This window comes from Triticum dicoccoides, chromosome 7B, assembly GCF_002162155.2.
Source record: "Triticum dicoccoides isolate Atlit2015 ecotype Zavitan chromosome 7B, WEW_v2.0, whole genome shotgun sequence".
Classification (NCBI taxonomy): domain Eukaryota; kingdom Viridiplantae; phylum Streptophyta; class Magnoliopsida; order Poales; family Poaceae; genus Triticum; species Triticum dicoccoides.
This window is the reverse complement of record NC_041393.1, coordinates 641,629,893-641,701,981: the sequence shown is the minus strand read 5'-3', so window position 1 is coordinate 641,701,981 and position 72,089 is coordinate 641,629,893.

Here is a 72,089-nt window from a genome sequence, read left to right as displayed (position 1 = left end):
TAAAGTCGGGTTGGCTCATTGAGTACCCGCAAGTGATTCGGATAAGGGGGCTGAAAGGACAGGTGGCTCTATCCCGGTAGAGGTGGGCCTGGGTTCTCGACGGCCCCCGACTGTTACTTTGTGGCGGAGCGACAGGGCAGGTTGAGACCACCTAGGCGAGAGGTGGGTCTGGCCCTGGTCGGCGTTCACGGTTGCTTCATAATAACACGCTTAATGAGATCTTGGTATTTGATCTGAGTCTGGCCACTGGCCTATACGCACTAACCAACTACATGGGAAAGATATGGGCACTCGACGTCGTGGTATCAGCCGAAGCCTTCGTGACGTCAGCGACTGAGCGGCGCGCGCCGGGTTGGACTGCGTTAACGCAACTTCCTTTGTAATGGAGGTTGCTAGGTCTGCTCACCTACCGCCCACGCAACATGCATGTGTGCAATGGGCGATGGGCCCAGACCCCTGCGCGCATAGGATTTAGACCGGCGTGTTGACCTCTCTGTTGTGCCTAGGTGGGGCTGCGATGGTTGATCTTCCGAGGCCGGGCATGACCCAGGAAAGTGTGTCCGGCCAAATGGGATCGAGCGTGTTGGGTTATGTGGTGCACCTCTGCAGGGAAGTTTATCTATTCGAATAGCCGTGTCCCTCGGTAAAAGGACGACCCGGAGTTGTACCTTGACCTTATGACAACTAGAACCGGATACTTAATAAAACACACCCAGACAAGTTTCACAGACAACCCGGTGATCGCTTTTCCACAGGGCGACGAGGGGAGGATCGCCGAGTAGGATTATGCTATGCGATGCTACTTGGAGGACTTAAATCTATTCTCTTCTACATGTTGCAAGACGGAGGCTGCCAGAAGTGTAGTCTTCGATAGGACTAGCTATCCCCCTCTTATTTTGGCATTCTGCAGTTTAGTCCACCGATATTGCCTCTTTACACATATACCCATGCATATGTAGTGTAGATCCTTGCTTGCGAGTACTTTGGATGAGTACTCACGGTTGCTTTCCTCCCCCTTTCCCCTTTTCCTCTTCTTCCTGGTTGTCGCAACCAGATGCTGGAGCCCAGGAGCCAGACGCCACCGTCGACGACGACTACTACACTGGAGGTGCCTACTACTACGTGCAGGCTGCTGACGACGACCAGGAGTAGTTAGGAGGATCCCAGGCAGGAGGCCTGCGCCTCTTTCGATCTGCATCCTAGTTTGTGCTAGCCTTCTTAAGGCAAACTTGTTTAACTTATGTCTATACTCAGATATTGTTGCTTCCGCTGACTCGTCTATGATCGAGCACTTGTATTCGAGCCCTCGAGGCCCCTGGCTTGTATTATGATGCTTGTATGACTTATTTATGTTTTTAGAGTTGTGTTGTGATATCTTCCCGTGAGTCTTTGATCTTGATCGTACACATTTGCGTGCATGATTAGTGTACGATTGAATCGGGGGCGTCACATATCTTGAGCACGTGGCCCTCTCAAGTACTCAGGCTCAAACACAACAATCACAACTTTGCAGAAATTGTACATGGAATCTAGGCATATAGACTCACTCATACGGACGTACTCATCAATGAGATCACCAGGCACTCCGTATGCAAGCATCCGGATGCCTGCAGTGCATTTTCTGATAAAATGAGAAGCCAATCTTGTTAAGGGCATCCTCTTTGCACTCGAAATAATTATCGTATCCGACTACCCCCCTCTCTAATACGGTTGAAAAAATGCATACCCATATGGAAAGGCTGCCGAAATTTCTGATGTTTGAACAGCGGGTTGGTTGTGTCAAAATAGTCCTGGCAAAGAAAGAAATGGCTGCTCTCTCGGTTGCGACTCAACGTCGGAAGGTGCCCCGTGATCAAGCCCCGGAACAAAGGCCGATGCCTATTAAGGTGGTCATGGACCAACACGGCAGCCAAAATCTCCTCCTTATCATCGAACGAGGAATCGTTGGAGTCGCACAGAAAATTATGAAAAAAGAACTCGTTGTGGAGTCCATTTTGTACCTTGGCAAACTGTCGAACAACTTGTGGGCGTGGACGAAGAAGCTGGCCGGCGAAGAGACGCGCGCCTTCCTTGGACCAGGTGGCTGGCCTGGCGACGTCTAACAAGTGTGCCGACGTCAGGACATCGGGCGATGTCTGGCGGTGAGGCGGCTTCCTGCCAGCGGCGACGTTGGAGTAGGGGGGGGAGCTTTGGTGCCCCGACGGTGATGTGGGAGGTGGCGGTGACGGGCTGTTGACAGAGGCACCGAAAATGGGCGACGGCGGCGATGAGGTTGGACGGGTGAGGGTTGTTGTCGATATGGATGAAAAAGGATGAAAATGGGCGACTAGTGGGCCAGGGAAAGAAGTTGGCACGCAAGCAAATCAGGCTCCAAATTAGGCCGGAAATGATGAAAAACTGACGCGCGTCTTTTTTGTCCGCACTGGTTTAAACGGGCGCGAGCAGATGAAATGGGTAGGCGTGCTGAGTTGCTCTTAGAGGCGACGGCAACTGTTCTTTCATGTGTCTCGCCTCCGCTTTTCTGACTGAGAGATGGGGTGCATGTTGACTGTCGATACGATACGCGGTGCAGGTGTATATGCTCTTTCATGGCGTAAACTGCCGGTAGTGCTATCCTCTAGGGCGTTTATTTTTCTCCTGCCGATCGGGCCTCTCCTTTCGACGTGTACCAGCCTTATCTGTGTAGTATATTTTGCGCTCATGCGCCCATGCCGGCCATGCATAGCGCACATTGATCGTTCCTTGGGCACTGCGTTCCTGCTTCCGTGCTTCGACTGGTGTCTTTGCAGGCTCAGGCTGGCCGGAGATCTTTGGACCCATGCATGCGTCTCAGCCGAGCCCGCCTGCATGACAGTACGCTTCTCTCTCTCTTTTGGTTTCTTCTTCTAATGTGAGATACTCGTACGCGTACACGTAGATATGGAGGGCCAGAAGAGATGGCTAGCTGCAGAGTGCATGCAGGGTATGGACATCTCTGTCAGCATATGGCCTACCGCGCCCCCGTGGGGCCGTGTCTGGTGGTGATGCCGATGGTCAGTGGTGATGTGCCTCTGCATGCATGTTTCGTTGTGCCCGCCCATGCGTGTGCAAGCTAGTGGAACTGGGAGCTGGCTAGCCAGCCAAGTTGAGCTACGCAGCTGGCGGGTTGCGCCAAAGATTATCTTCAGGTTCAGATTCAGATTCAGGGGTGTGTGCAATGTGCTTCACTTGGACCAGTCAAAGTGCATGCATATAGCACAAGCGCAGATCCCTAGCTAACTCCATCCGTGGATATTTCGATGGCCAGCCAAACTCCAGCAACAACTTGCCATGGCACATTTTTCTGTGCATGTGTACTGGCATGGCATCAACGAATCGGATCGGATCTCCTTCCTTTTAAGTTTGCATTTCCTTTGTCCCCTTTCCATTTTATATCAAAATGACCACACAAATAAGCCTTTTTTTCTTCATTCCACGCAAAAAAAGAAAACAAAGCCGTCTTTTATGTGCGCCCTGAATTATCACGTGTGCCTCATCTTTGATCTTGAAAAAGAAATACTTGAAAAATGGCGGTTAGTAACTTTGTTTTTAAGAAAGGGTGTAACTATAAACTACTCCCTTCATCCCATAATATAAGAGCGTTTTTTACACTAGTGTAGTGTCAAAAGCGCTCTTATATTATGGGACGGAGGGAGTATTATGTATTACCTATGTTTAGGAATGCCAATGCTCTTTTGTGTTTTTTCCGTTTTTCAAGTGCTCATATATACGCACATACCTTCATCTCTATGAATGCATACACGCACCCTACCCCTATGAGCACTTCCGAGAGACTGAGCCGGCATATCATCTTGAGATTTTATGAAGTCACCATAAGCGCCTCGTAATCGACGGGAACGTCTATTTCCACTGAACGCGCATCGTCGGAATTCCTGAAATAAATCTAGGATAAATGCGAGCACCAGAAATTGAACCCTGGTAGGCTGGGGATACCACTGTCCACCTAAACAACCACATCCGATCACAGGTTGGTTTGCTGTTTTTTCCTTTGTTGTGGCCAGCGAATGTGTGAAGCCCACCTTTTTTTTATATAACCACGCATTATATTAAATATATATAGTACAATCAGTACGAACACACATGGAGACTACTAGACAAATTGGACGAAGACATATGTCTCAAAAATTATTCCAACTGCACACTTTTGCTGTTCCAACTGCACATGAGGGTCATATCTTTTCGGAGGCATTTGCTCAAAAATATACTTTTAGGAGGCAAAGAGTTCTCTCTCGTTCTGTAGCACATATGCGGTATTTGGCGCATGCAGCGCTGCGAGCTGGGCCGGCCCATCTACCTTTTTTCTGTTTTTCAAAACGAAAAAGAAGTGGAAACTGTGACTCTAAACGGTGACTTCCTGCTACAAGCTACAACGCACCAACCACTCCACCAATAAACCTCACGTGGCTACACTCATCTTTGCATTCTTTTTATCTTTCCTCTTTGCTTCTCCTTCCTTTCTTCTTTTTTTATTCATCCTGGTTCGCGTACTTTTTGTTAAAATGGATGAACTTTTTAAAATTTGTGGACTTGTTTTTAAATTAGATGATTCTTTTTATAAAATTGTTAATTTGTTTTTCAAATTTTATGAGTTTTTTTCGATTTCAATAACTTTTTCCAAATCGATGAACTTTCTTCAAAATTGACGAGCTTTTTTCAATATCAGTGAACTATTTTTCATCTTTAATGAACTTTTTTCAAAATTGATGAATTTTTTGTTCAAAATCGGTGAACTTTTTTAAAAATTGATGTTCCCCTTTTCAAATTTGTGATCTTTTTTCGAAATTTCATGAACTTTATCCTAAAATTTGTGAACTTTTCCAAATTCATGAAATTTTCTCAAATTCACGATCTTCTTCAGTTTGTACGCACCTTTTTCAATTTTATGAACTATCTTCAAATTCATGTTTTTTATATTGTGCATTCATTTTATCATAAAATAATATGCATAATAGGCTGGATATATAATAAGGGTGGTTTGTCCTCAGAATGAACAACTAAGGAAGTACGGCCTAGTGGCTGTGTTTGAAGGTTCTACTTCAGGCGGTCCGAGATAAAATCCTGGGTCGACCAGTTTTTTTTGCGATAGGCGCTCTGCGCTACGTTTCCGGGGCCGGCCCACTACTCGAGGCGTGTGAAGCGCCAGTAATCGCTAGCCGGCGCCTGCAGGCGGGAGCTCCTAGTTGGCGCTTCAGGCGCCAGCTAAGGGAGCTGGCGCTCACAGACGCCGAATCATGGGCCGGCCCATGTGGCGACCACGCCCAGTCGCTGGCTAACCTCGCCCCGCCTGGTCCCTCGCTCGATCGAGAGCCTCGAGGGCTGTTCGTACGGTCACGGTTGACCAGTTGACTGACTGGTCAACCGTTGACTTTAAAAAAAGATAAAAACATAAAACAAAAAAATCACAAAAAAAGAAAAAAAATCGAGATTTCAAAAAAGTTCACAAATTTGGAAACCTACATCCATTTTTTAAATCATCAAATTTGGAAAAAAGTTCACAAAAATGGAAAAAAGTTCATCAAATTGGGAAAGAGTTCATCAATTTTGAAATAAGTTCACCGAATTTAAAAAAATCATCAATTTTGCAAAACAGTTCATCGAATTCGAAAAGGAGCTCATCAATTTTGAAAAAAAGTACATTGATTTTGAAAAAAGTTCATCAATTTTGAAAAACAGTTTATTGATTTTGAAAAAGAGTTCATCCATTTTGAAAAAAAATTCATGGATTGTGAAAAGAGTTCATTAGTTTTGAAAAAGAGTTCATCAATTTAGAAAAAAATTCATCAATTTAGAAAAAAGTTCACCGATTTTGAAAAATAGTTCTTTCAAATTAGCAAAAGAAATATAAAACCGTTCCGAAAAGAAGAAAAAAGAAAAAGAACAAAAAACATAACAAAACCGTTTCGAATAAAAAGGAAAAAGAAATATGAAAAAGGAATCGTTGTAAGAAAAAAAGGTGAAGAAGCAGCAGTTTAGTAAACTAATACGAGTAATTGCGGTGGTTAGTGCATCAGGCGAAAGACCATGAGGTCGCAGGGCGCCTTTTTTGTCCTCACGGCAAGAAGGAAAGGAAAAGGAAAAGATGGGCCAGGCCCAGTTAACGCGGCTGCAGGCGCCGGTTCTCACGGCAAGAAGGAAAGGAAAAGGAAAAGATGGGCCAGGCCCAGTTAACGCGGCTGCAGGCGCCGGTTTGCGGGAACAGCTAAAACCGGCGCCTGCAGCGCTAAATAGGAAATCCCCCTGCAGGCACGCCAGCGCCCCGAATAGAAATGGTACATCGCTTTTGTCTTTTATGTGTTCCCCAGTTTGGTTCTTCGTTTTTTATCCTTTCTTTTAGTTTGTGGTTTTTTAAAAAATCATGAACTTTTTTTCTAAATTGATGCACTTTTTTAAAAATTACATGATTTCTTTTCAAATTAGATGAACATTTTCAAAATTTGATAAGATTTTTTCAAATTCGTGAACCTTTTTCATAATCGATGTTTAAAAAAAATCATGATTTTTTTTCATAATTTATGAATTTTTTTGAGAAAATTGTGAACTTTTTCCAAAATTGATGTTTTTTTTTTCAAAATAGATGTACTTTTCTCAAAATTAGATGAACTTTTTTATCAAGATCGACGAACGTTTTCTCAAATGGTTGAACTTTTTTTTAATAATCAACGAACTTTTTCCATGTTATCAAATTAAAACCAAATTCGATGAACTATTTTCAAATTCTATAAACTTTTTTCAAAATCGATGAATTCTTTTTAAATTTCGATGAACTTTTTTCAGATTTCATGAACTTTTTTCAAGGTTGATAAACTTTTTTCCAATCTGATGAACTTTTTTTAATTGCATAAACTATTTTCAAATTCGGTGAACTTCTTTTCAATTACGATGAACTATTTTTAAATTGGATGAATTTTTTTTATTCCAATTCAATAAAGGTTTTTCAAACTCGACAAACTTTTTTCATATTTGATGATTGTTTTTCAAATTTGTGAACTTATTTCGTAATTCCATGAAAATACCAATTTTGTGAAGTTTTCTCAAATTTATGAACTCTTTTCAATTTGTGCGAATCTTTTCAATTTTTTGTTTTTTTAATTCGTGGTTTGAAAAACTTCCTTGAATTTCTTTTCAAAGTTTACTTTTCTTTTCATATAATATATATAAGCTATATAATAGTATCTCTTAATGTTGTACTAGGAGAATGTCAAATAGAGCTCTTTTCCAGATATTGGTTGTCAAGGGGTACTCGGTATAGTGGTTATTGCGACTAGTTGTTGTTGCTTCCGAGATGAGTTTTAGTCCCGTTATTCCCAGTTAATGGAATTTGATTTCAGTGTCAAACGAACATGGGCTGATTGCAGAAACAACTCAGCCACGAGCTCTGCAGGTGCCAGTTCTCCCAACCAGCGGTTTAGGAGCTCCCCCCGGGAGCGCCTATACATCGCGGTACGCGCCCGCAACCACGGGAGCGCATACCCTCCCTGCTCCCCCCACGGGCCCTCATGGACTGGGCCATGTGCGGGGCGGGGAGCCCCTTGTTTTTTTTAGCTTTTTTTTCTTCTGTTTTCAGCTTTATTTTGTTTTTAAATATAATTAGTATTTCAGAAAAGTTGCAAATTGTCCAATTATTCGTGAATACAAAAAATGTTCAAAATTTGTTTTTTTCAGGAAATGATAAATTCTCAAGGATTCAAGAAATGTTCACTATTTCAAAACTGTTCACGATTTCAGAAAAAAGTTTACGATTTAAAAAAGAGAGAAACAGAACATTAAAGAAAAGAGAAAAAGAAAAATGTTCACAATTTCAAAAAAATGTTCATGATTTCAGAAAATGTTCACGATTTCAAAAAAAGAGAAACACAACATTAAATAAAAGAGAAAAAAATGTTCACGATTTCAATTTGTTTTTCATGATTTCAAAAAAAGAGAAACAGAATATTAAAGAAAAGAGAATTTTCTTTTCACAATTTCAAAAAAAATGGAGACAGAACATTAAAGTAAAGAGAGAAAGAAAAAAAACATCAGCAAAGGTAAAAAGAAAAGGAAAGAAAAAATAAAAAAACAGGTAAAAGTAAACAAGAAAAAACCGGTTTTGGGAATGTTCTAGAACCTTCCCAAAACCGGTGGGGAGGAATCCCCTATCTGGCCGGCCTATACTAGTTCGTCTCGCTAGCTTTCCTGGTTTCTTTCGTAAAAAAAACTGACCACCAGCTTTTTGATAGTTTCCAAATATTTGATGAACTATTCATAGATCTAAAAAAATATATGACTTTTCAAAAAGGCTCATAATTCTTATTGAATTTTTGAGAATTTTAAAAACTCGTACATTTTAGAAACTTCACGAATTTTAAAAATTGTGACTTTAAAATTATATAGTTTTATAAAATATTCATAATTTTTGAAAGTACTCATGTTTTATAAATTTCCACGTTTTACAAAATATTAATAAATTAATAAAATTATTTTAGGTTTAGGGTCTAGGGTTTAGGTGTATTTAGCAGCATGAATTTTTATGGTTTACATTTTTTTAAAATCAGCAACATGTTTTGTTTAAGTGAACATTTTCACATTTTTGCTAATTGTTTTTAATTTTGTGAATATTTTTGTGAAACACATGAATAGTTTGATTTCACTAATATTTTGTATGTTAGGGAATAATTTTCAAGTCACAAGCATTTTCTAAAATTTGTGAACATTTTCTAAATTCAGTATTATGTTATTTTAAATTCATGAACGTTCTTAAAATCCAAGAAAAGTCCTTAAGTTTGTGAAGAATTTCTAAATGTCAGGAGTAATTTTGAAATTAAAAATATTTTTTAGAAATTCTGAAAAAAAAGTGTACTGACTATTTGTTGTAGAATCAAAACACAGAAGTAGAAAAGATAAACAAATATGAACACAGGTAAAAGAAAACCAGGGCTTGACGCCCCATAGTGGGCCTGCCATTTGTTGTAGAATCAAAACACAAAAGTAGAAAAGATAAAAAAAAGTTCTAAAAAAAGATAAACAAATAAGAAAAACAGGTACAAGAAAACCAAGCTCCACGCCCCATAGTGTGGGTGGGTGGGTGGGGGGGGGTGGGGGGGGGGATGCTACGCGATATCTCGGTATCTGCCGACCCATGTTGGCAAACGCACATAAGCCATTGTTGGGAGACCGGCCTAACTGCACTAGTGCTTTCCCTGTTATGGCTTTGGTTTTTCAGTTTCGGGAAGGTCATTGTCCGTTTTTTCATTTTTACGTTGTTCTCTACTGGTTTTTACTGGTTTTCTTTTTTTATTTTCAGATTACATAATTATTTCCCATTTGTTTTTCTCCATGTTTTTGTATTGCTTAGAAATATATGAATATTTGTTAATGTGCTTTTGAAAGTTTGGTCTAGTTTTTTAAAAAAATGTTCCAAATTTTAAAACATGTTCAATTTTTTTAGAAATGTAGAAATTAATTTTAAAAATCACATTTTTTGACAATGTTCACGTCTTTTAAATTCACTAATATTTCTAAACTTTATGAATAGTCTGTGAAATTTAGTGAACCTTTTGCAATCTGTGACGTCTTCAAAATTCAATATTTATATTTCAAAATGTTGACAAAAATACAATAGTTGGTTTGTTTAGGAAATCGAAAGAAGAAAATCGCAGATCAGAGGAGCGCTCTGTGCAGTCTTTGTAGTGGTCCGGCCCATCGCGCCCTTACTTGTGCGAAAGGTCGACACTTTCTCGCAAGGAGCAACACACAGGAGCTCTCCTATTTGTGTGGAACATGATTCTCCGAGTCAATTTCTTGACACACCTTTCCTTGTTTCGACTAACACGCGTTATTTTTAGAAAAGAGGTTGCAAGGACTAGATTTAACTCAAATTTGAAACGAGTACGCCGCAAGATGTAGTAATTCATTTGTCTGTAAGGTAAAATGAGTTTCCGGTGTTCCTAATAGATGAAAGAATTCACGAAAAATTTGGTGCAAGCATTGTAGAAGAGTTGTGCACCTATGATTTCTCGTGGGATATACGATTTCTCAAGTCACCAGTTCAACACGTGAGTGCTTAAATCTTATCGAGTCAAGTGAGTTTTGTAATTCGTTGGTATTTTCATGGTTGAATTGCACCATTTTACACATACTAGGCCCTTTTGGAATGTGATGATTAAGGATTATGCTAATTTTATTTCAAGTTCAGTCCATTTTGTACCTGAATTTTTTTGGATTGTGACCCTTATTTTTATTTTCTCGGTGGTTGTAGCCTAAGGCCTTTAACTTGTATTTTTTCTAGGATTTTAGTGGATCGAAATATTCTACATTGAGTCTAAGGATAATCATACTATTAAAAGGTGCTCATGGAAAATAACTAGGGATGAACATGTTTTCAATATCCTTATTAAAATTCCAAAATTTTCCACTCAAACTCATAGTTCATCCACCTTTTCAGTTCTCTCGTACCTACATACCATTGAGTAGTGCTGAGCACAGTGACGAGATAGTTCTTCCTTAAGCAAACCTTCACTTTTCCTAAGTTTCATTCTCAAGTCATCAGTTCAAGATGTGAGTGCATAAATATTACCTAGTCGAGTGAGTTTGAAAACTCATCCTCATTTTCATGGTTGAATTGCACCATTTTACAAGTACTGTAGACTGAAAGTGCATCTAGACCCCTTCGGAATTTGATGATTAATGACATGATAATTAAGTGAACTAATGGTTTATACTAATTTTATTTCTAAAGTGGTTGTAGTGTAAGGCTCTTAGCTTGTATTTTTCTAGGATTTTAGTGGATCAAAAGATCTAAGTTGAGTCTAAGGGTAATCATACTATAAAAAGGTGCACATACAAAATAACTAGGGATGCACATATTTTTCAGATCATCAAACAGATCCCAAAAAAATTTCAATCAAACTCTGAAACTCCACCTTTTCACTTCTCTGGTACCTCAAACATATCAGCTGATAGTGCTGAGCACAGCGAGGAGATAGTTCTTCCTTAAGAAAATCTTCACTTTTCCTAAGTTTCGCCTGAAACTACCACGTATATTTCTCAGTACTTCTGAGATTTTCTAGGTTTCATACCTATATATGTTAGCTCCTGTACTTTTGAGTTTTTCATATCTAACAATTTTGAGCATTCTCACTTTGCTCCAGCCAGTTGTTCCAGTCGAGGTCGCGTACTTGCCATATCCACCTGGTAACTTTGAGCTGGAACTTAGCAATTTATGGCACTTTCATACCTAAAGCATGCCCCTCTTAATTATGATACCTCCAAGTAATATTCATATCATAGTATTGAGCATGCTACTCCTCGGCAGAAATGAGCAACCGTTTGTCTCGCACCTCCGGGTGCTTGGAGACTTTTGGGGAAGTCTATTTTCCCTCTAGGTCGTGCAAATTTCTAACATGTATGCTACTTATGGATAAATTCTCTAGTACTTCTAGGTATTTGTATTTCACGATCCAACGACAAGTTTATGCTTTTCCTATATATAGACCCCACATTCTTCAGTGGGTGACGATTTCAAACAAAGTTGTGAAGATTGAACTACCTTAAACCACTTTGCTTTGTGATTAACATTTGTTTGATCTAAACCTACCTTGATGAGAGAGAGAGAGAGAGAGAGAGAGAGAGAGAGAGAGAGAGAGAGAGAGAGAGAGAGAGAGAGAGATCAATGTGTTCTTCACAGTACTACAGATCCGAATAGCACTGGCCGACCAAATAGTATGATCATTGACACGCAAGTGGACCGTCAGTGTCTCCGAGTCAGTGATAACTTTGACACCATAGACGAGCCTCTAGGCCGGCCAGTGATAGAGCTTCGTCATAGACAGTCGGTTGATCAATGATAATAGTTCGTCGCAGGCTGAATTTTCTCCTTTTTATTGCTTGGCTTTATTTCTGTTGGTATTAGCAAGGCACCCAAATGGAATCGATAGAAAACATGGGAACATAATACACAGACATACATCATCATTCGATTGCACAAGTTGCTTTCCATAAAACAATACACATGTAAACCAACATATATTTTGAGCATAGATACTTCTACCACTTTAGAAAGAGTAGTCTATCCATCCACTTACCAAACTAGATAAAGGACATAGATATAAATCTAAATATTCCTAAACTACACAACTTCTGGAGTAGTCTATCCATCACGCTTCTTAGGGCATCTCCAACGCTGACTCGCAAACCTCCTACGAGCGTCCAGACCGCGTTGTGTGGACAGCGGAAGCCATCTGACGCGGGCTTGTATTGGCCCGGACGCGATTTCCTCCACAAATCGGAGACAAACATTGGGGGGGGGGGAGGCTTTGGGGAGTCGGAACCGATCCAACGCCCTCTTCTGACCGGCCTGGCCCACCAAAACATCTCCTCCTTCGCCCACCCGCATTCCCGCCCCGCGCCAGCTGCCCGCATTCATGCCGCTATAGAGTGCGCCGCTCAACATTGAAGATGGCTCAGGGCGGATGCGACCTCTCACTGCCTCCACCATGGCGTGCTGGCCGAGGGTACCGCCCATGACGCGTCTCCGGTGTCCGCGCCTATTCAATACTAGAGAGGCGTGACTCGACATGACATAAATCTACCATGCCCGTTCAATGCCGTTTGTCCGTCTGCCGCCATTAAGCAGGCTCGCCAGCCAAGAAACCCACTCCGGCGTCGTGCATTGATGCACCTAGACGCCTTGCATCACTGGGATATGCTATTTAAAGGCAGCCACACCCGACTAACTCCACACCACACCACAACCCTTTCCCCATCCTCCTCCCTTGCATTGCATCCGCCATGACTGTAGTCGGCGAAACTCTGAGGGAGAGCCTTTCCATGGAGATGAAGCACGCCGTGGCCGCCCTTGCTGCCGTGCCAGGCAGATCAAGGCCGGTGATACGTCCATTTTGCATCACATTTTCTTACTGTTATTTACAATGTTTTTATGCATAATAATGCTTTATGGAGTAATGCTAATGCCTTTTCTCTCATAATATGCAAGGTTCACACAAAGAGGGAGAATGCCGACAGTTGGAATTCTGGACCTGAAAAAGCTATGTCAGACTTACCTATTCTTTAAATCTCCATATGAGTTGAAAATTTACGAAGATTTTTTTGAAATATAAAAAAAATAGTGGAGCAAATAACTACTGGAGGGGGCCACCTTGGTGAGCACAAGACACCAGGGCATGCCTGGGCCGCTAGGCGCGCCCTGGTGGGTTGTGCCCTCCTCGGCCCACCTCCAGTGCCCATCTTCTAGTATATAGGTCATTTTGACCTAGAAAAAAATCAGAGGGGGACATTATGGACGAAGCGCCGCCGTCTTGAGGCAGAACTTGGGCAGGAGCACTTTTTCCCTCCGACGGAGCGATCCCGTTGGGGGAACTTCCCTCCCGGAGGGTGAAATCATCATCATCGTCATCACCAACAATCCTCTCATCTTTGGGAGGGCAATCTCCATCAACATCTTCAACAACACCATCTCCACTCAAACCCTAGTTCATCTCTTGTGTTCAATCTTTATAACGGAACCTCAGATTGGTACCTGTGGGTGGCTAGTAATGTTGATTTCATCTTGTAGTTGATTACTATATGGTTTATTTGGTGGAGGATTATATGTTCATATCCATTATGCTATTTAATACCCCTCTGATCTTGAGCATGATTATTATTTGTGAGTAGTTACTTTTGTTCTCGAGGTCACGGGAGAAGTCATGTCGCAAGTAATCATGTGAACTTGATATGTGTTCGATATTTTGATGATATGTATGTTGCGATTCCCTTAGTTGTGTCATGTGAACGTGGACTACATGGAACTTCACCATATTTGGGCCTAAGGGAATGCATTGCAGAGTAGTTATTAGATGATGGGTTGCTGGAGTGACATAAGCTTAGACCGTAGTTTATGCGCTACTCCGTAAGGGACCAATTTGGATCCAAAAATTTAATGCTATGGTTAGATTTTATCTTAATACTTTTTTCGTAGTTGCGGATGCTTGCGAGGGGGTTAATCATAAGTAGGAGGTTTGTTCAAGTAAGGACAGAACCTAAGCACTGGTCCACCCACATATCAAATTATCAAAGTAGCAAACACGACTCAAACCAACATGATGAAAGTGACTACATGAAATTCCCGTGTACCTGATGACCCACAAGTATATGGGATCAATTGTAGCCTTTTCGATAAGTAAGAGTGTCGAACCCAACGAGGAGCAGAAGGAAATGACAGGTGGTTTTCAGCAAGGTAATGTCTGCAAGTGCTGAAATTGTAAGTAATAGAGTAGTTTGATAGCAAGATAATTTGTAACGAGCAAGTAACGGTAGTAGTAACAAAAGTGCAGTAAGGTAGCCCAATCCTTTTGAGGCAAAGGATAGGCCAAAACGGTCTATTATGATAAGCAAAGTGTTCTTGAGGGTACACGGGAATTTCATCTAGTCACTTTCATCATCTTGGTTCGATTCATGTTCGCTACTTTGATAATTTGGTATGTGGGTGGACCGGCGCTTAGGTGCTGTTCTTACTTGAACAAACCTCCCGCTTATGGTTAACCCCCTCGCAAGCATCCGCAACTATGAGAAAAGTATTAAGAATAAATTCTAACCATAGCATTAAACTTTTGGATCCAATCGGTCCCTTACGGAATAACGCATAAACTAGGGTTTAAGCTTCTGTCACTCTCGCAACCCATCATCTGATAACTACTCCACAATGCATTCCCTTAGGCCCAAATATGGTGAAGTGTCATATAGTCGACGTTCACATGACACCACTAAGGGAATCACAACGTACATATCATCAAAATATCGAACTCATATCAAGTTCACATGCTTACTTGCAACCTGATTTCTCCCGTGACCTCAAGAACAAAAGTAACTACTCACAAATGATAATCATGCTCAAGATCAGAGGGATATTAAATAGCATAATGGATCTGAACATATAATCTTCCACCAAATAAACCATATAGTAATCAACTACAAGATGTAATCAACACTACTAGTCACCCACAAGCACCAATCTATAGTTCCGGTACAAAGATTGAACACAAGAGATGAACTAGGGTTTGAGAGGAGATGATGATGTTGAAGATGTTGATGGAGATTGCCCTCCCCAAGATGGGAGAGTTGTTGGTGATGATGATGACGACGATTTCCCCTCCGAGAGGGAAGCTCCCCCAGCGGAATTGCTCCACCAGAGGGCAAAAGTGCTCCTGCCCAAGTTCCGCCTCGAGAAGGTGCTGCTTCGTCCCGAAAGTCCTCTCCTTATTTTTTCTAGGTCAAAATGACTTATGTACCAGAAGAGGGGCAACGGAGGTGGGCCGAGGGGAGCACAACCCACCAGGGCGTGCCTGGGTTCCCTGGCGCGCCCAGGTGGGTTGTGCCCACCTGGTGGGCCCCCTTTGATACTTATTGGCTCCAATAATTCTCATTTATTCCATAAAAATTCTTCGTGAAGTTTCAGCTCATTTGGAGTTGTGCAGAATAGGTAGCCTAACGTAGCTTTTTCAGGTCCAGATTTCCAGCTGCTGGAATTTCCCCCATTTGTGTGTACCTTGCATATTATGAGAGAAAAGGCATTGGAATTACTCCAAAAAGCATTATTATGCAATAAAACAACATAAATGACAGTAGGTAAACATGATGCAAAATGGACGTATCAACTCCCCCAAGCTTAGACCTCGCTTGTCCTCAAGCGAAAACCGAAATCGAAAAACAAGTCCACATGCTTAGAGAGAGAGAGGTGTCGATAAAAACAAAATACAGACGTAGAAGCATCATGTAAATTATTATGACAACAACAAACTTTAACATAAATCTTTTATCATAGAATTGTTATCATAGACTTCTCATGAACAAGTAATAATTCATCACAACATCCAAGTATAAAATATAAACTCTATTGGAAACCAACAAACTATGTTATTAGTCAACTTGGCAACTACAATTCATCATGTTTTCAGGAAGGGTCACGTATCAGAGTCATTTTGGCAAGTCCACATACTCAACCATCATATAGTCTTCTATGATTACTAACACTCACCGCGTACACATGAGCACAACGTTTCAACCAGGTACATAGATAGGGGCTTATAGTTTTGCCTCCCAACTTATTCACCTCAAGGGTGATGGCAACAATAATAACTCATGCTACCCATATTCATCTGGATATATGTGCCTAGATATTTCCTCACCACATGATGCTTGCCAAAAGAGAAAATAAAAAGGAATAGAGAGAAGAACTTTGACTCTTGCATGAAAGTAAATACATAAAAGTAAAAGATAGGACATTCGCAGAGGGACACAGAGGTTGCCATGCGTTTTTTGTTTGTATGCTCAATCCCTTAGTGCAAGAGAACATCACGTTATATTGCCCCTTATGATGGCAACCTTTATTATGCAGTCAGTCGCTTTTATTCTTCGCCATCACAAGTTCGTACAACGCTCAATTTTATCTTACACTAAATGATCTAACACTTTTAGAAGTGATTTTTATTGCCTTATTGCACCGATGAAAACTTACTTGAAGGATCTTACTCAATCCATATGTAGGTATGGTGGACTCTCAAAACAAGATTTGGGTTTAAGGGGTTTTGGATGCATAAGTAGTATCTCTACTTGGTGCGGAATTTTTGTCTAACAAAGATAGGGGGCAAACACCACATGTTGAAGGATCTATAACAATATAGCTTCTATGTGAATATGAACAAACATAAATCATTACCTTGTCTTCCTTGTCCAACGTAAACAATTTTGGCATACAATATTTTGATGGATTCTCACAATCGCAAAAGATTTCCAGGATAGTGTATTTGCATGTGAATCTTCTCTTCCCTTATTAATTCTTTCATGAGTTGCATCATTGACCAATGCTATGTTTGTCAATCTATAATAAAATTTTCTACTTATACTTTTCCTTATGTGACGCCATTACTTACCATAAGATTAGCATATGATCATTTTCATTTATTTCCTTTCTTTTATTGAAACATGAAAGTCAAAGAAGCAAAATCCAAACTAAACTTTATTATATATCTTGCACATGATTACAAAGATAGATCACTAAGCATACTCTCAAAAAGAAAGGATCGAACTAAACTTCTATTCCCCTAAAGCAAAAGATAACTATGGATCAAACTAAGAAAAGTAAAGGCAAAAGATAGTGGAGGTGATATGATACTAGGGCACCTCCCCCAAGCTTGACAAAAGCCAAGGGGAGTGCCCATACCCAATACTCAATTTTCTTTTGGTGACGAAGGAGGTGGTGGTGATGAAGTGGTAGCGATCTTGTCCAATATATCTCTAAGTGCCTCTCTTAAACTGTGAATCTCCCGAAGAGCTTGGTGAAGCAACTCAATGTTCCTCTCTACTTCAACCATGATATGCTTATTTTCTGGACCCCAAGAGTTTGTCTCTGCATCACTTTCTCTTGGACGAGATATGTCCCAATTGGATGGTATATGCACACGAGGAGTGTTTTCGAAACCATAGTTATGAATCAAATTGTGAAAATTGTTATGATGTTGTTGGATTCCGGGCTCCGCTGACCCAAGAAAGGTTCGAACTCAGGGGCGTGTGTGAAGAACTCAACCCCTCAAGCCGATCGACTCGCTGCTCTCATGACCTAGCTCGGTGAACTGGAAGGAAAAGGACACGGCAGTTTACCCAGGTTCGGGCCACCTTGTGGTGTAAAACCCTACTCTTGCTTTGTGGTGGATTAGCCTCGCAGGGGGGGGGGGCTGAGGATGAACTAGTACAAGGGGAAGAACAGCCTCAGGAGGCTTGTTCTTGTGATAAGCTCTTGGGGGTTTGTCTCTCAAGGGCTCGATGATCCCTCCCTTCTATGGTGGTGGCTAGGCTATATTTATAGTGGCCTTGGTCCTCTTCTCTCAAAATGTAGGCGGGAAGGGATCCCACAACAACCAATTTTGAAAGGGGACAAGTAGTATACTTGGTCCTGACGAAAGGTGGTCTTCGCCTGCAAAGCTTCTGATCATGACGTCGTGGTGGGCTCGACGATGACACCCATCCTGCCATTCTGGTGGTCCTGGTCTTGTTGCACGCAGACGACAACCTTTGGCTGATTCCTTGGGACTCCGCACCTGCGCTTGCCTCCTTTGCACCAAAGAGGAAACCTGCCGCTCTGCGCCCGCTAGCGCGCGCGTAGCCTTCGTCGTCATGGCTGATGTCATTTCATCCTCATGAGGTGAGGGCTTGCATAGAAATCTCCGCTCCTCAGGAGGCCGCCTGGGGGAGCCGCTCCTTCAGGAAGTCTTGATGTCATCCGCCTCGCGAGGCTTGGCCCCTCACGAGGGTATTTTCTTGTCATGGTTGAAGATGGGCCGTACCAGGCTGTCGATGGAGCCACGCCGTGGGCCGCATGCAGGCAAGTCTGGGCACCCTAGTTCCCAGAACGCCGACAAATGTAACATGTGTAAAGGCCTCCTGGAAGGGAGTTCTTCCTGTACTTCAGGGCTCTCTCGATTGTTTGATGATCTCATGGCTTGATGAGGATTAGGACGGGTAGAGATACCAGCTAGTGTGCCTCTCTCAGAAGCCGGAGGGTGAACTCCAAGGGAATTCCCTTCACCTTCCTCCATGGCAACCTCATGAACTCTCTCCCCCTCTAGCTCCTCCTGCAGCAACCCAGCATCATCTTCTCCATTGTTGGAAGAGGGGGAATACATGATGCTTGGCTTAACAGACCTGACAACAAACAACAAGAAAAGAAAACAGAATATTTCTCCGCGATACGGAGGTTAACAGGTTTGGAGTATATAAAGATTTTTATCTTTGGAAACAAGCAAACAGAAGAAAAACGGAGTCCGAAAGGTACCCGAGGTGGGCACAACCCACCTGGGCGCGCCTGCGTGCCCTGGTGTCTTTTGCCCACCAGGGTCACCTTCCTCGTAGTTTCTTATTTTCCTAATTTTCTAAATATTCCAAAACTGACAAAAAATATTTTTGCGGATTTTTCGGAGTCCGTTTACTTACCGTATCACGCACTTCTTCTTTTCACGATTTTGGAGTGTTTCGGAAGGTTTCTTTTATGTGTTCTTCTGGTGTCATAGTTTGGATGATATTGCTTTCAACATTAATGGGCATACCTGAGATATAATGTTTTATTTGTTGCCTATTAAAAACCTTCGGGTTAGTACCTTCGGCTTTAGTTATTTTGATAGCTCCAGATCGATAAACGTCCATGATAACATAGGGTCCTTCCCATTTGGAGAGGAGTTTTCTTGCAAAGAACCTGAAACGAGAGTTGTACAAAAGAACATATTGTCCAACTTTGAACTCACGCTTTTGGATTCTTTTATCATGCCATCTTTTAACCTTTTCTTTGAATACCTTTGCATTTTCATACGTGTGGGTTCTCCATTCATCTAATGAGCTAATATCAAATAACCTCTTTTCACCAGCAAGTTTGAAATCATAGTTGAGTTCTTTAATTGCCCAATATGCTTTATGTTCTAACTCAAGAGGCAAATGACAAGCTTTTCCATAAACCATTTTATAAGGAGACATACCCATATGATTTTTATATGTTGTTCTATAAGCCCAAAGTGCATCATCTAATTTCTTAGACCAATTCTTCCGGGACATGTTGACAGTCTTTTGCCAAATTAGTTTTATTTCTCTATTGCTAAGTTCAGCTTGACCGCTAGACTGAGTATGATAGGGTGATGCAATTCTATGGTTAACATCATACTTTGCCAGCATTTTACGGAAAGCACCATGAATAAAGTATGAACCATCATCAGTCATTAAATATCTAGGGACTCCAAATCTTGGGAAATAACTTCCTTATGCATTTTAATAGAGGTGTTGTGATCAACACTACTGGTTGGAATAGCTTCTACCCACTTAGTAACATAATCAACAACGACCAAAATATGAGTATACCCATTAGAGGAAGGAAAAGGTCCCATGAAATCAAATCCCCAAACATCAAATGGTTCAACAACGAGTGAATAATTCATAGGCATTTCTTGATGCTTACCGACATTACCTATTCTTTGACATTCGTCATAAGATAAGATTAACTTACGAGTATCCTTGAAGAGAGTAGGCCAATAAAACCCAGATTGCAATACCTTATGAGTAGTTCTATCTCCCGCATGATGTCCTCCGTAAGCTTTGGAGTGACATTTCCGTAGGATTTGTTCCTGTTCATGCTCAGGTACACAACGTCTAATAATACCATCTACTCCTTTATAAAGATGTGGGTCATCACAAAAGTAATGTCTTAAATCATAGAATAATTTTTTCTTTTGTTGGTAAGTGAAGCTAGGTGGTATGAATTTAGCAACAATATAATTAGCTATAGTCAGCATACCAAGGTGTACTATTCGAAACATTTGTTGTAGCTAACTGTTCATCAGGAAAACTATCATTAATAGGTTGTGGGTCATCAAGAATATTTTCAAGCCTAGATAGGTTATCATCTATGGGGTTCTCCGCTCCTTTTCTATTAGTGATATGCAAATCAAATTCTTGTAGTAGAAGAACCCACCTAATGATTCTAGGTTTAGCATCTTTCTTTTCCATAAGATATTTTATAGTAGCATGATCGGTGTGAACAATCACTTTGGAATCAACAATGTAGGATCTAAATTTATCACAAGAAAACACCACTGCTAAGAATTCTTTTTCAGTAGTAGCAAAATTTCATTGAGCAGTGTCTAAAGTTTTACTAGCATAGTGGATAACATTTAGTTTATTATCAACTCTTTGTCCTAGAACGACACCAACAACATAATCACTAGCATCACACATAATTTCAAAAGGCAAGTTCCAATCAGGTGGTTGAACAATAGGTGCATAAATGAAGGCTTTCTTGAGTGTTTTGAAGGCTTCTAAACAATCATCATCAAAAACAAAGGGGATATCCTTTTGCAAAATATTTGTAAGAGGCCTAGAAATTTCAAAAAAGTCTTTGATAAATCTCCTATAGAAACCATCATGACCAAGGAAACTACGAATACCTTTGATATCTTTAGGACATATCATTTTCTCAATTGCATCAACCTTGGCTTTGTCCACTTCAATACCTATTTCAGAAATTTTATGGCCCAAGACAATACCTTCGTTAACCATAAAGTGGCACTTCTACCAATTCAAGATAAGATTTGTTTGCTCACATCTCTGCAAAACTCGATCAAGATTTCTTAAACAATCATCAAAAGACTTCCCATAAACAGAAAAGTCATCCATGAAAATCTCAACAATCTTTTCACAAAAATCAGAGAATATAGCAGTCATACATCTTTGAAAGGTAGCAGGTGCATTGCATAAACCAAAAGGCATATGTCTATATGCATAAGTTCCAAAAGGACAAGTAAAAGTGGTCTTTTCTTGATCAGGCTGAGAAACAGGTATTTGTGAAAAACCTGAATATCCATCAAGGAAGCAAAAATGTGTGTGCTTAGATAATCTTTCTAGCATTTGATCAATAAAAGGCACAGGGTAATGATCTTTTCTAGTTGCTTTGTTTAATTTTTCTAAAATCAATTGTCATTCTATAGCTTGTGACAATTCTTTGTGGAATAAGTTCATTCTTATCATTAGGAACAACAGTAATACCTCCCTTCTTAGGGACACAATAAACAAGGCTTACCCATCTACTATCAGCTATAGGATAGATTATACCTGCTTCCAGAAGTTCCAATATTTTCGTTCTTACCACTTCTTTCATCTTTGGATTTAATCGACGTTGGTGATCAAATAAGGTTTTAGCGCCAGGTTCTATATTAATCTTGTGCTGGCATAGAGTGGGACTAATGCCCTTAAGATCATCAAGAGTATATCCAATAGTAGCTCGGTGCTTCTGTAAAACTTTCAATAATCTTTCTTCTTCTTGTTCTGAAAGGTTAGCACTAATAATAACATGATATATCTTTTTCTCATCAAGATAAGCATATTTGGAAGTGTCTGGCAATTGTTTTAATTCAAACATGGGATCACCTTTAGGTGGAGGACGACCTCCTAGAGTTTCAATAGGCAGATTGTGTTTAAGCAGAGGTTGTTGTCTGAACAAGATTCTATATATTTCATTTCTTTCATGCATATGCAAATTATTTTCATGGTCTAGCAAATATTGTTCTAAGGGATCAGTAGGAGGTACATCAATAGAAGCAAGACCAATAATTTCATCCTTACTAGGCAAATCTTTCTTATGAGGTTTTCTACTAAACTTAGAAAAATTAAACTCATGAGATTCATCACCAAAGCTAACACCGACAATTTGTTTCTCATAATCTATTTTAGCATTAACGGTGTTCAAGAAAGGTCTACCAAAGATAATGGGACAAAAGTCATCTTGTGGGGAGCCAAGAACAAGAAAATCATTAGGGTATTTTATTTTCCCACACAAGACTTCAACATCTCTAACAATCCCAATTGGTGATATAGTATCCTCTATTAGCAAGCTTAATAGTAACATATATGTCTTCTATTTCAGTGGGTGCTATGTCATTCATAATTTCTTGATATAAGGTAAAAGGAATATCACTCACGCTAGCACCTATGTCACATAAACCATGATAACAGTAATCTCCTATCTTAAGTGAGACAATAGGCATGCCAACAACAGGTCTATGTTTATCTTTTTCATCGGGTTTGGCAATTCTAGTAGCTTCATCACAGAAGTAAATAACATGCCCATCAATATTATCGACCAAGAGATCTTTAACCATAGCAATACTAGGTTCTACTTTGATTTGTTCAGCTCGTTTAAGCGTCCTAATATAACTTTTGTTGACCACAGTTGAAACTTTAGCATGTTCCTTCATCCTAACAGGGAAAGGTGGTTTTTCAATATAAGCAGTGGGAACAACTGGATCAACATTATAAATGATAGTTTCTTCTTTAGATTTTACCGGTTCTTCAATTTCTTCTTTAATTGGTGGGTGATATTTGAACCACTTCTCTTTAGGAAGATCAACCTGACTAGCAAAAGATTCACAAAAGGAAGCTACTATCTCAAAGTCAAGTCCATATTTAGTGCTAAACTTTTGAAAAGCATCGGTATTCATAAAAGATTTAACACAATCAAACTTAGGCTAAATACCTGACTCTTTACCTTCGTCGAGTTCCCAATCTTCAGAGTTGCATTAATTCTTTCTAAAAGATCCCACCGGAATTCAGTAGTCTTCTTCATAAAAGAACCAGTACAAGAAGTATCGAGCATGGATTGATCATTACGAGAAAGCCGAGCATAAAAACTCTGAATAATAATTTGTCTTGAGAGATAATGATTGGGGCATGAATATAACATTGACTTAAGCCTTCCCCAAGCTAGAGCGATACTTTCTCCTTTACGAGGCCAAAAATTATATATATAATTCTGATCATGATGAACTAGATGCATAGGATAATTTTTTTGATAGAATTCCAATTTCAATCAATTCTAGTTCCAAGATTCAATATCATCGCATAGCCTATACCATGTAAATGCCTTTCCCTTCAAAGATAAAGGGAAAAGCTTCTTCCCAGCTTCATCTCCGGGTAAACTGCAAGCTTAAATAATCCACAAATTTCATCCACATATATCAAATGCATATGAGGATGTTCGGTTCCATCTCCTGCATAAGTATTAGCTAACAGTTGTTCTACCATACCCGAATGAATTTCATATTAAATATTTTCAGTAGGTGCAGTAGGTTGAGGGTAACTAATTGTGGTTCTGGTCGAGGTGAAGATACCCTGAACAAAACCCTCAAAGGATTGTTTTCCATACTAACAAGTGACAATAAATTTTACCACGTAGTAATAATTTTGCCTTACCAATTTCCACTTACCAAGAGCGCTTCACTCCCTGGCAACGGTGCCAGAAAAGATCTTGATGACCCACAAGTATATGGGATCAATTGTAGCCTTTTTGATAAGTAAGAGTGTCGAACCCAACGAGGAGCAGAAGGAAATGACAAGTGGTTTTCAACAAGGTAATGTCTGCAAGTGCTGAAATTGTAAGTAACAAAGTAGTTTGATGCAAAGATAATTTGTAACGGGCAAGTAACGGTAGTAGTAAAAAAAGTGCAGCAAGGTAGCCCAATCCTTTTGAGGAAAAGGACAGGCCAAAACGGTCTCTTATGATAAGCAAAGTGTTCTTGAGGGTACACAAGAATTTCATCTAGTCATTTTCATCTTGTTGGTTCGATTCATGTTCGCTACTTTGATAATTTGGTATGTGGGTGGACCGGTGCTTAGGTGCTGGTCTTACTTTTACAAACCTCCTACTTATGATTAAACCCCTCGCAAGCATCCGCAACTATGATAAAAGTATTAATAATAAATTCTAACCATAGCATTAAACTTTTGGATCCAATCGGCCCCTTACGGAATAGCGCATAAACTACGGTTTAAGCTTCTGTCACTCTCGCAACCCATCATTTGATAACTACTCCACAATGCATTCCCTTAGGCACAAACATGGTGTAATGTATTCGACGTTCACATGACACCACCAAGGGAATCACAACTTATATATCATCAAAATACCGAACACATATCAAGTTCACATGCTTACTTGTAACATGATTTCTCCCGTGACCTCAAGAACAAAAGTAACTACTCACAAATTATAATCATGCTCAAGATCAGAGGGGTATTAAATAACATAATGGATTTGAACATATAATCTTCCACCAAATAAACCATATAGTAATCAACTACAAGATGTAATCAACACTACTAGTCACCCACAAGCACCAATCTATAGTTCGGTACAGAGATTGAACACAAGAGATGAACTAGGGTTTGAGAGGAGATGGTGCTTTTGAAGATGTTGATGGATATTGACCTCCCCAAGATGGGAGAGTTGTTGGTGATGATGATGATGATGATTTCCCCCTCTGGGAGGGAACTTCCCCGGCAGAATCGCTCTACCGGAGGGCAAAAGTGCTCCTACCCAAGTTCCGCCTAGAGACGGCGGCCCTCATCCCAAAAGTCCTATCCTTATCTTTTCTAGGTCAAAATGACTTATGTACCAGAGGAGGGGCACCGGAGGTGGGCCAAGGGGAGCACAACCCACCAGGGCGCTCCTGGGCTCTCTGGCGCACCCAGGTGGGTTGTGCCCACCTGGTGGGCCCCCTTTGGTACTCATTGGCTCCAATAATTCTCATTTATTCCATAAAAATTCCTTGTGAAGTTTCAGTTCATTTGGAGTTGTGCAGAATAGGTAGCCTGATGTAGCTTTTTTAGGTCCAGGTTTCGAGATGCCGGAATTCTCCCCCTTTGTGTGTACCTTGCATATTATGAGAGAAAAGGCATTAGAATTACTCCAAAAAGCATTACTATGCAATAAAACAACATAAATAACAGTAGGTAAACAAGATGCAAAATGGACGTATCAGTACCCTCAAGAACGCTTTGCCTATTATAAGTGACCATTTTTTCCCCTTTGCCACAAAAGGATTGGGCTACCTTGATGCACTTCATTTACAGTTACCGTTAATTTCTCATTACAAATTATCTTGCTATCAAACTACCTGTTACCGACAATTTCAGTGCTTGCAGAAAATACCATGACGAAAACCACTTGTCATTTCCTTCTGCTCCTTGTTAGGTTCGACACTCTTACTTATCGAAAGGACTAAGATTGATCCCCTATACTTGTGGGTCATCAAGACTCTTTTCTAGCACCATTTCCAAGGAGTGAAGTGCTCTTGGTAAGTGGAAATTGGTAAGGAAAAATTATTACTATGTGCTGAAATTTATTGTTACTTGTTACTATGGAGAATCATCCTTTGAAGGGTTTGTTCGGTGTATCTCCACCTCAACCAAAACCAAAATTAGTTTCCCCTCAACCTACTGCACCTATTGAAAATATTGGTTATGAAATTCCTTTGGGTATGATAAACAACTGCTAGCTAATCCTTATGCAGGAGAGGGAACTGAACATCCTGATATGCACTTGATATATGCGGATGAGATTTGTGGATTATTTAAGCTTGTAGGTTTATTCGGAGATGAAGCTAAGAAGAAGGTTTTCCCTTTATCTTTGAAGAGAAAAGAATTGACATGGTATAGGCTATGCAATGATATTGGATCTTGGAATTGGAATCGATTGAAATTGGAATTTCACCAAAAATTTTATCCTATGCATATAATTCATCGTGATCGGAATTATATATATAATTTTTGGCCTCGTGAAGGAGAAAGTATCGCTCTAGCTTGGGGGAGGCTGAAGTCAATGTTATATTCATGCCCCAATCATGATCTCTCTAGAGAAATTATTATTCAGAGTTTTTATGCCCGACTTTCTCATGATGATCAATCCATGCTTGATACTTCTTGTACTGCTTCTTTTATGAAGAAGACTATTGAATTCTGGTGGGATCTTTTAGAAAGAATTAAATGCAACTATGAAGATTGGGAACTCGACAAAGGTAAAGAGTCAGGTATTAAGTTTGAGTTTGATTGTGTTAAATCTTTTATGAACACCGATGCTTTTCACAAGTTTAACACTAAATATGGACTTGACTCTAAGATAGTAGCCTCCTTTTGTGAATCTTTTGCTACTCATGTTGATCTCCCTAAATATAAGTGGTTTAAATATCACCCCCCTATCAAATAAGAAATTAAAGAACCAAAGATGAAACTATTATTTACAATGTTTATCCAGTTGTGCCTACTACTTATACTGAAAACCCACCTTTCCCTGTTATGATGAAGGAACATGCTAAGGTCTCAACTGTGGTTCGAAAAAGTAATATTAGAGCACCCAAACCCGTTGAACAAATTAAAGTAGAACCTAGTGTTGCTATGGTTAAAGATCTCCTGGCACAAAATATTGATGGCATGTTATTTACTTCTGTGATGATGCTGCTAGAATTGCTAAACCCGATGAAAAAGATAAACATAGACATGTTGTTGGCATGCCTATTGTCTCAGTTAAAATAGGATATCATTGTTATCATGGTTTATGTGACTTAGGTGCTAGCGTGGGTGCTATTCCTTTTACCTTATATCAAGAAATTATGAATGACATAGCACCAGCTAAAATAGAAGACATAGATGTTATTTTTAAACTTGCTAATAGAGACACTATCACACCACTTGGGATTATTAGAGATGTTGAAGTATTGTGTAGGAAAATAAAATATCCTACTAATTTTATTGTTCTTGGTTCCCCACAAGATGACTTTTGTCCCATTATCTTTGGTAGACCTTTCTTGAACACTGCCAATGCTACTATAGATTGTCATAAACAAACTGTCGGTGTTAGCTTTGGTGATGAGTCTCATGAATTTAGTTTCTCTAAGTTTAGTAGACAACCTCATAAGAAAGAATTACCTAATAAGGATGAAATAATTGGTCTTGCTTCTAATGCCGTGCCTCCTACTGATCCACTAGAACAATATTTGCTAGACCGTGAAAATGATATGCATATGCATGGAAGAAATGAAATAGATAAATTTTTCTTTGAACAACGGCCCTGCTAAAACATAATTTTCCTATTGAAACTCCTGGAGGTCCTCCGCCACCTAAAGATGATCCCGTGTTTGAATTAAAATAGTTGTCTGACACTTTGAAATATGCTTATCTGGATGAGAAAAAGATATATCCTATTATTATTAGTGCTAACCTTCTAGACCATGAAGAAGAATGATTATTGAAAATTCTGAAGAAGCACCATGCTGCCTTTGGATATACTCTTGATGATCTTAATGGCATTAGTCCCAGTCTCTGCCAGCACAAGATTAATATGGAACCTGGTGCTAAACTTGTTGTTGATCATCGACGACGTTTGAATCCTAAGATGAAAGAAGTGGTATGAACTGAAATACTAAAGCTTCTGGAAGCAGGTATAATCTATCTCATAGTTGATAGTAGATGGGTAAGTCCCGTTCATTGTGTCCCTAAGAAGGGAGGTATTACTGTTGTTCCTAATGATAAAATGAACTTATTCCACAAAGAATTGTTACTGGCTATAGAATGGTAATTGATTTTAGAAAATTAAATAAAGCAACGAGAAAGGATCATTACCCTTTGCCTTTTATTGATCAAATGTTGGAAAGATTATCTAAGCACATACACTTTTGTTTTCTGGATGGATATTCTGGTTTTTCTAAAATACCCGTTTCATAACCTGATCAAGAGAAAACCACCTTTACTTGTCCTTTTGAAACTTATGCTTATAGACGTATGCCTTTTGGTTTATGCAATGCACCTACTACCTTTCAGAGATGTATCACTACTATATTCTCTAATTTTTGTGAAAAGATTGTTGAGGTTTTCATGGATGATTTTTCTATTTATGAAACTTCTTTTGATGATTGCTTGAGCAACCTTGATTGAGTTTTGCAGAGATGTGAGCAAACTAATCTTGTCTTGAATTGGGAGAAGTGTCACTTTATGGTTAATGAAGGTACTGTCTTGGGGCATAAAATTTCTGAACGAGGTATTGAGGTGGATAAAGCTAAAGTTGATGCAATTGAGAAAATTCCATTTCCTAAGCGCGGGAGTTCTAGTAGGACTTTGAGACTAGAAAAATCCTGCGGGCTGCTGAGAACAGAGAGAAGTAGCGGAGCAGATTGCAATAAAGCAATAGAGAGCTAGCTACATATATTGAAGAAAGATATTAAAGGTATTCGTAGTTTCCTCGGTCATGCTGTTTTCTATAGGAGGTTTATTAAAGACTTCTCTAAAAGTTCTAGGCCTCTTACAAATCTTTTACAAAAGAATGTTCCATTTGTTTATGATGATGACTGTGTAGAAGCCTTTTAAACACTTAATAAAGTCTTAACTTCTGCACCTATTGTTCAACCACCTGATTGGAACTTGCCTTTTGAAACTATGTGTGATGCTAGTGATTATGTGATAACCCAAAAGTATAGGGGATCATTTGTAGCCTTCTTCGATAGATAAGAGTGTCGAATCCAACGAGAAGCTAAAGGTAGAACAAATATCCCCTCAAGTTCTATCGACCACTGAAACAACTCTATGCACACTTATTGTTTGCTTTACCTAGAACAAGTATGAAACTATTTTGCGAGAATAAAACTACGAGTACTTTGCGAGAATAAAACTACGAATAAATCGCAAGGTAATAAAAGTGGATAGCTTCTGTCAACAAGAAAGTCATTTGTCCCTAGGCAATCGATAACAAGTACCGGTAATCATTCTTGTAATTTTATATGAGGGAGAGGCATGAGATACCATACTTTATCTACTTGGATCATATGCACCTATGGTTGGAACTTTAGCAAGCATCCGCAACTACTAAATATCATTAAGGTCGTGAAACCCAGCCATATCATTAAGTATCAAGTCCTCTTTATCCCATACGCAACAACCCACCTACTTGGGTTTAAGCTTCTGTCACTCTCGCAACCCACCATAAGCGAATCATGAACATATTGCAACACCCTACAGCGGGGACCCCTCAAGTTTGCGCGAGACAGAGGGCATAGTGTCACACCCTAGCTAGTCATGCATTAGAGTGTTGCATCATGTTTACTTTTCATCAGAAACTTGAAATGGGGATGAAAGAACCCCCAGTCCCCTCTGAAACCAACTAGGGTTTACTAAAATAATTTTCAATGAACCTGAAATGCCCTTCTAAAATGCCCATCATTTTTGCCTTGGTTCAGAACCTCTACCAAAAGTGGTGCACATTTTCCTAGGCCATCCTAGGGTTTTTGAATTAAATCATAAATATTTGAATTTGGGCATTTAAAATAATATAAAATATTTAAATGCTCAAATATCTCCAAACTAAAATGTTTCATGTTGGAAATAATCCAACTATGAGCCAGGAGTAGTTTGGTGATTTTTGAAGTTGCCTAGGTATTTTATTAAATTCAACAAAGTTGCAGATATATTAAATAAAAACAGAAAACAGAAAATATATAAAGGGAGAAGCTTACCTGGGCTCCTCCCTGTGCGGCCCAGCCAGCTGGCTGGCCCAGCCAGCAGCCGGCCCAGCCCACCTCCCTCCTCTGTCGTCTTCGTCCCGACAGAGGGAGGGGAGTGTGGCCGGCGCGCGCGCGCGCCACCGCGCCACGCCACCTGCTCGCCTGCCCTCCCCTCCTCGGTCGACGCCCTGGACGACGCCACGCCTCTCCCCCTGCTCTCTCTCACTCTCCCCCGGCTCTCCTCTCCTCTCCCTCGCTCTCTCTCTCTCTCACGGCCGAACACCACCGCCGCCGCCGTTCGCCATAGCCATCGTCTCCGGCCACCCCTCGCTCCCCCGACTAGCTCAGAAGCTCCGCCTCGACTCCCTCTTCCTCCCCACCGCTCCACAGCTCCCCGGAAGCCCTGCATCGCCGCCACGTCGCCGTTCCCCTCTTCGGGCTCCGACCGTCGTCGCCGTCGAATTCACCGTCACCAGCGTGTCCCCGAGCCCGCTAACCATCCCCGCGGTGAGCCCCCGGATCGTTTCCCCCTTCTTCCCTGGTCTCTTTCGACTTCTAGGCCCTAGCCCCACCTCGGCCGAGAGCTCCACGCCGCCGGCGATGTCGCCGTCGTGGCCACGGTCGCCGTAGCGCCCAACCGAGCACACCATCATGCTCCCCACCTCACCAGGAGCACGCAGCACGCACCAACGCCTCCCCAAACCCCCTGCAACACTGATCCCGACCGCACCCGAACTCCGGCCGCCGCAGCCGAGCTCGCCGCCGTCAACTCCGGCCACCCCGAGCCCAACCACCACCACCAATAGTCGCGGCTCAACCTCAGCAACACGTAGATGCCTTCCGCCGTCCATTTGGTTGCCGGAATGGCAAAAAGCACTTTCGCCGCCGTCTCGGGCCTCGCCGGCGTCATGTCGCCGGTGGGGTTTGACTTGTCCGACCTGGGGTTTGACCCCCCCAGGGTCACTAACGCGTGGGCCCTGTCGGCCAGGTGGTTAGGTTAGCGCTAACTACTGTTTAACCCCCCCTGACACTGACAGTGGGCCCCAGCGCCACTAACCCCTAATTAGGATTAATTTAATCCTGTTTAACCCCCCCTGTCACTGACGTGTGGGCCCCACACGTCAGGTTTGACCTCAGCCAGCCACAGTTGACCACTGACGTCATGCTGACGTCATGCTGACGCAATAATTATATTTCTGGAATTAAATTAAATCAGGAAATTCCAGAATATTATTTAAACTTCAAAAATTCATAACTTTTATTCTGTAACTCCAAATTGGACAAATTATATATGAAAAATGATCAGAAAAATCCAATCTATCCATCTGTACTATTTTCATGCATGATCAAACAAGTTAAATTGATGTTTTAAGCAGAACAAGAAAAGGCACTTTAAAAGGCCATATTTGAATTTGTAATTTGAATCCTTGATTCAAATTTGTTCAAACACCCCTGGTTTTAGTTGCATTAGCCCAATACACTCATTTTGCCATGTCTCATGCATGCATCATATTGTTGCATACTGTTTGGTAATGCTTGTGTATCGGTGCTCTCTGCGGCAGGTTCTGTCCCCGAAGAGTACCCTGATTACCCTAGCGAAGAACCGTATCAGTGCATCGAACCATCAGGCAAGCAACCAACCATTTGATCATATCGATACAATCCCATGTTCTCGCTCCTGCTCTCTTTTACTGCATTAAGACAACGTGATTCAAACTGCTGTGTGCTACGGTAGTTGAACCCATTTCCTCTGCATGACCTGTCATTGCCACAGTAACTAGATGAAACTCACTAGCATGTGTAGGAGTTGATTGAGCCATATGTATGTGTTGTTCCTACCTTGCTATGCCTGCTACGCTTAGAGTCGTGTCAGGTCTGGTTCATCTGGGTGATGGGCTGGAGTGAAATGATCATGTCGGTAATAAGAGCGGTGTGGTGAACACGATTTGGTAAAGGTGTCGATGAGAGGCCATGTAGGAGTACATGGTGGGTTGTTTCATTGAAGCCGACCTTAAGCACTGAGATCTGTATGCGTGATTTAAGATACAGCTACTACCATGCATTGGGCCCTGAAATATGACCCCGCTCGACTTCTTATTCACCCTAGCTCTCTGTCCAGGAGTTGCAAGTAGTTTCTGGTGTTTGTAGCCTACTGGAGGCCGTGGACAGCGCTGACCGTAGGGGTGGGCTGTGATGCGGTAGGTACGTGGCCGGGTGTACCGAATACCCGTTAGGTATCTCGGGAACCCTGTTCACATCGTTCGGGGCCGTATGGGAAACCTCGGCCGGACTCCCTGCGGATGGAACCTGAATAGGCGATAAACCTGGACTAGAGGCTTAAGTGTTTAGGTAGGTCGTGGTCTACACCCACGTCGGATTTCGCTTGAAGTCTGCCGAGCACATGTCGTGTGCAGACGCTAAGTGGTGGAAACATGTATGAAGAAGTACACCCCTGCAGGGTTATCATAATCTATTCGAATAGCCGCGTCCGCGGTAAAGGACTACTTGGTTGCCTATACAGTTCATAGACAAGTAAATGGAAACTGTTAAAAGCCTCAAGATAAGTGTGAGTGCCGAGGATGGCTCTTCCGTAGGAAGACGGAGGTGGATCCTCGGTAGTGTATTGAAGTGGTGAGTAGTGGACTCGTGTGCGCAAAACCATTTCAAGTTGGAGTATCGTAGGATAGCCTAGCCAAGAGTCAAAGCTGGCTTGCTGCAATAACTCCACCAACCCTTCTTGATACTATGCATGTATGTAGGATCTGATGTAAGTCTTGCTGAGTACCTTTGTACTCATGTTGCTATAATCTACATTTTTACAGAAGACGCTGCAACCCCTTCTGATGGGTTCTATGTAGACGTTGACATCAACGAGTAGGCTTAAGACCCAGGTGGTGACCCTGAGCTTGTGAAGGACCACGTAGTATAGCGAGGCTTTCCAAGCCTCTTTTATTTTACTAGTTGTCTGTACTCAGACAAGTTACTTCCGCTGCTGGTTTGTATGACTGTATGACTTGTATGTTGGGTCGTGAGACCCGTACCTTTGTGTATGTTATGTATGGCTCACTGAGCCTTAAATAAAGTACTTGTGTCGTAGAGTCATGTTGTGATGCTTCGTTGTATTTGCACATATCGAGCATATTGTGTGTATGACTGAAATGCTTGGTATGTGTGGGATCTGACTATCTAGTTGTTTATCTTTAGTAGCCTCTCTTACCGGGAAATGTCTCCTAGTGTTACCGCTGAGCCATGGTAGCTTGCTACTGCTCTGGAACACTTAGGCTGGCCGGCATGTGTCCTTCTTCGTTCCTGTGTCTGTCCCTTCGGGGAAATGTCACGCTTTGAGTACCGGAGTCCTGTTAGCCCGCTACAGCCCGGTTTACCGGAGTCCTGTTAGCCCAGTGCTACAGCCCGGACCCACTTGCTGATGACCGACACGTTCGAAGCTGGGTCATGGATGCCTGTCCTTGTAAGTCTGTGCCACTTTGGGTTTACGACTAGTCATGTCAGCCCGGGCTCTTTATCATATGGATGCTAGCGACACTATCATATACGTGAACCAAAAGGCGCAAACGGTCCCGGGAAAAGGTAAGGCGACACCCGTGGGAATACCGTGCGTGAGGCCGCAAAGTGATATGAGGTGTTACCAGCTAGATCGATGTGACATCGAGTCGGGGTCCTGACAGCGTTGGCATCAGAGCCGGACTGCCTGTAGGTTCTCCAAGCCAAACTGGTCGATGTTGAGTCTAGAAATTCTTTAGTTATATGTAGGGGAATTGTTTGTGGGTTGGAACGTAAGGCTCTTTTTACTCCTTTATCTTATGACATTCTGATCTGAGTCAGTCCATTCTTCCACCGGGGGTTAAGGAATTAGGATCTGTTCCTCTATCAGGATCACGTGTTACTAATCAGTAGTACCTTATAAGTTTGATGGTTACCAGCCTAGTTCAGTTCTACTACCACATTATGTTGCCAGAATGGTTTCAGAACTTTGATATGATGATGATGAGTGTGTACGAAATCCTTTGTCAAATGTCTCAATATCCTTTTTGAGCATTTACAGCTGTTATGCTGCCGAAATTTTGCTAGAAATTCTAATGCCTTTGCATTATGATTGTGCTTTCAGATGGCCACTCGCGACCTCAATCAAGTGGTTCGCCTGACTCGATGCCTAGATGTACCCGGCCATACTGCTAAGTTGGTCAGGGTAATGACTGAGGCTGGATACCGCTGGTATCCCAAGTACACGGTCGAAGAGCAATTCCGAGATTTTAATCAAAGCCAGTATCTCTGCACTGTCAGGATATTTCCATCTTATCCTGGATCCACCGAGCCTCTTCACTGCTCCTATGGACTCGGGGTTACTATTGAGATGGCTGTGCAGGACGCCGCCTACTCTATGATGACCATTATGCGAGTCAGATCTGGGTTATTTCGGGACTCTGATTTCCGGTATATGCCAGGATCACTTCCGGGAGCACAAGGGTATCTCCAGGCTATCTATGCTGACTCCACTCAGGAGGATTCACGGACTCGCACCACTGCTGAGATGCTCGAGGATAAGGACCGTGAAAATCGGGCCTTAAGGCTAGAGCTCTTCAACACCCGTGCTGACCACTGGGCCACTTTGACTCGGTTCGCACCGGCGGTGCAAGCTGGATATTCAGATATGCGCGATCTCTATCCTGTGAGATCTGCTCTGCCAGACGTGATGGTTTGGCGTGATGTAGGAGGCATCACCCCACCTCGCGGTCCCCGCAGGCCACCGTTTGTTGGTCCTAGGCCTCATCCTAGCCCCTATGGTCCACAAGCTCCGCGAGATCGTCTGTTTCCGGATGAACATGTTGAGCTTCCAGGCTATGGAGGTGACTTCTACGAGGACTACTACGGATCGGTCTGAGTTAGTGGTAGTATCACTAGTTCGCACTAGCTGTGTCGTCTATCGTCCCGCGTGACTCGTGGGATATGACCTAGTTTGTACTCTTTCCGGAGATGTAGAAAAATAATGTATAGGAGCTTGGAATGCCTCCGATGAGATGTAATCCTCTTTCCACCGTAATAGTACTTGTTTGGTCTTGTACTAAACCCTGTATGGTGTGTATGACGATGGAATAAAAGAAGCAGTTGCTGTATCTACCATGTCATACGGATGATCATCTTGCATTTCGAGTTATTCCTTACATTCTATATCCTATGTCGGAATTTTACCATCCTAACTAAATCATTGTCTTGTCCACCTAGGATGGTCAACACGCGCGCTAACCCTGCTTCCCAAGAGCAGGCCGAAGGCAGTGAAGCCAGGAATGAAAATCTGCCTCATCCTCCTTCACTAGCCGAGGTGATGATGGAAGCTGAGAGAAACAAGCGGGAGACAAACCGTTTGTTGGAGCGTATTGAACAGAATACAGCACACCATCAGAGGGCTAACGTGGTGTCACTCAGTGATTTTATCAAATTGCATCCACCCACGTTCCACCACTCCGTCGAGCCTCTCGACGCTGATGACTGGCTTCGCAGTATCTCTCACAAACTGCGTTCCGCGCTGGTAGCGGAGGCTGACAAGGTCACCTTTGCTGCATATCATCTTGAAGGCCCCGCCAGTCTATGGTGGGAGAATTATGGAGCTATGCGCCCAGCGGGCCATGTCACAACTTGGGCTGAGTTCAGCGAGGCTTTCCGTGAACATCACATTCCGGAGGGTCTCATGGACCGTAAACGTGAAGAATTTTGCAGTTTCACCCAAGGCCGACTTTCTGTAGATGCCTATAGCAGGGAGTTTGGTAATCTCGCCCGATATGCAACTGAGGAAGTGTCTACTGACGCCAAGAAGCAAGCAAGGTTTCGTAAGGGCCTTAGTCCTGAGCTTCGCCGCGACCTCCGTCTGCATGAGTGTACATCTTTCTCGAAACTTGTCAACAAAGCCATCAATGCTGAAACTGGTCAGACTGACTATGACGCAACACGCAAGCATGGACGTGACACGGGTTCCTCATCCGGTGCTGGTCCTCAGAAGCGCCGCGTGTGGGTGCCCAACACCGCCCTACCACCCAGGTTCACACCGAGGCCATCTTTCCAGGCGCCTCGCCCCGTTCAACAGTCTGCTCCAGCCAAGCCCTATGGGGGTCCAACCAATAATGTTCCTCCACGTACCAGTTCCGTGACTTGTTTCAAGTGTGGGGAATCTGGTCACTATATGCGTGAGTGTCCCCAGACCAACCCCAATCAATCTGCTAAAGCTGTTGGCCGTGGCAAGCCGACAGGGAAAGTGTTTCATGCCAAGCCGGTCACCGCTTCACGTGGCCATGTCAACTGTGTCTCTGCCGAAGAAGCTCAAGAGGATCCCAACGTCGTTCTCGGTACGCTTCTTGTTAATTGCCACCCGGCATCTGTCCTTTTCGATACAGGAGCCTCTCATTCCTTTATATCTGAAAATTATGCTCGTTTGCATAACGTTGCATTTTGTGACTTGCCATCCACTATGGAAATCTCTACCCCTGGGTCTAGATGGCAGACCTCTAGGGTAAGTTATGGAAATGAAATCCAAGTCGACAAACTTGTTTTCCTTGCGTCTTTGATAGCCCTTAAATCTTCAGATATTAATATCATTTTGGGTATGGACTGGATGTCAGCTCATCAAGCCAAAATTGATTGCTTCTCTAGGACTGTTCAACTCACCCATCCTTCGGGAAAGATAGTTAATGTCTTGACCCGAATAGCCAAGCGACAATTATATTCTCTTAACGCCAGCCCTTTGCCAGACCTTGAGGACGTTCCGGTAGTCCGTGACTTCCCGGATGTCTTTCCAGAGGAATTGCCAGGTGTTCCACCTGACAGGGATGTTGAGTTTGTAATAGACCTCATTCCAGGAACCGTTCCGATTGCTAGAAGACCTTATAAGATGGCACCCCTAGAACTAGCCGAGCTTAAGAAACAACTCGATGAGTCCTTGAAAAAGGGTTTCATTCGACCTAGCTCATCTCCGTGGGCTTGCCCCGTCCTATTCGTCAAGAAAAAGGATGGTACGGACCGGATGGTTGTAGATTACCGACCTGTCAACTTGGTCACAATCAAGAACAAATACCCGCTTCCCAGGATCAACGACCTGTATGATCAGCTCGCTGGATCCTCAGTCTTCTCCAAGATGGATTTGAGGTTGGGCTACCATCAAATCAAAATCAGAAACGGGGACATTCCTAAAACGGCCTTTGTTACTCGTTATGGCCAATACGAGTACACCGTCATGTCCTTCAGTTTAACCAACGCTCCAGCCACCTTTTCTCGGTTAATGAACTCAATCTTCATGGAGTATTTGGATAAATTCGTCGTAGTTTATCTCGATGATATACTCATCTACTCCAAGAACAAGGAAGAACATGCCGAACATCTAAGGCTAGTGTTGAAGAAACTTCGAGAGCATCGCCTTTATGCCAAATTTTCTAAATGTGAATTCTGGTTGTCAGAAGTGACCTATCTGGGTCATGTAATTTCTGGTAAAGGTATTGCTGTTAACCCTGAGCGAGTTCAAGCCGTCCTTAACTGGACTCCACCTGAATCGGTCAAGCAAGTTCGGAGTTTTCTGGGCTTAGCGAGCTATTGTCGTCGCTTTGTCGAGAACTTCTCCAAAGTTGCCAAACCTCTAACCGAACTCCTCAAGAAAGATAAGAAGTTCGAATGGACTCCACAATGTGAGCACAGCTTTCAGGAACTGAAAAGACGCCTGACTTCTGCTCCCGTACTGGTACCGCCAGACTTCTCCAAGGACTTTGTTATCTACTGCGACGCCTCGCGACAAGGACTAGGTTGCATTCTCATGCAAGATCGACACGTAATTGCTTACGCTTCACGGCAATTGCACCCACATGAGGAGAATTATCCTACTCATGATCTAGAGCTTGCAGCCGTAGTCTATGCACTTAAGACCTGGCGGCATTACCTCCTCGGTAATCGTTGCGAAATATTCACTGATCACCAAAGTCTGAAGTACATTTTCACCCAACCGGATCTGAATCTCAGGCAAAGACGTTGGGTTGAATTGATCACAGACTTCGACTTAGGAATAACCTACACCCCAGGGAAAGCCAACGTCATGGCTGATGCGCTAAGTCGTAAATCTTATTGTAACAACCTGATGTTACAACAAAGTCAACCGCTTCTCCATGAGGAATTTCGGAAGCTAAACCTTCACATTGTACCTCAAGGTTTTCTTTCCACCTTGGTGGCAAAACCTACTCTTACGGATCAAATCATCGCTGCCCAAAAGCGAGATAAGGGAATATCTAAAATCAAAGAGAACATTGCTAGCGGAGGTGCTAGTTGTTTCTCCACAAATGATCATGGTGTTGTGTACTTTGAGAACCGTCTAGTGGTTCCCAAGAACCAGCATCTACGGCAGTTGATCCTTAAAGAAGCTCATGAATCTCCTCTCACTATTCATCCCGGTAGTACTAAGATGTATCAGGACCTACGCCAGAGGTTCTGGTGGACTAGGATGAAGAGAGAAATTGCTCAGTTTATTGCTAATTGCGACGTCTGTCGTCGTGTAAAAGCAGAGCACCAACGGCCTGCTGGCACCCTTCAACCCTTAGCTATTCCTGAATGGAAATGGGATAAAATTGGTATGGATTTCATTACCGGTTTTCCCAGGACCAAGAGAGGGAATAATGCTATTTTCGTCGTGGTCGATCGTCTTTCCAAAGTAGCCCATTTCCTACCTGTTCGTGAGAGTATAACCGCTAGTCAGCTGGCAGAGTTGTACATCTCCCGAATAGTGTCTCTCCATGGTGTTCCTTTGGAAATTAACTCGGATCGAGGAAGTCTTTTCACCTCTCGATTTTGGGAAAGTTTCCAAAATGCTATGGGAACCCGTCTCTCCTTTAGCACCGCTTTCCACCCTCAGTCGAGTGGTCAAGTGGAACGCGTCAACCAGATTCTAGAAGACATGCTTCGAGCCTCTGTTATCTCATTCGGAATGGACTGGGAGAAGTGCCTTCCATTTGCCGAATTCGCTTACAACAACAGCTATCAATCTAGCTTGGGTAAAGCCCCTTTTGAAGTTCTCTATGGACGACGATGTCGAACACCCCTTAACTGGTCAGAGACCGGGGAAAGACAATTCTTTGGCCCGGATATGATTCAGGAAGCAGAAGAACAAGTTCGTATCGTTCGTGAAAAGTTGAAAACAGCTCAATCCCGTCAAAAGAGTCAATATGACCGAAAACATAAGGCTATGACTTTCGAGGTTGACGAGAAGGCTTATCTTCGGGTTACCCCTCTGAAGGGAACCCATCGTTTCGGTATCAAAGGCAAATTGGCTCCTCGTTACATTGGACCTTTTCGCATTCTTGCCAAACGAGGAGAAGTTGCCTACCAGTTGGAACTACCTCCGCACCTTTCCAGAGTTCATGATGTCTTCCACGTTTCCCAACTCAGGCGTTGCTTCTCGGATCCTATCCGTGAAGTGGACCACGAAACGCTTGATCTCCAAGATGATCTTACATATCGAGAGTACCCCATTCGTATCCTCGATCAGGCCGAGCGTACCACCCGACGCCACAACATCAAGTTCCTCAAAGTTCAATGGTCGCACCATTCTGAGGATGAAGCAACTTGGGAAAGGGAGGATCGTCTTCGACTCGAGTACCCCGCTTTCTTCCCGGAGGAACCCAAATCTCGGGACGAGATTCTTTTGAGTGGGGGTGAGTTGTCACAACCTAGCTAGTCATGCATTAGAGTGTTGCATCATGTTTACTCTTTCATCAGAAACTTGAAATGGGGATGACAGAACCCCCAGTCCCCTCTGAAACCAACTAGGGTTACTAAAATAATTTTTCAATGAACCTGAAATGCCCTTCTAAAATGCCCATCATTTTTGTCTTGGTTCAGAACCTCTGCCAAAAATGGTGCACATTTTCCTAGGCCATCTTAGGGTTTTTGAATTAATTCATAAATATTTGAATTTGGGCATTTAAAATAATATAAAATATTTAAATGCTCAAATATCTCCAAACTAAAATGTTTCATGTTGGAAATAATCCAACTATGAGCCAGGAGTAGTTTGGTGATTTTTGAAGTTGCCTAGGTATTTTATTAAATTCAACAAAGTTGCAGATATATTAAATAAAAACAGAAAACAGAAAAATATATAAAGGGAGAAGCTTACCTGGGCTCCTCCCTGTGCGGCCCAGCCAGCTGGCTGGCCCAGCCAGCAGCCGGCCCAGACCACCTCCCTCCTCTGTCGTCTTCGTCCCGACAGAGGGAGGGGAGTGTGGCCGGCGCGCGCGCGCGCCACCGCGCCACGCCACCTGCTCGCCTGCTTGCCTGCCCTCCCCTCCTCGCTCGACGCCCTGGACGACGCCACGCCTCTCCCCCTGCTCTCTCTCACTCTCCCCCGGCTCTCCTCTCCTCTCCCTCGCTCTCTCTCTCTCACGGCCGAACACCACCGTCGCCGCCGTTCGCCATAGCCATCGTCTCCGGCCACCCCTCGCTCCCCCGACTAGCTCAGAAGCTCCGCCTCGACTCCCTCTTCCTCCCCACCGCTCCACGGGTCCCCGGAAGCCCTGCATCGCCGCCACGTCGCCGTTCCCCTCTTCGGGCTCTGACCGTCGTCGCCGTCGAATTCACCGTCACCAGCGCGTCCCCGAGCCCGCTAACCATCCCTGCAGCTCCGCGGTGAGCCCCCGGATCGTTTCCCCCTTCTTCCCTGGTCTCTTTCGACTTCTAGGCCCTAGCCCCACCTCGGCCGAGAGCTCCACGCCACCGGCGATGTCGCCGTCGTGGCCACGGTCGCCGTAGCGCCCAACCGAGCACACCATCGTGCTCCCCACCTCACCAGGAGCACGCAGCACGCACCAACGCCTCCCCAAACCCCCTGCAACACTGATCCCGACCGCACCCGAACTCCGGCCGCCGCAGCCGAGCTCGCCGCCGTCAACTCCGGCCACCCCGAGCCCAACCACCACCACCAATAGTCGCGGCTCAACCTCAGCAACACGTAGATGCCTTCCGCCGTCCATTTGGTTGCCGGAATGGCAAAAAGCACTTTCGCCGCCGTCTCGGGCCTCGCCGGCGTCATGTCGCCGGTGGGGTTTGACTTGTCCGACCTGGGGTTTGACCCCCCAGGGTCACTGACGCGTGGGCCCTGTCGGCCAGGTGGTTAGGTTAGCGCTAACTACTGTTAGTCAACCCCCCCTGACACTGACAGTGGGCCCCAGCGCCACTAACCCCTAATTAGGATTAATTTAATCCTGTTTAACCCCCCCTGTCACTGACGTGTGGGCCCCACACGTCAGGTTTGACCTCAGCCAGCCACAGTTGACCACTGACATCATGCTGACGTCATGCTGACGCAATAATTATATTTCTGGAATTAATTTAAATCAGGAAATTCCAGAATATTATTTAAACTTCAAAAATTCATAACTTTTATTCTGTAACTCCAAATTGGACAAATTATATATGAAAAATGATCAGAAAAATCCAATCTACCCATCTGTACTATTTTCATGCATGATCAAACAAGTTAAATTGATGTTTTAAGCAGAACAAGGAAAAGCACTTTAAAGGGCCATATTTGAATTTGAAATTTGAATCCTTGATTCAAATTTGTTCAAACACCCCTGGTTTTAGTTGCATTAGCCCAACACACTCATATTGCCATGTTTCATGCATGCATCATATTGTTGCACATTGTTTGGTGATGTTTGTGTATCGATGTCCTTTGCGACAGGATCTGTCCCCGAGGAGTACCCTGATTACCCTAGCAAAGAACCGTATCAGTGCATCGAACCATCAGGCAAGCAACCAACCATTTGATCATATCGATACAATCCCATGTTCTCGCTCCTGCTCTCTTTTACTGCATTAAGACAATGCGATTCAAACTGCTGTGTGCTACGGTAGTTGAACCCATTTCCTCTGCATGACCTGTCATTGCCACAGTAACTAGATGAAACCCACTAGCATGTGTAGGAGTTGATTGAGCCATATGTATGTGTTGTTCCTACCTTGCTATGCCTGCTATGCTTAGAGTCGTGTCAGGTCTGGTTCATCTGGGTGATGGGCTAGAGTGAAATGTTATGTCGGTAATGAGAGTGGTGTGGTGAACACGATTTGGTAAAGGTATCGATGAGAGGCCATGTAGGAGTACATGGTGGGTTGTTTCATTGAAGCCGACCTTAAGCACTGAGATCTGTATGTGTGATTTAAGAATCAGCTACTACCATGCATTGGGCCCGAAACCAATGGACCCTCTCGACTTCTTATTCACCCTAGTTCTCCGTCCAGGAGTTGCAAGTAGTTTCTGGTGTTTGTAGCCTACTGGAGGCCGTGGACAGCGCTGACCGTAGGGGTGGGCTGTGATGCAGTAGGTACGTGGCCGGGTGTACCGAATACCCGTTAGGTATCTCGGGAACCCTGTTCACATCGTTCGGGGCCGTATGGGAAACCTCGGCCGGACTCCCTGCGGATGGAACCTGAATAGGCGATAAACCTGGACTGGAGGCTTAGGTGATTAGGTAGGTCGTGGCCGACACCCACGTTGGGCTTCCGCTTGAAGGTTGCCGAGTACATGTCGTGTAAACGACGGTAAGTGGTGAGAGCGTGTATGAAGAAGTACCCCCTGCAGGGTTAACATGATCTATTCGAATAGCCGCGTCCGCGGTAAAGGACTACTTGGTTGCCTATACAGTTCATAGACAAGTAAATGGAAACTGTTAAAAGCCTCAAGATAAGTGTGAGTGCCGAGGATGGCTCTTTCGTAGGAAGACGGAGGTGGATCCTCGGTAGTGTATTGAAGTGGTGAGTAGTGGACTCGTGTGCGCAAAACCATTTCAAGTTGGAGTATCGTAGGATAGCCTAGCCAAGAGTCAAAGCTGGCTTGCTGCAATAACTCCACCAACCCTTCTTGATACTATGCATGTATGTAGGATCTGATGTAAGTCTTGCTGAGTACCTTTGTACTCATGTTGCTATAATCTACATTTTTACAGAAGACGCTGCAACCCCTTCTGATGGGTTCTATGTAGACGTTGACATCAACGAGTAGGCTTCAGACCCAGGTGGTGACCCTGAGCTTGTGAAGGACCACGTAGTATAGCGAGGCTTTCCAAGCCTCTTTTATTTTACTAGTTGTCTGTACTCAGACAAGTTACTTCCGCTGCTGGTTTGTATGACTGTATGACTTGTATGTTGGGTCGTGAGACCCGTACCTTTGTGTATGTTATGTATGGCTCACTGAGCCTTAAATAAAGTACTTGTGTCGTAGAGTCATGTTGTGATGCTTCGTTGTATTTGCACATATCGAGCATATTGTGTGTATGACTGAAATGCTTGGTATGTGTGGGATCTGACTATCTAGTTGTTTATCTTTAGTAGCCTCTCTTACCGGGAAATGTCTCCTAGTGTTACCGCTGAGCCATGGTAGCTTGCTACTGCTCTGGAACACTTAGGCTGGCCGGCATGTGTCCTTCTTCGTTCCTGTGTCTGTCCCTTCGGGGAAATGTCACGCTTTGAGTACCGGAGTCCTGTTAGCCCGCTACAGCCCGGTTTACCGGAGTCCTGTTAGCCCAGTGCTACAGCCCGGACCCACTTGCTGATGACCGACACGTTCGAAGCTGGGTCATGGATGCCTGTCCTTGTAAGTTTGTGCCACTTTGGGTTTACGACTAGTCATGTCAGCCCGGGCTCTTTATCATATGGATGCTAGCGACACTATCATATACGTGAACCAAAAGGCGCAAACGGTCCCGGGAAAAGGTAAGGCGACACCCGTGGGAATACCGTGCGTGAGGCCGCAAAGTGATATGAGGTGTTACCAGCTAGATCGATGTGACATCGAGTCGGGGTCCTGACACATAGTAGGACAACACCATAAATAAAATATATTCAAAGATCATACCAACCAAGATCACGATTAGCCCACATGACAAAATGAATCTAGTCAAACATCATAGGATAGCCAAATATCATTGGGAAATAATATATGGAGTTGAGAACCATGTTCAGTAGAGTTTACAATGGGGAGAATGGGTATTACACCTCTGCATAGAGGGGGAGAGAGTTGGTGTTGACGGTAGCAAGATTGTTGATGTAGATTACCGTCACGATCCTAGCCCCGGCGGCACTCCAGCGCCACCGGGAGAGAGAGGGAGAGAGCCCCCCTCCCTCTTCTTATTCCTAGGCCTCCGCCTAGATGGGAGGAGAGTTCCCCCTCTGTTCCATGGCCCTGAAATTAGATCTCCCTCTTTGTTCTCTTCCGTTTCGCGCTCCCCAGATCTGGCCCTTCACCGTTTCTTAAATTCCTGGAGATCCGTAACTCTGATTGCGCTGAATTTTTTACACAATTTTTTTCCATAAACATCTTTCTTGCGCCAGAAGAAGGGCCCCAACCGACCTTCGAGGAGGGCACAAGATACCTGGGCGCGCCAGGGGGTGCCCGACGCGCCCTGATGGGTTGTGGTCACCGTGGCCCCCCGTCTGTGTTGATTCCACCTCCCAAAAATCATAAATATTCGAAAACAATTCTCCATAAATTTTTATCGCATTTGGACTTTGTTTGATATGGATTTTCTATGAAACAAAAAACATGCAACAAACATGAACTGACACTGGGCACTGGATCAATAGGTTAGTCCAATAAATCATATAAAAAGTTACCAAAAATATGTGAAAGTTGTATAATATTGGCATGGAGCAATGAAAAATTATAGATACGACGGAGAAATATCAGCATCCCGAAGCTTAATTCCTGGTTGTTCTCGAGTACGTAAATGATAAAAAAGATATTTTTTCATGTGGAATGCCACCTAGCATAAACTTGATCATATATCTAATCATGGCATGAATATTAACACATAAGTGATTGAAAGCAATAGTCTATAATTTGATATAAAGACATCAATACTCAGGCATCCCAACAAACAATCGTGTCTTTCAAAATATCAATGCTAAAGAAAGCTATCCCTACAAAATCATATAGTCTTGTCATGCTCTGTCTTCTTAACATAAAGTATTTATCATGTACAACCCCAATGATAAGGCGAGCAATTGGTTCATATTTTTTTACGTGCTTCAGCTTTTTCAATCCTCATGCAATACATGAGCACAAGCCATGGATATAGCACTATAGGTGGAATAGAGTATGATGATAGGGGCAAATATAGAGAAGATAAAAAAGTAAGAAAGTCTCACATCGACGCGGCTAACCAACGGTCTATGGAGATGCCCATCAATTGATATCAATGCGAGGAGTAGGGATTGCCATGCAACGGATGCACTAAGAGCTATAAGTGTATGAAAGCTCAACATGAAAAGTAAGTGGGTGTGCATCCGACTTGCTTGCTCATGAAGACCTCGGGCATTTGAGGAAGCCCATCATCGGAATATACAAGCCAAGTTCTATAATGAAAAATTCCCACTAGTATATGAAAGTGACTAAATAGGAGACTCTCTATATGAAAAACACGGTGCTACTTTGAAGCACAAGTGTGGTAAAGGATAGTAACAATGCCCCTTCTCTCTTTTTTTCTTTTTTTCTTTTCTTCTTTTTTTCTTTTCTTCTTTTTATTTTCCTCTTTCTTTTTTTCCTTTTTATTTTTCTCTCTCTCTCATTGTCCGGAGTCTCATCCCGACTTGTGGGGGAATCATAGTTTCCATCATCCTTTCCTCGCTGGGACATGCTCTAATAATGAATAATGATGATCATCACACCTCTATTTACTTATAACTCAAAAGAAAATAAAAATTACAACTCGATACCTAGGACAAAGTATGACTCTACATGAATGCCTCTAGCAGTGTACCAGGATGTGCAATGATCTAGCATAACAACTGAAAGGATCGAGATGGACCTAGAGGGGGGGGGGTGAATAGGTACAACTACAAATTTTAATTATTACTTAGCAATTTTAGGCAATAGTGCGGAATATGACGGTGAGCCTAAAAATTGCAAGTGAGTACTAAATACTAAGCAAGTAACCCAAGCACTTAAGTAAGCAAGCACAATATGATGTAAGTAAGTGCAAAGAGACAAGTAACCACAAGTAGAGAGTTAGGGTTAGGAATAACCGCAACTCCGAGAGACAAGTATGTATGCCAAGGTGGATGTTACCACGAAGGCACACCAATGCCATGAAGGCTCACCCTATTCTCCCTTTGAGACAACACCACAGAGGCGTGTCTCAACCACTAGTGGTAGCCCTTGGGGTGATCTCCAAACCCTTACAAACTTTCCGGGGGTAATCACAATGATTGATTCCTCTCCGAAAGACTCCTACCGCCTAGGAGTCTCCAACCTCCAAGAGTAATAAGAACGTTGGGAAGAAGCTCAAGACTTGCTCAAATCACGAATTCCTTTGGTGCAAAGAAGGGGAAGGAGTGGATCTATCACTTGATTGGAGAACTTCTCTCAAATGCTCCTAGAACACTTGGGAATCTAGGATTTGGTGTAGGTGAATGAGAGAGAGAGTGAAGAGTGTTCTTGGCAAGCTCAAAGTGAATGGTCAACCTTATCCCATGGAAGGGAAAGGTATATATATAGTGGGTGCAGAAAGGTGACCGTTTGGGATACATAAGTGCACAAGATAGGTCGGACGTCCGGACAACATCGGACGTCCGGACAACATCGGACGTTCGGACAACATCGGACGTCCGGAGGCACAAATAGGTCCGGACGTCTGACAATCATCGGACGACCGGACACTGTGAATAAGTGAGCCACGACCCAGTACATAGGACACGGACGTCCGAGACGGGCTGGACATCCGGAGCCCGGACGACTGGAGAGTCCGGAGATCCGTAAATACGGTTCTATTGTGAAAGTACCGGACGTCCAGAGAGTTCCGGACATCCGTAAAAACCATTCTGTAAAGAAACACCGGACGACCGGAGGGAGCCGGACGTCCGGGCAGATGAGAGGGACCAGACGTTCGTAGAGCACCAGATGTCCGGAGGCAAAGTATAGGAGCAGTGGATTTTGAGCAAGTTTTTCACTAGATCCAACGATCCCCTCTTAATAGTGCGGGATCCCTATACTCAAGAAAAAACCATAAACAAAGTCAATGTGTTGTATCTCCATTCTTGAGTTATATGCTTTTTGTCCCTAGCCATGATCCATGCACACGATCTTTGAGACATAATCCTGAGATATACTTGATAAACATGATTAGTCCCTAGCAGATGTGTTGTCATCAACATCAAAATATGATTAAGGGCATGATTGCACTTTCAATCTCCCCCTTTTTGGTAGTTGATGACAACTCATATGCACACTCATAATAGTAATCGAAAGTATTTGTCGTGGAGCTCAATAACAATAATCAAGAATGAGCAACGAGTGAGCTCCCCTTCAAAGTGGTACCATAGATACTAAAACATGACGAGGGCTCCCCCTCAAAGTGATGCCAATATAACCAAATCTCATACACAAGATAATCAAGAATCAAACTTCATATAGATTCATCACATATAGATTCACCAAATCTCAGTCTCGACAAACTCATAACATAGGTTCAATACAAGCTAAAACACAATCATAGCAATAAGTTCGATTACATAATGAGCTAGAAAAACATGCATATAAAGCCTACTCCCCCTTGGCATCAAATATCCAAAAATAAAGAATGGGGGGAAACATAACAACATCAGAGATCATCCTCATCATCATCATCATGAGCACCACTGCCACCAGCCTCGTGGAAGAAATCATCCCACTCAGGAATCGAGGGGAAATCAAAGTCAGAAGGGGACTCTTCAGGAAGACGCTCATTGTCACTCACATCATACACTCCAGAGTCTCTCAGACGAGCCTTTAGAGCGTTCTTGGAAGTTACCATGCGAGTGACAACATCGTGATGTTGGGAGCAATGGAAGGTGAACATCTTCATCATGGCAGAGTGAGCCTTCCCAAGAAAATGAGCAATGTGCCCAAAAGGTGCAGAACTGGAAGGAGAATGGGAAGCATGAGAAGGAACACTAGCGGCGGTGCGACGAGCAGTAGCGGTAGGAGGAGGAACATGATCAGCCGCCATGTGAGCGGGAATGACCCATCGCTCATGCACGTGAGTGCAGACAATGGGAAAAGGATCTACGCTCTCGATAAGAGCCTGGATAAAGGGGGGAATGAGGAAAAGCCCTCTTGTGCTGGAAACTAGCAAGGCGGATCTCATGGCATAGAAAGTGTGGAACATTGATCTTCCCTTTAGGAGATGCAAAGAGGTGATGCATGAGATCAATGCAATAGCTGCTGCAGGAGCCTTTGTCACCCATCTTGGGATAGATGGTGCGGATGACACACTGATAAGTGATGTTGAATGGGAAGCGCCAAATGGAGACTTGGTTTAGACCCTTTTGTTTTTCAATGTCAGACAAAGTTGATATAGGTTTAAGAAGATCCGCACAGACCTCAATGCCCTTGGGCCTATGGTTGGGTTCATCCTTGTGGATTTTGAACCCAGTGTCAGGAAATCCAAGGGCAGTGACAAATTGAGCATAAGATGCTGTGAGTGAGGTGTCTAAGGCCATCCATGTGACAGTGTTATCAGAAGCAAAATAACATGTGGCATATAATTGATGAATGGCAGCCTGGTTAAAATCATGTTGAAATGCAAACGGAGCAGCTAGATTGGAAGACTCAATGAGCTCAATAGCTCCCGGATATTTATCCGGATGAGTGCGAATATGCTCAAGATCAATGCAGACATGGAGTGACAAGCCTTTAGGGATGACAATCATGGTGAAGATGTCGGCTTGGACATTAGTGCGAAAGCGACTATCCCGAGAATCCCTAACAATAGTAAATTGATCTACATCGCGACGCAATTTAAGATATGAAGCTTTGGGAACCTTGTTGAAATGCTTAACATGACGACCAAGTGGTAATGGAGGCTCAAGTGAGATGTGACGAGCATCACCGTGGGGTTGCACCGGAGGAGGAGGAGGTTGGAAGGTTGGACGAGTGCCCAGCTTGGGTGCAGAGACGCGAACACCAACAAATGGGGCCGGTTCCACCTCCTCAAGTTCATCCTCAAAGTCCGACCCCTCCGAGGAGGAGTCGCTAGACGAGCTAGGAGGACGAGCAGCACGCTTCCGAGGATGAGCCTACTCCTGGGAGTCATCAGAGCCACCATGGCGAGACGAACGAGCCGGCCCTCTGGTGACTTGCTTGCCAGCGGAGTGCTTGGTCCTAGGCATCATGACCTAGGGGAGAAAGAGGACACAAATCAATACCCCACCATAGATCGAGGAGTCGATGCATGAGGGGGAAAGGATATGGCCTAACTTGAAGTGAGGTACAAGGAGGAAACCCCGCGACCGGAACAAATCAGGTGAACGGAAGAGAGAGAGGCCGCCGTGGCTTGAGCGAAGCCAAGCTGGTCAGCAGAACCGTGGCGAGGGACGAGGCCACTAAGCAGATCCCGTGCAGAAGGGAGCCCTGGCGAGGGGCACGACGGCGTGTGGCCGCGGCGAGAGGCCACAGGGCTTGAGCGGCGGTAGTGGGGAACAGTGGAGAGGAGGATGAGGGAGCAGTTCCGAAACCCTACCACGCACTATATATAGAGGCCAGTGAAAACGACTGGACGACCGGAGCCTACGGACGACCAAAGTCGAATAGGAGTCCGGACGACCGGGGGAGGGGGTACGGACGACCGGAGCCGGGGCCAGAAAAATGAAGTATGACAAAGATGATTTTACGGACGACTGACGTTTCACTGCCAAGGCCAGCTAAGGGGGCCAGAGAGTATTTTACGGACGTCCGGATAGGCCGGACGACCGAGCTGAGTTCAATAGAGAATAATTTACGGACGACCGGAAGCCTCGGACGTCTGGCGTTGGAGAAACACCCAGACGTCCGGAAACCACGGACGTCCGACGCTAGAATTTGACTAGAGGCAAGGTGCAAGTGTATGTGCTGTTGATCATGACAAGGAGAAAACAATTACCGTCCACAGTAAGAATTTCTTTATTAAGTAACTAGTACCCTATCCCAATCAATAATAGCCATATACCACTCCAATATTGTTCTAGTGATACAAGTGGTGGCTACTGCCACCATGTATGAGTAGACGTGACATGACACGGAAAGATTTGAACTTTGAGTGCATAATCACTACTCCATCATGTTAAAGCACCATAGTTCTAGAACCATGATAACTTTGAGAGTGTTGGTTCTTTTTATGAATTAATTAGGGTGAGAATATTCATGAATTGAATGCCTCCCCCTAAATATATGCCTACATCATGACAAGACATTAGATTCATGCATGAATGGGTACTAGATTTCACATAATATTGTCAAGCTCCAAGATACCAAGTTCACGCCTAAGTCGACAAAACCTTGCTTCATCTAAAGGTTTGGTGAAGATATCTACTAGTTGAAAATCTGTACCAATGTGATCAATGTGAATATCACCCTTTTCAACAAGATCTCTCAAGAAATGATACCTAATATCAATGTGTTTGGTGCGGAGATGATCTTTGGGGTTCTCAGCAATATTGATGGCACTTTCATTATCACACAGAAGAGGCACATGTCTATAGGTGATACCGTAATCCTTCAAAGTTTGCCTCATCCATAACAACTGAGTTGCACAACTGGCGACAACAATGTATTCAACTTCTCCGGTAGAGAGAACAATACAATTTTGTTTCTTCGAGGACCAACTTACCAATGACCATCCAAGAAACTGACATGCACCGGATGTGGACTTACAATCCACTTTTTCTCCAGCCCAATCCGCATCTGTGTACCCAATGAGTTCAAACTTAGCATCCTTGGGGTACCAGAGGCCCAACTTTGGGGTGTGAACAAGGTATCTAAGAATATGCTTAACCGCCTTATGATGACTTTCCATAGGGAAAGCTTGAAATCTAGCACACATGCATACACTGAACATGATGTCTGGTCTAGATGCACAAAGATAAAGCAATGAACCAATCATAGAGCGGTAAGTAGATGGGTCGAAAGGAGTACCATTTGTGTCTTCAGTGAGAGCAATTTTGGTTGGCATGGGTGTCTTGCATGGACTAGCATCAGACATACCAAACTTCTCTAGGATATCCTTGAGGTACTTTGCTTGAGATAAGAAAATTCCTTCTTGAAATTGTTGAATTTGAAATCCAAGAAAGAATTTCAAATCCGTATTGAGTGACATTTCAAAATTCTTGGTCATTGAAGCCGCAAACTTCTTGCACAAATGAATGTTAGGAGAACCAAAAATGATGTCATCTACATAGATTTGGCATAGGATCAAATCACCCTTGTCCCTCTTAGTAAAAAGAGTGGGATCGATCACCCCTCTCACAAAACCATCATCGAGTAAAAACTTCTTGAAATGATCATACCAAGCACGAGGTGCTTGTTTGAGGCCATACAAAGCCTTATGAAGTTTATACACATAGTCTTTGTGAAAGGGATCAATGAACCCGGGTGGTTGTGACACATATACCTCTTTTTCTAGAGGACCGTTAAGGAAAGCACTCTTCATATCCATTTGATGTAATGTAAAGCCATTGAAAGCGGCATAAGAAAGTAAGATGCGATGGATTCAAGACGGGCAACGGGGGAAAAGGTCTCACCAAAGTCCAAACCTTCAACTTGTGAGTACCCTTGTGCCACTAACCTTGCCTTGTTGCGGATGATTACACCATTTTCATCTTGCTTGTTCTTGAAAATCCATTTTGTTCCAATGACGTTGTGCTCGGTAGATGGTCTCTTGACTAATGACCACACTTGGTTGCGTTCAAAACTGTTCAGCTCTTCTTGCATAGCAACTAGCCAATCGTTGTCCATCGATGCATCTTGTACCTTGAGGGGCTCAATACTAGACACAAACGAGAAGTGAGCGCAAAAGTTTGTCAAATGTTTACGAGTGACTCTACCTTCCGATATGCCAGTGAGAATTTTGTCAACATCAACACAACCGGCCACTTGAGGCATGATGGAGGTAAGGGTTTCACGAGGGTCAACTTCATGTCCATCATCCACGTCCTCAACATATGGATCATTAATGTGTGGAGGAAGATCTTCTTGTTCATATTGCATTTGTTGAGGCTCATCATCAATGATTGGATTCTCTTGTTTTTGCACTTGATGATGATCTTGTTCTTGGAGATTATCATGAAGAGAAACTTGATCATTTTCTTCTACTTTGGCTAAGGGCATTGGTTGAACAATAGGAGCTTGTGATGGTATGGGTGTTGAAGTAGTTTGATGATGTGTGAGACTTCCATCTTCTTCTTCATCATCATGAGGTTCTTGTTCCATAGGAAGAAGTGCACCAACACCCATGGTCAAAATGTCTTGAGAAGAATCTTCTTCACCTACATCACTTAGATCAACTTGCTCCCCGTGGGAGCCATTAAATTCATCAAACACCACGTCACAAGTTTCTACAACACATCCATTGGATTTGTTGTAGACTGTATAGGCGTGAGAGTTTGATCCATAGCCAACAAATATACCCTCAATTGTTTTGGATTGAAATTTTCCTAACCGTTCTCTTTTGTTGAGGATGAAACATTTGCACCCAAATACACGAAAGTACTTGACATTTGGCTTGTTTCCAGTTAGAAGCTCATATGGAGTCTTTTCCAATATAGTGTGGAGGAAGAGCCGGTTTGATGCATGGCATGCGGTGTTGACAGCTTCGGTCCATAAACTATGTGGTGACTTGTATTCATCCAACATGGACCTTGCCATCTCTACAAGTGTACGGTTCTTCCTTTCGGCTACACCATTTTGCTGAGGAGTGTATGGAGCTGAATATTGATGCTCAATCCCTTCATCACTAAGAAATTCTTCCAAGGTATAGTTCTTGAACTCAGAGCCATTGTCACTTCTTATTGCCCGGATTTCTTTGTCAAACTTGCGTTGGGCTTGCTTGGCAAAATCAATGAAGGTGATCTTTGTTTCGTCCTTGGACTTGAGGAAGAAAACCCATATATATCTTGAGTAATCATCAACAATGACAAGCCCATACTTTTTCCCACCAAGACTATCCCATGAAGGAGGCCCAAAAAGATCCACATGAAGGAGCTCTAGGGGCCTTGAAGTAGATACTATGTTCTTGGGTGGGTGCTTTGATTGATGTTGCTTCCCGGATATGCATGCACTACACACACGATCTTTCTCAAAAGAGACATTGGTTAGTCCAAGGATGTGATTCCCCTTTAAGAGATCTTAGAATATTTCTCATGCCGACATGGGCTAGCCGACGATGCCATAGCCACCCCTTGTCAGCCTTGGCCATTAGACAAGTTGCATGGAATGTGCTCTCTTTCGAGAAATCAACCATGTAAAGGTTGCCATCCAACTCTCCAACAAAGGCCACTTCGAGAGTATCTCTCTTAAAGACTTTCACATCCGTTAGTCCAAAGAGTGTATCATAACCAATAGAAGCCAATTGGCGAACAGAAAGAAAGTGGTATTTAAGGGATTGGACAAGCATGACATTTGCAAGAGACATGTCATTTGTGATAGCCACCTTGCCCAACCCGAGTACCTGTTCTTTTGAACCTCCACCAAACATAATGCTCATGAATGGTTGAATAGCTTCCATGAAATCATAGAGCAATTTGCTATCTCCGGTCATATGATTTGTACATCCACTATCAATCACCCATTTCACTCCACCGGAGAAGTCAACCTACACACAATTAGGACTTGGTTAGAGGCACCCATTTTGCAATGGGACCTCTCAAGTTAGTCACAAGGGTCCTAGGGACCCAAATAGCATAGAACCGGAATGCATTTCGAGGACCAACAAATTTTGCAAAGACTTCTCCATCCTTAGTGTTACGAAGTACATAGGATGGAGGCATGAACTCTTTAGGCTTGTTGAGAGTGGGCATGCCCCTTGTGGCTTTCCCACTCACAACCTTACCTTTCTCCTTGTGCCCTTCTCTTACAAATGTTTCTTTTAGAGGAGTTGTGCACTTTTGAGAGGACGTCTTCTTCTTGCTTGTGATTGGGTCAAACCCAAGTCCCTCTTTGGCAAACACCTCATTGTGTTGACTCAATATCTCATCAAGATTCTTTTGCCCTTGAGCACATGTCATGAGACCTTTCTCGATTTGAGCCTTGAGGAAACGATTTTCCTCAAGAATAGATGCTAGATCACTACTAGAGTTAGTAGTACAAGCATCAACATTGATAATAGGAGAAGAGTAAGCCTTGGCTAGAGTTTCAAGATAAGTAAGTTTGAGTGTCTCAAAACTCTTTGTAAGAACAGTGAGCTCTCCTTCCTTAAGAGACACCGATAGAAGCTCACAATCCTTAGATAGAGAAGCATGAGACTTTACAAGCTTACTTTTATCATTCATTAACTCTTCGCAAGAGTCAATAGACTTTTTCAAGGAGGCAAGATCATTAGTGTGAACATCAATATTTGCACCAACTTTTAAGCATAGTTCATCATTTCGTGCTTCCTCATATTGGACTTTCCTCTCAAGGATTTCATATTTTTCCTTTTCCTCAGTGACGAGGGTTTCAAGTTCCTTAATGGTGATGGTGTGCTTACTCACCATCTCCATAAGCATACAAAACATAGTGAGCTTCTTTCCTTTGAGGGAGCACATGAACTTATTAAGTTTAGCAATCATAGGATCATCTAGGTCATCATCCTCATAACTATCCTCCGCATCAAGATACTCATCACTAGGAGTAGAAGGAGTGAATAGAGGAGCATTTGATCGTGGAGTTACCTTGACCTTGTCAGAAGAGCTTTGGTCCTCTCCATCTTCAACCATGGCCTTTCCCATTAGGCACTCGCGAGTGTTGCCCTTGTAATCTTTCATGTAGATGTAGGTGACCACGTCACCACTCTTGTTTACTAACCTCAAGGTGTTTTGAGAGTCTCGAGCAACTCCGGCAACACCACTAACATCATCCGGATCAGATTCTTCTTGAGCAACCATTGCTTTTCCATCTCTCTTCTTGAGCTTGGAGTTCAAAGGATTTGGCAACTTCTTCTTGGGAAAGGTCTTGGGAAACCTTGGTTTATCTTCTCTCTTCTCATAAGAGCACTCGTTGGAGAAGTGGTTGGTTTGTTCAAAGTTGTAGCATTTTCTTACTTTCTTCTTTTGAAATCTTCCCTTGAATTTTCCCGCGCTAAACTTCTTGACAAAGAGAGCCATGTCTTCATATGAAGGGCCCTCGTCGGATTCAATCTCATCACCATCTTCATCATCATCATCATCTTCTTCTTCTTCTTCACTTTGCTCATCTTCACATACATGCTTGGCCTTCAATGCAAGATTGATCTTTGATGATGGGGAACCATGCATGGCAAGATGTTTTGTGGTATTAGCCTTCGACTCTTCAAATAGTTGAAAGGTGGATATGATGTCATCTGTAGTCATTTCCTTGAAGGGATGGTGTTGTCTTATGTCCCACACCATTTGATGGTGATATGGGGCAAGAGCATGAAGCAACTATCCACAAGGAAACACTTAGTCATGTTGAATCCATCTTGTGTATTGTCACACTCACATGACTCAATATCGGCAGTGAGAGTCATGAGACGCTCATGGAGTGGATTGGGGGTTTCACCTTTCTCCATACAAAAGTTTTGCAATTGCCCCTTGGTAATTTCATATTGAGCACTCCGGAGGGTAGATGTGCCAGTCTTGGATCTTATAATACTTTCCCATAGTTCCTTGGCACATGTGATGTGTATGAACGGTCTCCTTTGCTTTTCAGCCATACCTCTCCTTATACACATGATTGCAGTGTCATTGAGGTTCTTGTCATATATTTCTCTTGGTGTGGGGTTCTTTGGATCAACCACATGATATCCATACTCTATGATCTCCAGCATCTCATCGTTTCCATGTCGAAGATGATCCTGCATAGCAACTCTCCACAAAGCAAAATCGGAAGTGGCACTAAGTAAAGGAGGTCTGCCTTGAGGATTATATCTTGGTTTCTCAACCTTAGGTCTTGCATAAAGCCAAGGAACACTGGCGTGTTCATTGCTAGGCAGTTGTTGACCAAGTGATGGAGTAGGCACAGTTGGCCTCAAAGCCGCACCACCCGAGAGTGGTGCAAGCACCATGGACAACGTGGCTAATCTCATTTGGACCAAGGCCTCAAGGGAAGCATCATGCTCCTCTTTTTGCCTAGCAAGGGCCCGTTCTAGATCCTCAGACGTAAAGGACTTGACTTCAGAGGAAGCCTCGCCTTTATCCTTAGGATCTACAACCAGGGGAGTCCCATCTGGGTTCATCTCACTCTAGGGTGGTTAAGCCACAAGAATAGAGCACGGGGCTCTGACACCAATTGAAAGGATCGATATGGACCTAGAGGGGGGGGGGGTGAATAGGTACAACTACAAATTTTAATTATTACTTAGAAATTTTAGGCAATAGTGCGGAATATGACGGTGAGCCTAACAATTGCAAGTGAGTACTAAATACTAAGAAAGTAACCCAAGCACTTAAGTAAGCAAGCACAATATGATGTAAGTAAGTGCGAAGAGACAAGTAACCACAAGTAGAGAGTTAGGGTTAGGAATAACTGCAACTCCGGGAGACAAGGATGTATGCCGATGTTCACTTCCTTGGAGGGAAGCTAGTCATCGTTAGAGAGGTGGATGTTACCACGAAGGCACACCAACGCCACGAAGGCTCACCCTATTCTCCCTTTGAGAAAACACCACGGAGGCGTTTCTCAACCACTAGTGGTAGACCTTGGGGTGATCTCCAAACCCTTACAAACTTTCCGGGGGTAATCACAACGATTGATTCCTCTCCGAAAGACTCCTACCGCCTAGGAGTCTCCAACCTCCAAGAGTAATAAGAACGTTGAGAAGAAGCTCAAGACTTGCTCAAATCACGATTTCCTTTGGTGCAAAGAAGGGGAAGGAGTGGATATATCACTTGATTGGAGAACTTCTAGAACACTTGGGAATCTAGGATTTGGTGTAGGTGAATGAGAGAGAGAGAGTGAAGAGTGTTCTTGGCAAGCTCAAAGTGAATGGTCAACCTTATCCCGTAGAAGGGAAAGGTATATATATATATTGTGGGTGTGGACAGGTGACCGTTTGGGATACATAAGTGCACAGGATAGGTCGGACGTCCGGACAACATCGGACGTCCAGAGGCACACATAGGTCCGGACGTTCGACAGTCATCGGACGACCGACCATTGTGAATAAGTGAGCCACGACCCAGTACACAAGACACAGACGTCCGAGACGGGCCGGACATCCAGAGCCTGGACGACCGGAGAGTCTGGAGATCCGTAAATATGGCTCTATTGTGAAAGTACCGGATGTTCGGAGAGTTCCGGACATCCGTAAAAACCATTCTGTAAAGGAACACCGGACGACCGGAGGGAGCCGGACGTCCGGGCAGCTGAGAGGGACCGGACATCCGTAGAGCACCGGACGTCCGGAGCCAAAGTATAGGAGCAGTGGATTCTAAGCAAGTTTTTCACTAGATCCAACGATCCCCTCTTAATAGTGCGGGATCCCTATACTCAAGAACAAACCATAAACGAAGTCAATGTCTTGTATCTCCATTCTTGAGTTATATGCTTTTTGTCCCTAGCCATGATCCATGCACACGGTCTTTGAGACATAATCCTGAGATATACTTGATAAACATGATTAGTCCCTAGCATATGTGTTGTCATCAACATCAAAATATGATTAAGGGCATGATTGCACTTTCAACAACGATATCAAAAAATGGACAAGCCATGGAAATGTTATGCGAGCTATATTACAAGCATGCAAAGCAATATGACAGTGAATGCTCAAGTCATCAAAAGGGAGGCGGTGGAAGTTGCATGGCAATATATCTTGGAATGGCTATGGAAAGGCCAAATAGGTAGGTGTGGTGGCTGTTTTGAGGAAGATATAATAAGGCTTATGTGTGATAGAGCGTATCATATCACTGGGTTTGGATGTGAAGGAAATATGCCCTAAAGGCAAAAATAAAGTTATTATTTATTACCTTATATCATGATAAATGTTTATTATTCATGCTAGAATTGTATTAACCGGAAACTTAGTACATGTGTGAATACATAGACAAAACTGAGTGTCACTAGTATGCCTCTACTTGACTAGCTCATTAATCAAAGATGGTTATGTTTCCTAACCATGGACAAAGAGTTGTCATTTGATTAACAGGATCACATCATTAGAAGAATGATGTGATTGACTTGACCCATTCCGTTAGCTTAGCACTTGATCGTATAGTATGTTGCTATTGCTTTCTTCATGACTTATACATGTTCCTATGACTATGAGATTATGCAACTCCCGTTTACCGGAGGAACACTTTGTGTGCTACCAAACGTCACAACATAACTGGGTGATTATAAAGGTGCTCTACAGGTGTCTCCGAAGGTACATGTTGGGTTGGCGTATTTTGAGATTAGGATTTGTCACTCCGATTGTCGGAGAGGTATCTCTGGGCCCTCTCGGTAATACACATCACTTAAGCCTTGCAAGCATTGTAACTAATGAGTTAGTTGCGAGATGATGTATTACGGAACGAGTAAAGAGACTTGCCGGTAACGAGATTGAACTAGGTATTGAGATACCGACGATCGAATCTCGGGAAAGTAACATGCCGATGACAAAGGGAACAACGTATGTTGTTAAGCGGTCTGACCGATAAAGATCTTCGTAGAATATGTGGGAGCCAATATGAGCATCCAGGTTCCGCTATTGGTTATTGACCGTAAACGTGTCTCGGTCATGTCTACATTGTTCTCGAATCCGTAGGGTCCGCTCTCTTAAGGTTTTGATGACAGTTATATTATGAGTTTATGAGTTTTGATGTACCGAAGGAGTTCGGAGTCCCGGAAGAGATCGGGGACATGACGATGATTCTCGAAATTGTCGAGACGTAAAGATAGATATATTGGACAACTATATTTGGACTTCGGAAAGGTTCCGAATGATTCGGGTATTTTTTGGAGTACCAGAGAGTTACGGGAATTCGCCGGGGAGTATATGGGCCTTATTGGGCCATACGGGAATAGAGGAGAGAGGGGAAAAGGAAGGAGGTGCGCAGCCCCCCTCTGGTCCAAATTGGACAAGGGGTGCAGTCCCCTTTTCCTTCCTCCTCTCCCCCTCTTTCCTTCTCTCCTACTCCAACAAGGAAGGCGGGGAGTCCTACTCCCGGTGGGAGGAGGACTCCTCCTGGCGCGCCCCTCCTGGCCGGCCGACCCCCTCCCCCTTGCTCCTTTATATACGGGGGCAGGGGGCACCTCTAGGCACAACAACAATTGATCCTTCAGATCTATTAGCCGTGTGCGGTGCCCCCCTCCACCATAGTCCTCCTCGATAATATTGTAGCGATGCTTAGGCGAAGCCCTGCGACGGTAGAACATCAAGATTGTCACCACACCGTCGTGCTGACGGAACTCTCCCTCGACACTCGGCTGGATGGAGTTCCAGGGACGTCATCGAGCTGAACGTGTGCTAGAACTCGGAGGTGTCGTAGTTTCGGTGCTTGATCGGTCGGGCCGTGAAGATGTACGACTACATCAACCGCATTGTTCTAACGCTTCGGCTTTCGGTCTATGAGGGTACGTGGACATACTCTCCCCTCTCGTTGCTATGCATCACCATGATCTTGCGTGCGCGTAGGATTTTTTTTGAAATTACTACGTGCCCCAACAGTGGCATCCGAGCCTAGGTTTTATGCATTGATGTTATTTGCACGAGTAGAACACAAGTGAGTTGTGGGCGATACAAGTCATACTGCTTACCAGCATGTCATACTTTGGTTCAACGCTATTGTTGGATGAAGCGGCCCGGACCGACATTACGTGTACGCTTACGCGAGACTGGTTTTACCGCCGTGCTTCGCACATAGGTGACTAGCGGGTGTCTGTTTCTCCAACTTTAGTTGAACCGAGTGTGGCTACGCCCGGTCCTTGTGAAGGTTAAAACAGCACTAACTTGACGAACTATCGTTGTGGTTTTGATGCGTAGGTAAGAACGGTTCTTGCTCATCCCGTAGCAGCCACGTAAAATTTGCAACAACAAAGTAGAGGACGTATAACTTGTTTTTGCAGGGCATGTTGTGATGTGATATGGTCAAGACGTGATGCTATATTTTATTGTATGATATGATCATGTTTTGTAACCGAAGTTATCGGCAACTGGCAGGAGCCATATGGTTGTCGCTTTATTGTATGAAATGCAAATGCCCTGTAATTGCTTTACTTTATCACTAAGCGGTAGCGATAGTCGTAGAAGCAATAGATGGCGTAACGACAATGGTGCTACGATGAAGATCAAGGTGTCGCGCCGGTGACGATGGTGATCACGACGGTGCTTCGGAGATGGAGATCACAAGCACAAGATGATGATGGCCATATCATATCACTTATATTGATTGCATGTGATGTTTATCCTTTATGCATCTTATCTTGCTTTGATTGACGGTAGCATTTTAAGATGATCTCTCACTAAATTATCAAGAAGTGTTCTCCCCGAGTATGCACCGTTGTGAAAGTTCTTCGTGCTGAGACACCACGTGATGATCGGGTGTGATAGGCTCTACGTTCAAATGCAACGGGTGCAAAACAGTTGCACACGCCAAATACTCAGGTTAAACTTGACGAGCCTAGCATATACAGATATGGCCTCAGAACACAGAGACCGAAAGGTCGAGCGTGAATCATATAGTAGATATGATCAACATAGTGATGTTCACCATTGAAAACTACTCCATCTCACGTGATGATCGGACATGGTTTAGTTGATTTGGATCACGTGATCACTTAGATGGCTAGAGAGATGTCTGTCTAAGTGGGAGTTCTTAAGTAATATGATTAATTGAACTTTAATTTATCATGAACTTAGTCCTGGTAGTATTTTGCAAATTATGTTGTAGATCAATAGCTCGTGTTGTTGCTTCCCTATGTTTTTGCTTCCCTATGTTGTTATATGTGTTCCTAGAGAAAACTAAGTTGAAAGATGTTAGTAGCAATGATGCGGACTTGGTCCATGATCTGAGGTTTATCCTCATTGCTGCACAGAAGAATTATGTCCTTGATGCACCGCTAGGTGACAGACCTATTGCAGGAGCAGATGCAGACGTTATGAACGTTTGGCTAGCTCAATATGATGACTACTTTATAGTTTTGTGCACCATGCTTTATGGCTTAGAACCGGGACTACAAAAACGTTTTTGAAACATCACAGAACATATGAGATGTTCCATGAGATGAAATTGATATTTCAGACTCATGCCCGTGTCAAGAGGTATGAGACCTCTGACAAATACTTCGCCTAAAAGATGGAGGAGAATTGCTCAACTAGTGAGCAAGTACTTAGATTGTCTGAGTACTACAATCACTTGAATCAAGTGGGAGTTAATCTTCCAGATAAGATAGTGATTGGCAGAGTTCTCTAGTCACCATCACCAAGTTACTCGAACTTCATGATGAACTATAATGCAAGGGATGACGAAAACGATTCCCGAGCTCTTCGTGATGCTGAAATCAACGAAGGTAGAAATCAAGAGAAGAGCATCAAGTGTTGATGATTGACAAGACCAATAGTTTCAAGAAAAGGGCAAAGGAAAAGAAAGGGAACTTCAACTAGAATGGCAAGCAAGTTGTCACTCCCGCAAAGAAGCCCAAAGCTGGACCAAAGCCTGAAACTGAGTGATTATACTGCAAAGGAAATAGTCACTAGAAGCGGAAATGCCCTGAAAATTTGTTGGATAAGAAGGATGGCAAAGTGAACAAGGGTATATTTGATATACAGGTTATTTATGTGTAACTTACTAGTGTTTATAGTAACCCCTGGGTATTTGATACTTGTTCGGTTGCTAAAAAAATTAGTAACTCAAAACAGGAGTTACAGAATAAACAGAGACTAGTTGAGGGTGAAGTGACGACGAGTGTTGGAAGTAGTTCCAAGATTGATATGATCATCATCGCACACTCCCCATACTTTCGGGATTAGTGTTAAACCTAAATAAATGTTATTTGGCGTTTGCGTTAAGCATAAATATGATTTGATCATGTTTATTGCAATACGGTTATTCATTTAAAGTCAGAGAATAATTGTTGTTCTGTTTACATGAATAAAACCTTCAATGGTCATACACCCAATGAAAATAGTTTGTTGGATCTCGATCGTACTGATACACATATTCATAATATTAATGCCAAAAAGATGCAAAGTTGATAATGATAGTGCAACTTATTTGTGGCACTGCCGTTTGTGTCATATCGGTGTAAAGCGCATGAAGAAACTCCATTAAGATGGACTTTTGGAATCACTTGGTTATGAATCATTTGATGCTTACAAACCATGCCTTTTGGGCAAGATGACTAAAACTCCGTTCTCTGAAACAATGGAACGAGCTATTGACTTGTTGGAAATAATACATACCGATGTATGCGGTCCAATGAGTGTTGATGCTCGTGGCAAGTATCGTTATTTTCTGACCTTCACAGATGATTTGAGCAGATATGGGTATATCTACTTAATGAAACACAAGTCTGAAACATTTGAAAAGTTCAAAGAATTTAAGAGTGAAGTGGAGAATCATCATAACAAGAAAATAAAGTTTCTACGATCTGATCGTAGAGGAGAATATTTGAGTTATGAGTTTGGCCTTCATATAAAACAATGTGGAATAGTTTCATAGTTCACACCACCTGGAACACTATAGAGTTATGGTGTGTCTGAACATCGTAACCGCACTTTATTGGATATTGTGCGATCTATGATGTCTTTTATCAATTTACCACTATCGTTTGGGGTTATGCATTAGAGACAGTTGCATTCACTTTAAAAAGGGCACCATCAAAATCCGTTGAGACGACGCCTTATGAACTGTGGTTGGGCAAGAAACCATAGTTGTCGTTTCTTAAAGTTTGGGATTGCGATGCTTATGTGGAAAAGTTTCAACCTGATAAGCTTGAACCCAAGTCGGAGAAGTGCGTCTTCATAGAATACCCAAAGGTAACTATTGGGTACACCTTCTATCACCGATCCGAAGGCAAGTTATTCGTTGCTAAGACGGATCCTTTCTAGAGAAGGAGTTTCTCTCGAAAGAAGTGAGTGGGAGGAAAGTAGAACTTGATGAGGTAACTGTACCCGCTCCCTTATTGGAAAGTAGTTCATCACAAAAATCAGTTTCAGTGATTCCTACACCAATTAGGGACGAAGCTAATGATGATGATCATGAAACTTCAGATCAAGTTGCTACAGAACCTCGTAGGTCTTCCAGAATAAGATCCGCACCAAAGTGGTATGGCAATCCCGTTCTAGAAGTCATGTTACTAGACAATGATGAACCTACGAACTGTGAGGAAGCGATGATGAGCCCAGATTCCGCGAAATGGCTTGAGGCCATAAAATCTGAGATAGGATCCATATATGAGAACAAAGTGTGGACTTTGGTTGACTTGCTCAATGATCAGCAAGTCAAGTTAAATAAATGGATCTTCAAGAGGAAGACGAACACTGATAGTAGTGTTACTATCTGCAAAGCTCGACTTGTTGCAAAAGGTTTTCGACAAGTTCAAGGTGTTGAATACGATGAGATTTTCTCACTCGTAACGATGCTTAAGTCTGTCTGAATCATGTTAGCAATTGCCACATTTTATGAAATCTGGCAAATGGATGTCAAAACTGCATTCCTTAATGGATTTATTAAAGAAGAGTTGCATATGATGCAACCAGAAGGTTTTTTCATCCTAAAGATGCTAACAAAATGTGCAAGCTCCAGTGATCCATCAATGGGCTGGTGCAAGCATCTAGGAGTTGGAATATACGCTTTGATGAGTTGATCAAAGCATATGGTTTTATAGAGACTTTTGGAAAGGCCTGTATTTACAAGAAAGTGAGTGGGAGCACTACAACCTTTCTGATAAGTATATGTGAATGACATATTGTTGATCGGAAATGATGTAGAATTTTCTGGAAAGCATAAAGGAGTGTTTGAAAGGAGTTTTTCAAAGAAAGACCTCGTTGAAGCTTCTTACACATTGAGCATCAAGATCTATAGAGATAGATCAAGACGCTTGATAAGATTTTTCAATGAGTACATACCTTGACAAGATTTTGAAGTAGTTCAAAATGAACCAGTCAAAGAAAGAGTTCTTGCATGTGTTGCAAGGTGTGAAGTTGAGTAAGACTCAAAACCCGACCATGGCAGAAAATAGAAAGAGAATGGAAAGTCATTCCCTATGCCTCAGTCATAGGTTCTATAAAGTATGCTATGCTGTATACCAGACCTATTGTATACCTTGCTCTGAGTTTGGCAAAGAAATACAATTTTGATCTAATAGTAGATCACTGGACAACGGTCAAGAATATCCTTAGTGGGGACTAAGGAGATGTTTCTCGATTATGGAGGTGATAAAAGAGTTCATCGTAAAAGTTACATCGATGCAAACTTTTACACTGATCCAGATGACTCTAAGTCTCAATCTGGATACATATTGAAAGTGGGATCAATTAGCTAGAGTAGCTCTGTGCAGAGCATTGAAGACATAGAATATTTGCAAAATACATACGGCTCTGAATGTGACTGACCCGTTGACTAAGCTTCTCTCACGAGCAAAACATGATCATACCTTTGTAAACCCTTTGGGTGTTGGTCACATGACGATGTGAACTATGGGTATTAATCACATACAGATGTGAATATTGGTGTTGAATCACATGATGATGTGAACTAGATTATTGACTCTAGTGCAAGTGGGAGACTGAAGGAAATATGCCCTAGAGGCAATAATAAAATTATTATTTATTTCCTTATATCATGATAAATGTTTATTATTCATGCTAGAATTGTATTGACCGGAAACTTAGTACATGTGTGAATACATAGACAAAACCGAGTGTCACTAGTATGCCTCTACTTGACTAGCTCATTAATCAAAGATGGTTATGTTTCCTAACCATGGACAAAGAGTTTTCATTTGATTAACGGGATCACGTCATTAGAAGAATGATGTGATTGACTTGACCCATTCCGTTAGCTTAGCACTTGATCGTATAGTATGTTGCTATTGCTTTCTTCATGACTTATACATGTTCCTATGACTATGAGATTATGCAACTCCTGTTTACCAGAGGAACACTTTGTGTGCTACCAAACGTCACAACGTAACTGGGTGATTATAAAGGTGCTCTACAGGTGTCTCCGAAGGTACATGTTGGGTTGGCGTATTTCGAGATGAGGATTTGTCACTCCGATTGTTGGAGAGGTATCTCTGGGCCCTCTCGGTAATACACATCACTTAAGCCTTGCAAGCATTGCAACTAATGAGTTAGTTGCGGGATGATGTATTACGGAACGAGTAAATAGACTTGCCGGTAATGATATTGAACTAGGTATTGAGATACCGACGATCGAATCTCGGGCAAGTAACATACCGATGACAAAGGGAACAACGTATGTTGTTATGCTGTCTGACCGATAAAGATCTTCGTAGAATATGTGGGAGCCAATATGAGCATCCAGGTTCCACTATTGGTTATTGACTGGAAACGTGTCTCGGTCATGTCTACATTGTTCTCGAACCCGTAGGGTCCGCACACTTAAGGTTTCGATGACAGTTATATTATGAGTTTATGAGTTTTGATGTACCGAAGGAGTTCGGAGTCCCGGATGATATCGGGGACATGACGATGAGTCTCGAAATGGTCGAGACGTAAAGATCGATATATTGGATGACTATATATGGACTTCGGAAAGGTTCCGAATGATTCGGGTATTTTTTGGAGTACCGGAGAGTTACGGGAATTCGCCGGGGAGTATATGGGCCTTATTGGGCCATACGGGAATAGAGGAGAGAGGGCGAAAGGAAGGAGGTGCGCAGCCCCCCTCTGGTCCGAATTGGACAAGGGGTGCAGCCCCCTTTTCCTTCCTCCTCTCCCCCTCTTTCCTTCTCTCCTACTCCAACAAGGAAGGGGGGGAGTCCTACTCCCGGTGGGAGGAGGACTCCTCCTGGCGCGCCCCTCCTGGCCGACCGACCCCCTCCCCCTGGCTCCTTTATATACGGGGGTAGGGGGCACCTCTAGGCACAACAACAATTGATCCTTGAGATCTGTTAGCCGTGTGCGGTGCCCCCCTCCACCATAGTCCTCCTCGATAATATTGTAGCGGTGCTTAGGCGAAGCCCTGCGACGGTAGAACATCAAGATCATCACCACGCCGTCGTGCTGACGGAACTCTCCCTCGACATTCGGCTGGATCGGAGTTCGAGGGACGTCATCGAGCTGAATGTGTGCTAGAACTCGGAGGTGCCATAGTTTCGGTGCTTGATCGGTCGGGCCGTGAAGACGTACGACTACATCAACCGCGTTGTTCTAACGCTTCCGCTTTCGGTCTACGTGGGTACGTGGACACACTCTCCCCTCTCGTTGCTATGCATCACCATGATCTTGCGTGCGCGTAGGATTTTTTTTGAAATTACTATGTTCCCCAACAGGATGCACCTGCAAAGCTTGCACCACATCTCAAGGTGAGAAAGGGCAATGCATGGTACCGTAGAGGCTAGCAAGTTGCGGAAAGGTAAGAGTGGGTATAATTCATGGACTCACATTAATCATAAAGAACTCATATACTTATTACAAAAGTTTATTAGCCCTCTAAGCAAAGTACTACTAAGCATGCCCCTAGGGGGATAGATTGGTAGGAAAAGACCATCGCTCGTCTCGACCGCCACTCATAAGGAAGACAATCAATAATAAATCATGCTCCAACTTCATAGCATAACGAGAGACTATACGTGCATTCTTCGGGAATCACAAACCTTAACACCAATATACTTACTAACCACAACCGTTTACTAGTACCTCCCACATATTATCATCTCTATATCGCAAAAATATTGCAAGGAATCAAACATATCATATTCAATGATCCATAAGTTTCATGTAGGATTTCATGACCAATTCATGTTGACTCTCTAAATAGATATAAGTGAAGCACGAGAGTTTAATTCTTCCTACAAAAGACCATGCTCTAACAAATATAAGTGAAGCAAATGAGCATTCTACAGATAACGGTTTTCCATGTGAAGAGAAACAGGCAATCCAAACTTCAAATAATACAAGTGAAGCACATGAAGCATTCTATAAAGCCATGCTCAAAAGATATAAGTGAAGTGCAATGAGCATTCTATAAATCAATCATGGACTATCTCATACTAGCATGCTGCATAAAATAAGATAGAAAACTAAGCACAAAATATGCTCCAACATTTACACATATCACATGAAAGAAACGAGAACGAAAACGTATCGATACTTCTTGAAGAAAGATGGGATGCCTTCCGGGGCATCCCCAAGCTTAGGTGCTTGCGTCTCCTTGGATATTTACTTGGGGTACCTGGGCATCCCCAAGCTTGAGCTCTTGCCTCTCCACCTTCTCCTCATATCGAGACCTCCTCGATCTTTGATCACTTCATCCACACAAAACTCAAACAGAAATCTCGGTAAGATCCGTTAGTATAATAAAGCAAATAACTACTCTAATTACTTTTGCAAACCAATTCATATTTACTTTTTGCATTGTAGATACTGTAATATAACTTTTCCATGGCCTAGACCATCGATAGAATCGATAGTTTCATCAAAACAAGCAAAACAATGCATCAAAAACATAATCTGTCTTAAACATGACAGTCTTTAGCAATCTGAACATCTACCATACTTCTGATAGACCAAAAATTCTGAAAAATTAGGAGGAAATAAAAAATTTGTATAGCAATAGTGTGCAAAACGTTTCAGAACCTTTTGACATTCCAGTAAAAATGAAAATTCACGCGCTACAACCAAAGTTTCTGTTTCTGCACCGCACATACCAACAAGCAATCTAATCATCCTAAAGGCAAACCTTGGCACAATTATTTTACAATACAAAGGATTTGCACAAGGGAATAATTATTTTTGTTGAAAAGTTTTTGTAATTGAGATTCACAAAGTTTCCATGGGCATGAACAAAGTTCAAGGAGCTCCCCCACTTCAACGGTGTTCGTCTTTCTTACTTTCACTTTTCTTTTTGTGAAGTTTTAAGTTCCCCTCTATTTTTTTGTTTTTAAACTTTGTAAAAGCACTCAACAGAATAAAATGACTCTCTAAAACTTCTGGGTTGTCTCCCTGGCAGCGCTTTTTTAAAGCCATTAAGCTAGGCATAAAGTGCTCAAGTAATCGATCCACCCGGATCCCAAGGTATATCAAAGCCAATTTTAATTAGCAATGATTTGGCATTTAGTAGTGAGCACAAAGCAACATATATTAAGCAATGACGAAGTCTAAGTCTCTTCCTATGCATCGGCATGTCATACAAGAACAATTCATGCACATCAAGTAAAGGCCAATACATAGCATAAGCAGTTTCTTGCAATTTTATCATGTTGGTAACATAGAGAGGCGGAGATGTAGTTCCTCTCTCATAATAATTGCAAATAGGAGCAGCAAGCACATGCATATTATATTCATCAAAATCATCATGTGCAACGGTAAAAGGCAACCCATCAATGTAATCTTTAATAAGTGCAAAATTTTCCAATATAGTGTAGCTGGGAGAATTCAAAAAGGTAATAGGACTATCATGCATGGGTGCAATTCTTAACATAAGGAAGTATAGGAAGTTCATCTCCATAGGCATAATTCATATTGGCATCTTGACCACAAGCATAGCAAGCATCAAGTTCATCAAAAAAGGATATTTCAAAAGAATCAACGGGATCATAGCAATTATCATAACATTCATCCTTCGGTAAGAACGAAGGGACATTAAACAATGTATGAGTTGAAGAGTTAATCTCATTAGAAGGTGGGCACGGGTAGATAATCTGCTCTTCCGGCTTTTGTTCTTCACTCTCCTCATCATCTTTTTCATCCAATGTGCTCACAGTTTCATCAATTCCTTCTCCCATAGACTCCTGCAAAATATTAGTATCTTCTTGGACAGCGGAGACTTTCTCAATAAACACATCAATATCGTAATTGTATTTATAATTATCATAGCAATATTTAAGGATAGCAAAATTTTCAAGTCTATAAACTGAATCATCAAAATCTTCATACTTTTCAAACAAAGATTCAATTTCATAAGCACCCTTAAAAGCAACAAATTGTTCTATTTGTTCAACATCATAGTAATCATATATACCATTAGCATAAGAAGCTAATGTTTAATTATCATTAAATTTGCATGAAAAGGGAAGATGTGGAGCGTTCATCCTAGAGCAACAAGTATAATCATATCTAGAGCATAGATTCCAAGCATACCATTCCAACATATGAATTTGATCCCATAACAATTTCCCTTTTTGTGTCAAGCAATAATCCCTAAAGTATTCATGTTGATCCAATGTGTCTCCCATTATCAAGTTGAATGGGGTTTTCTTAGGATTATTAACGTATTGCATAATATTTTTCACATAACGAGCATAAAGGGTTTTAGGAGGTTCCCCATATCCATGAGTAGCAAGTATCACTAATTTTTTTGGTGTTTCGTATTCCATATCCATAACTAAAGATAGAGAACAACTTAGAACTGAAAATAAGAACTAATTAGTGATAAATCAAACAAGGACACACGAGAATATTCACCCCATGCCATTGCTCCCCGACAATGGCGACAGAAAAAGGTCTTGATGACCCACAAGTATAGAGGATCGTTTGTAGCCTTCTTTGATAAATAAGAGTGTCAAACCCAATGAGGAGCTAAAGGTAGAACAAATATCCCCTCAAGTTCTATCGACCACCGATACTACTCTACGCACACTTATCATTTGCTTCACCTGGAACAAGTATGAAATTATTTTGCAAGAATAAAACTACGAGTACTTTGCTAGAATAAAACTATGAACAAATTGCAAGGTAATTGTCGTGGTGGGCGCACGGCAGATGCCAAGGGATGGCTAAAGAGACGAGGAGGCTCGAGGGCGCTGATGGACTCCAGAGGCGGGGTTGGCATGAGCGGGCACGAGACGTCGGACATACCCAGGTTTGGGGCTCTCCGGAGAGACAATACCCTTAGTCCTGCCGAATGTAGTTATATGTTCGATAGTACAATGTCGCTCCTGGAGCTGTATGGGAGGGGAACGGAGCTGGGCAAGGCTTAGGCTGCCCCTTCTCTCCGAGGTTGCTGTTGGGTGGCTAGTTCTGAGCTTGCTTGCTCCTGTTCTCTACATACATCACATGCCCGTATATGCGTGCGCTTCTGGGGGTTTTATAGACCAACCCCCCAGGGGTACAATGGTAACACTGCGAGTCGGTGGGTCCGGGTTGTCGGTGTCCGGGAACCCGGGCTGGGTCCCGCTGGGGGCCTGTGGTTCGCCGGGTTCCCCTAGGTACGGCCCCCGCATGCCTAGGGGAACTGTGAGCCGTCTTGTCAACCGTCAGGGCGAGGCCGAGTCGAGTCGTGTATAGTGGCGCTCCATCAGGTCGCCGCTTGCTGTCGTCATCGGCGAGGGCCAGGGCACTGTAGCCACGCCAGCCCTAGTCAGCGGGTAAGTGAGGGGCACTGTTGCCTCGCTCCGGCTGACCATGGGCATGGGCGGGACACTGTTGCCTCGGTCATCGGTGATTGAAGTCTCGTCCCATCGTACGGCCTGGTTGGGACAGGAGCTGACCCGTGGCTGGATTGCGGAGCATGCCACGGGTGGAGTTGGCTTGTTGGGGAAGCCTTGGTCGCGCCGGGTTCGGCTGGCTTGCGCCGGTTGTTGGGGCCGGGTCGACGTGTCTTGCCGGGTCGGAGAGTTTGGCAAGGTTGCGGGGCTTGGCCGGGTCACGGGCCTTGCCAGGTCGTGCGACCCGGCCAGGCGCATGCCGGCTTGAGGGGCGATGCGGGCCCTGCTATTTTGAAAAAGATCCGGGTTCCATTGCCTGCCCGGGGTTCATCCCCCCGACAGTAGTTCCCGAAGCTGTGAAGGTCCGCCGTCTTCATAGTTTCCCCCTTGAGCAAGGCGGACTCTGCAAGCACCGGGTCCGGCAACACCCAATGTGTGCCGGTTTTCTCGGAAACCGGATCGCGGCATCCCGGCGATGGCGGGAACCGAGGAGTCTGCCAAATCTTGGGGTGATCCCTCGATCTTCGCGCGGGCGCCACATGGTGCCCGGGAGTCAAGGGGGCCTGACGGGCCACGCGCATGACAGGACTGGGCGATGGGCTGGGGCCCGCCGCCGTGCGCCCTTGGCCCACGCGCATGGATTTATTGGGGCCTCCGGGGGCCGGTTACCCTTCCCCAGACAGTTACTGCGTGTGTACATGCACACTTATTGCGGGGTAGTGGAAAGGGTGCGTGCAGATGATCCCACTTCCCCACGTTCGAACCGAGGGCTATAAATCGGGGGGCAGGGGCGGCGGACATCATTCTCGCTCGCACCCTCCTGCCCCTTGCTATTGCCCTGCTCTTTGCGACCGACGCACTGCGGCGCCCGCTGTTCCGAGCAGAACTTCTCCGTCGTCCGTCTTCTTCCTTCTTCCTTTGTCCATGGCTTTGCTGTCGGGCTCTTGGATGGGCTCGAATGTCACTACCGATGACATCGCCCATGTTCGAGCGTCGTGGCGCCTGCCGCGGGAGACAGATGTCGCTGTCTGCTTGCCGTGCAGCGAGCAGAGGCCGCAGACCGAGGAGTCGGAGCACGTGGTCTTCCTCATGCACTTTGAGCACGGGTTCGGGCTACCGGCGAGCACCTTCTTCCGCACATTCCTGGAGTTCTTCGGGCTTCAGCTGCATCATCTCGGGGCCGGCGCCATCGTCCAACTCTCTGGCTTCGTCACCCTCTGCGAGGGGTACCTGGGGGTCGAGCCCACGATCGACCTCTGGGCACGCTTCTTCTCCCTGAAGCAGCAGGGCTCGTCGGCCGGAGAGTTCGCTGACTGCGGCGCCGCCGTCATCTCGAAGCGGCCGGGGGTGGATTTCCCCAAGATCCCACTGGAGGATTCTGCCAAGAAATGGCAGAACTCCTTCTTCTACGTCCGCAACTTGGGTGCGGACCGCATCAACCTTCCGCCCTTCGCCCTCGCGCCACCGCGGGCGAAGACGAACTGGGGCTGCTCGCTCAGGCGCCTGCCGCAGGAGATTCTCAATCTTTGCGAGTGGGTGTCGGTGATGAGGACGCGGGAGGGGCTCTCCAGCAATGACCTCATCGCCGCATTCATCATGCGCCGGGTCCTCCCGCTGCAGAGGCGCTCCTGCCTCATTGGCGAGATGGTAGGCCTTCAAGACCCCAACCGCATGGGGTCGGCGCGGCTGATAGAGGAGCAGAT